Genomic DNA, 72,089 nt, shown 5'->3' with positions numbered 1-72,089 from the left:
GAATTTACTAAAAATTATGTAAGATGCTTCAAAGGTCAGTTGACTTTTTCAAAATACCCTCCCTACTCTATTTCCACCAGTTACTTTTCCAGTGTACAAAGGAAAGTAGACAACACCATTTAAAAGTATCCAATTCAATAAGTCCACTGATCCATATCTGTGTTCTGCTCTTCTGGGAAGTATCACCACTTTAGAGTTTGGCAATATAATATGACTAAAATCTGTTTGAGAAACTTAAGCTGTTATTAGCAGAGACATATTTTGCCTGGTAAAGGAAAATGAAGCCAGTCAATATTGCCAAAATGAAAGAAATTCAATTAGTAATGTAATTGGACATGAAATGGACGAAGAAAGAAAGAAAGAAAGAAAGAAAGAAAGAAAGAAAGAAAGAAAGAAAGAAAGAAAGAAAGAAAGAAAGAATTAGTCCAATTTGTCATCAGTGAGGCTTACAGAGGTTTCTGTTTGCCTTTCATTCTCAAAGAATAACATAGCATAACATAACATAGCATAACATAGCATAACATTTATTAAAAACTGAATTTATTTAACTGAATTTTCTTCCTCCATTTCCCTTGCTTTTCTTCCCTACTTCTCTTTCTTTTCAGGGTTTTCCCCCTTCCTTTGTTTCTTACATGCTTCTATTCCTCATTCTTTTTCCTTCGCTCCCTTCCTCCTCCCTCCCTTCCTTCCTTTTTTTCTTTCTTCCCTTTTCCCTTCTTTTCTAGCTTTTTTCCTCCCATTTCTTCCTCTCTCTCTCTCTCTCTCTCTCTCTCTCTCTCTCTCTCTCTCTCTCTCTCTCACTTGCTCTCTGTCTCTCTGTATCTCTCTCTCTCCCTCTCTCTCTCTCTCTCTCTCTCTCTCTCTCTCTCTCTCTCTCTCTCTCTCCTTTCCTTTTATAGTTTCTTCCTTTGGAGGGGCATTGGATGAAAAGGTATAAATAGCCCTGAAATAAAATTGATGATCATATCACACATACAATACATAGATAGACAGATTGAGAGAGAGAGAGATACAGAATACTGAATGTACTATAATTGCAATAAATCCTTGTTAATTCAGAATGCTAATTTCAAATTCATAATAAACTATAGGCTGGGGAAAAATCTAATTACTTTCCCATTCTCTATAAATTAGGTTTATAAAGATAATTAGTAAAGACAAGATTTCAGGATTCATCTTTAATTATATGAACTACTTTCAAGGATTTTAGAGTATGAATTATTTGTACAAAAATAATGGTGCATAAGTGATTACCCAAAATGTCTTAACTCCGAAATATTTCCTAAGTTCAAGTTATTATAGTAGGCATTTTATGTTCAAATGTATATTGAAAATGTTACAACTAGAACTTTTTTTTTTTTGCTTTGTAACTAACATGAAACAGGGGCAGCTAGGTGGCACAGTAGACAGAGTACTGACCCTGGAGTCCAGAGGATCTGAGTTCAAATCTGCCCACAGACACTTAATAATTGCCTAGTTGTGTGACCTTGAGCAAATCACTTAACGCTGTTGTCCTAAAATTTTTTTTAAATAAATGAATAACTGACATGAAACAATTTCTATTTAATACAAGAAACCAAGTAAATTTCAAATAACTTTTTGGGTTTTTTTCCAATTACATGTAAAGCTAGTTTTCAAAATTCATTTTTGAAAGGTTTTGAGTTTCACATATAACACCCTCTCTTGTTTCTTTCACTATCCCCCAGATATCAAATAATAGGATATAAGTTAAACATATGGAGTCATGTCAAACATATTTCCATATGTCATATTATGAAAGAAAAATCATAACAAAACAGAAAAAAGTAAGCAAGTAAAAGTGAAAAACAAATTTAAAAATGTGAAATAGTTGATTCTTAGTTGTTTCCTCTGGATGTTGATGGCATTTTCCATCACAAGTCTTGTGAGTTTGTATTAGATAACTGCAACTGTCTTAGTTGATTATCACTTAATGCTAATATGTATAATGTTCTGGTTTCACTTACTTCATTCAGCATTAGATATTGTAAGTCTCTCCACAGTCTTTTTTTTAAATTAAATATTTATTTGATTTTCCAACTACATGCAACAGTAGTTTTATCAATCATTTTTAATTCATTTCAGTTTTACATTTTTTCTTCCCCCCCAACGAAAGAAAGCAATCTAATATAAGCTCCATATTTATAACCATGATGAAGATATATCCATATGGATCATGTTGTGAGAGAAGAATTATATCTAAATGGAAGAAAGAAATATTAGAGAAAAATTGAAGATGATAAGCTTTGCTCTACAATTAAACTCCACAGTTACATCTTTGTAAATGAACGGTATTTTCCATCACAAGTCCTTAAAAATTTTCTTGGATTATTTTACTGCTTAGATGAACAAGGTCATCATGGTTGATCACACCATGTTTTTGTTAATGTGTATAATATTCTAGTTTGGCTCATTTCACTCAGCATTAACTCATGCTAGTCTTTCCAGGCTTTTCTGAAATTCTGCCTATCTTGATTTCTTATAGAAAAATAGTGTTTCATCACCATACATATACCACAATTTGTTCAACCATTCCCCAATTGATGGGCATCTATTCAATTTCCAATTCTTTGCCACTACATAAAGAGGTGCTATGAATATATTTGTACTTAAGGAATTTTTCTTTCAATGACTATTTTTCCCTCTGATTCTAGGATATTAGGACAGGTCTCCTTAAATATTTCTTGAAGTATGGAGTCCAGGCTTTTTTTTGATCAAGATTTACAGGTAGTCCTATGAGTCTTACATTGTCTCTCTTGGTTATGTTTTTCAGGACATTTGTTTTTACCAATAAGCTATTTAAATTTCTTTTATTCTTTCATTTTTAAAAAAAAATGTTTAACAGATTCTTGGTGCCTTTTGAAGTCATTAACTTTCATATTCCAATCTATTTTTCAGAAAATAATTTTTTTTCCATTTAGCTTTTACATCTTCTTTTCCATTTGGTCAATTCTATTTTTTGAAAAAGTTGTTATCCTTTTCCATTTCCCCAATCATGTTTTTTAGAGAATTGTATTTTTTGCATTTCTCTAATTACATTTTTTAAAGAATTTGTTTTCTTCTGTCCTTTTTTTTTTCTTTTAGGATGATAAATTAATCTTGCAGTTTTAATTTTTTCTTTCATTTCTTTTCATAATTTTTCCATTTGATTTTTAAACTCTTTTCTGATCTCTTCTAAGAAGACTTGGAAACCAATTCATATTCTCCTCTGAAGCTTCACATATAGCTTCCTTTCTGTTCTCCTTTTCTGAGTCAGTATCATTACCTTCAAGGTAATATTCAAGTTGCTCAGTGGTCCAACCAGTAAGGAGAACCAGAATCTTTCTCTGAATTGTCTTTGTTGGGGGGGGAGGTCAGTTGCCTACTCCCTAAGTTTGAGTCTGGATTTGGGCTATTCTCACACAATCTAGTCACTGGACTAGGGAGTCAGGGCTAGAAATTCTAAAGAGCCTCTCCCTATAGTTCTGGGAAAATTCTGCTGCCCACACCCAGGTTTTGGGGAAATGTGCAAATATCTGGGGTTTTTTCTGTATTTATATTGGAGAAAGTCAGGCCCTGGCACATGAACACCAGGGGTTTGTTGCCCAGGCCTTCCAGACCAGACAAGCTGGTGGAATGGGTGTCCTAGGCAGCCCCACTATAGCTCTCCTCATTCACAGACTAAAGTCTACCCACTGTGCACATCAAAAAGTTTTCAGCTCCCACTAAAAAGACTTCAACTCCCACCTCTGCAATTCTCAACTTATTCCCCAGTCTCATCCAGCCACCTGTGCACTAGGTCTTTGCCCTCTGCCCTGTGCATTCCCATACCACCCCCCATGACAGATCTTGCTGCAAGATATTCTCCTTCTCCACTTTTGTAGGTTCTATAGATACAAAATCTTTTAAAAGGCTGAATTTGTATTGGTTCTAAGGGAACATCAGGAGAGTTTTAACAAAGCTTGGGTTCACTCCACCATCTTGGTTGGAAGTCAAGTCTTTCCATGGTTTAAAGAAATCCTCTGTTCATTTCTTACAAAACCATAATACTCCATTATACTCATATACTACAACTTGTTCAGCCATTACCCAATTGATGGGCATTCCCTCAATTTCTAATTCTTAGACACCCCCCAAAAACAGTTGTTATAAATATTTTATATCAAAGAGTCATTTTTCCTTTTCTGCGATCTCTTTGGAATACAGTCCAAGTATTGGCACTGGTGAAATAAACACAAAGTTTTATAGGCATTTGGGCATATTTACAAATTGTTCTCCAGAAAGATTGGATCAGATTACAGCTTTACCAATAAGACATTCGTTTCACAGCTTTTCCACATTCCTTCCAACATTTTTCATTTTCATTTTCCTCTCATATTTGTCAATCTGATAAACATTAGGTATTACCTCAGTGTGGTATTAATAGGCATTTCTCTAATAGTGACAGAACATCTTTTTATGATTATAGATATTTTAATTGCATCTTCTCAAAAATGCCTATTCATATCTTTTGGTCATTTATCAATTTGGGAAGTATTTGTATGCTTATTAATTTGACTAACTTCTCCATATATTTTATAAAGGAGACCTTTAACAGAAAGACTGCCTATAAAAACATTTTGACACTTTCTGCTTTCTTTCTAATTTTGACTGCAATGATTTTGTTTGTGCAAAATTTTTTTAATTTAATGTACTCAAAACTAACCAGCTTTTGTTTTGTAATGTTTACTTTCTCTTGTTTAGTCATACAATCTTCCTCTCTCCATAGACTTGAAAGATTTTTTTTTTCCCTTGTTATTCTAATTATCTCATGTTGCCACTTTATTTTTAAGTCATGTACACGTTTAGGCCTTATTTTGGTATAGGGTGTGAGATTTTGACTCATGTTTAGTTTCTATCAAAATATTTTCCAGTTTTATGAGAAGTTTTTATCAAATAGTAATTTCTTAATCCAAAAATTGGAGACTTCATTTTTATTAAACAGTAGAGTAATATTGTCATTAATTGCTAATTCTTTTGTACCCAATCTGTACTAGTGGTTCACAGCTCTGTTTCTTAGCCAGTATCAAATAGATTTGATGTCTTCCATTTTATAATATAGTTTTAGATATGAAATGGCTAGGCCACCAGACTTTGCAGTTTTTCTACTAATTGCCTTGATTTGTTCCTCCAGAACAATTTTGATACTATTTTTTCTATCACTATAAAATAACTTTTGGTAGTTTCATTTATATGGTATTGAATAAGTAATTGATTTTGGGTAGAATTATTATTTTTATTTTTTAGCTCATTCTACTCATGAGGAATTGACATATTTCCAATTGTTTATAAATCTCACTTTTTTGCATGTGTTTTGTAATTCTGTTCATAATGTTTTCATGTATTTTCATAATTTCATAATAAAATAAATTTTGTATTTTATGTTGTCTACAATTATTTTAATTGGAATTTCTCTTTCTATAGCTTGTTGTTGTTTTTTTCCACAATATATAGAAATACTGATGATTTATGAGGATTAGTTTATATCCTGTTTCTTAGCTAAAGTTATTAATTACTTCAAGTAGTTTTTTTAGTAGAATTTCTTGCATTCTGTAATTATACCATCAAATCAACCATAAAGAAGAACAGTTTTGCATCCTCATTACCTATTTTAATCCCTTTAATTTCTTTTTCTTTTCTTATTTCTAAAGGTAACATTTCTTGCAAAGTATTGAATAAATGTTAATAATGGGCATTCTTATTTCACCACTGATCTTATTGAGAATACTGCCAACTTATCTTTATTACATATAATGCTTGCTGTTGTTTTCAAATAGCTACTGCTTTTCATTTTAAGGGAAGCTCCATTTATTCCTATGTTCTCTTATGTTTTAATAGGAATAGGTACTGTGTTTTCCAAAAGCTTTTTACACTGTTGATTGAGATAATCATATGATTTCAGTCATTTTTTTTTCCAAGTATTGAACCTTTCCTGTATTCCTACTGTAAATTGCACCTGTTGTTAAATTGCTGTAAATCATTTTGCTAATATTTTATTTAAAATTTTTGCATCAATATTCACTAGAGAATTTGTTCAATAATTTTCCTTCTCTTTTTTGGTCTCTTCCTGGTTTTGTTATCAGCACCATACTTTTATCATGAAAGAAATTTTCCAAGAATCTTTTGCCTATTTTTCCAACTAATTTATATAGAATTGGAATTCATTGTTCAGTAAATGTTTGGTGAAATTCATTTGCAAATTCATCTGACCTTGGAAATATTTTTCTCAGAGAGGGCATTGATGACATGTTCTCAATGAATATTTGATGAAAAAATAAGATGTAATTCAACTCCATAGAGAGAACTAATGGACTCACAAATGAAATAAAATTTTCTCATTTTATTTTATTTGTCCTCTTTTTTCAATTGGGCTAATGTGGAAAAATATTTAGTATGATTTCATATGTTTAATTGCTATCACATCACTTATCTTCTCCATATGTAGTAGGAATGAGAGAAAGATTTTGGAATTCAGAATTTTAAAAGAAAATAATGTAAAAAATTAATATGTTTTTAAAGTCATTATCACTATTATTTTATATCCATAGAGTTTAAGTGACTTCAAAACATATATCAGAGCCACACAATAACATTTCTTTTCATTTGAAGATTTTCAATTTCAAAATATTTTAAGAGAATTTTAAAAATTAATTGAATACAAAGCAATCACAAATGATCTTCTTAGCATTATTCATTTTTATATATTTTTTAGTTTTTATATAGGTTTATGACATCTTTATTAATTAATTAATTTTTGAAATTTACAATTTCCCCCCACAGAAGGCAGTCTGTTAGACTTTATGCTGTGTCCATACTATTGATCTAAACTGAATGTGTTGAGAGAGAAATCATATCCTTGAAGAATAAAACCCCAAAATATAAGAAGTAGAAAAATTATATAATAAGATAATTTTTGAAAAAAAAATTGATGGTAATATTCATTTTAAACAATGTCCTTTGCAATTCTCAGTCAAAATTGATTTTCAACCAATGAAAATAAAGAGGATTTTATTATAAAAATTATGCACCATGTTTGTCTATATTCATATATATATATATATATACACATAGCACACACACATATATATGTACATATATGGCTATGCTTATGGAGAAAGGAACAGAGAGAGACAGAGAGACAGAGAGAGACACAGAGGCAGAGGCAGATAAACACATATTCAGAATTTGAGGCCTTGTTGACATTTCTTCACCTAGGCAAAGTGAAAAAAATATTACTTAAAATAATTAAATATTTTAATTGCATCATATTTTCTTCACTTTGGTTGAATGGAATATAAGCTCTTTGATGGAAGGTGTGATCTTTATTTTTTGTCTTTATATACCCAACACCTAAATACTAAATGCCTAGAAAAAAAAAGACTTTATATTGAATAATACTTTACATAATTTTTTATTAATAAAAAGCCAATAAAACTTTAATTTTTTTGAAGTTACAAGCATAATTCTCATTGGGAATGTGCCTAGGGCCATTTCATGCCTATAATTCTGTTTTCCATTATACTTTCGGTTACCAATAACTTTTAATTATTCAGCAACTTTGATATACCATTATTCCTGATCAAAACATTTCAACACAAGAAAATATATGTGTAAATATGTTAATATATTTTGTATGAGTATGCATATATGCAGCATATACATATATTTTCATAATCTGTTACGTGCGACTCTTTTCAACCCCATTTGGAGCTTTCTTGGCAAAGATATATGAATAATTTTCCTTTTCTTTCCTTTGCTCATTTTGTAAGTGAGGAAATTAAGACAATCAAAGTTAAGTGACTTGTCAGGGTCACATAACGAGTAAATGTCCATTGCCACATTTGAAGTAAGGAAGATGAGTCTTGGCGCAACTGGGTGGCACATGGATAGAACACTAGCCCTGGAGCCAGGAGGACCTTAGTTCAAATCCTGTCTCAAACATTAATAATCACCTAACTTGTTACCTTGGGCAAGTTACTTAACCCTATTGCCTTAAACAAACAAACAAACAAACAAACAAATAAATAAATAAATAAATAAATAAATAAATAAATAAATAAATAAATAAATAGGTGAATGAGTGAATAAATAAATAAATAAATAAGTGGAAGATAAGTTTTACTGGCTACTAGGCTGGCACTCTTTCAACTGCAGCACTTAGACACAGAACAGTACTGATGTTAAAAATATAAGTTTTTACACTGAAAAAATCTGTTTAAAAAATCACTGAATGGTTTTTAAAGGGTACGTTCTGAAGACCATTTTACTACTTACGGTGCCTACCCCAAATTCATATATATGTATATAAGTTCTAAATTATTATTTATTGGAGAAATGCATACAACAACAAATTTGAGAAATCATCTCACATCTATCAAATTGATTAAGATGACAGAAGGGGAAAATGAACTGAGTCAACCATTTTGGAAAGCATTTATGCCCAAAGAAACATAAAACTGTTTACTATTTAAACCAATCATAACATTATTCAGTCTGTTTCTCAAGTTCATTACAACCTCTAAGTTCTAAAATAATCATAACAGCTATCTTTGTGGTAGTGTATAATTTGAAATTTAAGGAGTGCCAGTCAATTTTGAGAATGTCTAAGCAAATCATGGTATATGATTGTAATACAATAATACTCTGCTATAAGCAATGACCAGCTTAATGATTTTATTTTATTTTATTTTTTGTTTTTTAGGGGTTTTTTTGCAAGGCAAATGGGGTTAAGTGGCTTGCCCAAAGGCCACACAGCTAGGTCATTATTAAGTGTCTGAGACTGGACTTGAACCCAGGTGCTCCTGACTCCAAGGCTGGTGCTTTATCCACTATGCCACCTAGCTGCCCCCATGATTTTAGAAAATAAAAAATTTACATGAAATAATGAGTGAACTTAATTTCTGTGAGCGAAATCAAAACAATACTAAATTTTCAACTGGAATATATACAAGAAATGTAAAAAATAAAATCAAATTTTTAAATGCAGTTCTCTTTGTTGTGTGTATTAGTGTTTTTATTTATTGATTAATGTAAATATCATAAAATTAAAAAGTTTATGAAAAAGAAAATGAAGAATGGAAGCAAAATAATTTCAAAATCTATTACACTTCTAAAGTTACTTTAGAGTCAGTGGAGTCTATCTTCATAGAAATTTTTTAAAATGTATCTAAAAATTGCTATCCTTCTCTGAACTATATTCCTATGAATGCTTAATGACTGTAGAGGAAATGCTCCCTTCTAAGTGAAATATAACCTAAGTAAAACATAATAAAGCATTTTGGCATAAGAGCACATTTGAAATAGTTAGAGGTTATGGGTCTTCGTTTTTTTTAAAAAATGCTTTTATTCAGGTTTTCTTTTAATTTCTGAATGACTTCTATGGATTGTGAAAGGTTTTACTTCATAGAATAATTTCATCAAATTGTAAAAAGTTGTAATTTTAAAGAATATTGTAAAACTATGATTCTATTCACTCCATATTACAGATTAGGGAATGGACGCCCATGATGTGAACTGATTTTGTATAAATTCATAAAATTGCCTATTATCATAACTAGGATAGAAACAGATGATCTCTAGTTTTCAGTACAGACAACTTCTAAACTTCTAGTTAATGTGACTTACCAGAAATGTAAGCTAAGGCATGTAGCAACAAATGATGAATTTCAGATTGAAAAATATCTGCAAAAAATATGCTCAATAATTTGAAATTTTTAACCCTCATTTATTTAGAATTTTAGACAATTTAATTTTTTAAAAATGTTTGAAAAGTTATTTCTCCTCAATTACATAATTTTATGTTTTATGATTGGTAACATCACTTAGAATTATTTCCATTTGAGCAACTGTCATACATTTTAAGTTGGTTTCTAATTTTTAAAGCATATTTTTCACTTATGGTCCACTTCAATTTTATCATTGAATCTGGAATACAAAGGAGAGATTATTCCATAATCATAAGCATGATGGTGCAGTGTTTGGAGTAAATATTCTGATCTTAATATTTAGCCAACCTCATTTTAGTAGGGCTTAATTAAATTGTATATAATCAGAATCACCAATGTTTAAGGTTTTCTGATTATTGCATCATCAGATTAAAAAATCAAACTGATTATGAAATGCAGATTTGTATAGATGGTAAATGATACCCTACTGGGAAAAAAGAAGCTGTTGATTATCATTAGAATCAAAATAGCTACCAAACATTAACATAGACATTGAAGGAAAACTAACTTGTTAAAAATTGGGCTTCCCTTAAGAGATTTCAAGTTATGATATCATTTTTGAAAACTGTTTCAACTTGTTTTGTACAACCAAAAAATCTTCTCAGATTGCTTCCTCTTTTTTTTAACAATTTTAAAATTAATTTGGGTGCTGTTTTGATGTTCCATATTTATGGAAATGAAAATGATTTTATTATAAAGTAATGAAACAAACTGAAAATCAACTCTTCCTCAAAAACATATTGAGTGTATACATTTCTTTACAATAGAACAGTATTTCTTATTCTTTTTTGACTAATTTCTCTTCACAATGCTTCTTCCCTGCTTACTTAAAAAATTATTTCATCTTTTTCTTTTCTTTTCCTATCCTCTTTTAAAAGAAAAATTTCATATATTAGATGAACTGTCATAAGATCATCAATTTGGGTTGGGAACTCACAACTTATCTTACTTCCCTTTTATTATAAACTCTGTGTTCTTTGTATTCCATTCTGATTTTTCTTTTCAGAGAAATCTTTGAGTTACTTTGAAAAATGTTTTATGGATCAATGATTCCAATGATTGGATTTCCTTACCAAGGTCATTAATGGCACAGTTCTTCCAAGGTTCAAAGTTTTTCATCTGCCTTCATCCTTCTTTCAAAACCCTATACATCATTTCTTGGATGGTTGTGTCTCCATCTTTCAAAAATATTGATTAAAAAATAATTGTTTATCCAGATTTCCTTTTTTCCCTACTATATTTTCATCTACCTCTCCTGTGACTGTTCTTCACTTATTTCATGCCTCTTAGTGTTTTCTTTAATTCCATTTAGTTCAATTTTAGTGCTATCTGAATTTATATCATATGTCTACTATTCATAACATCCAATAAGGATAAAGAGATGAAAAGTAAAAAAGAGGAAAAGGAGATGAAAATGAGAACTATATACTTGTTCTTCCTAAATTCAATAGAGAAATAAGTCAAATAGGCTGATAAAAATAAAATGATTTAATATTATCTGTGTTCTCTTTTCAGCATGGCATAATTGATAGAGAACTGGTATTATAGAAAGAAACACATCACTATAAGTTCCTCCCGTGATGTAAGAGAAGTAATTCAAATTTTGTTGTTCTAGGCCTATCTTTCACTGTCCTAAGAAATGTTTCACCTGTTAAAAACTCAAATAAAAGTGATAAGGCACCTGGGTGACAGATCCAAATTGACTTAGAGAACTCCATAGTAATACTGTCCATAGGCAATTTTGTTAAATAATCCCCAATTACATTTTAGATGGTTCTAGCAACACTAGGAGATTTTGTCTGGAAATGCCACATACTGCAATATGTCATGTACTTCTGGTGTTTAACTTTTCTAAGATTATAAATTTTCATAAATGATGCCTGTCCGGATTGGTAGATAGGGTTTTCTCAAAAAGGAACTTCCCTTAATATTAAAATCACATATTCAGTCATTAATTTTGTATAGTCATGTCTCAATACTATGGACAATTGAGAATGGTTTACTATTTTTTTCATTCTTCTTTTGAGTTACTTGTTTACAAAATCTTCTCTTGTCTTCCTCATCAATGATTTACCATAAATTGACTTTATTTCAAAAAAGAACCAAAGTTATGATGATATACTAGGAGGGCTCTACAGCATGCTAGTAAATGGAAAGTTGATTTGACAATAAAGATTATTTACAATTCATTTTCAAACTCCTAAATCATCATTTTTATCCTCAGAAATTTAATTTTGTATTCTTAAGATACTGTCTGATCTGTCATTATCACTTAATATTAGATTGAAAGCTCTTCTCTGTAGACTTCTTGTGATTGTATTACCTTTATTAAGTATTTACTAACTATTGCTCATATTCTCCTGATTTTATTTCTTTTGGGGATCAATAATATTTTATACCCACTGGGGCATAACTAAATCTTGCCAGAATTTATGACTGATGGAACTCCCTTTAGAGTTTCTTAAAACAAATACAGAGTGCATCTGACACCAAGTTAATTATTTCAAAGAAAAATAATGCAATTTTTTTAATTTTTGATTTTTTTCAACTGAATTGACACACGTCTGTTCTTTAATGACTCAGGTCACTGAAATAAAAATGCCAAGGTGTCCTTGAGTCATGTACAGTCAGTTTCAATACATATTAAGCAATCTTGAGCTAGAATGATGAATTTTATATCTAAGTATTTTTTTATTTTATATCTATTTTTTTATTTTATATCTAAGTATTCCTAGGAATCCCATCTAGCTTCTTTTTTATTTTATATCTAAGTATTCCTAGGAATCCCATCTAGCTACTTTCACACACATATTCATCTAGTCTATTGATATTATTTTTATATCCTAATGCAAATCTATTTTTGATTCAAAGAAGACAATTTTCCTTTTGTTTTTGTGTCTCTGTCAATATTAGCAATACTTTTTTGTCTTTGAAGTATGTAATCTAACTATCATTTTGGATCCATTTTTCCTTTCATATATCATTCTTTAAGTTCAGCATTATACCTCTATAGAGTCAACTGCTGAAAGGTGAAATTATCTTCTATAACACTGATTTTTATATCTTGTTGAATTTCACATATAATCAAATTATTTAACAACCTTTGTTAACATTTTCATATTCATTGCTCTTAATTTTGAATTAGTTTATAATGTAGTGAGTCATGTTCTTAGTTTTGGATGTAGACTAAGGATGGACCTTAGAAAACATCAGTTCAGAGAATTCTGAGAGAAAATAGAAGCAAGAAGTTATAAGTTGATATAATTCTAAATAAACAGGATATTGTGATGAATTGTCATTAGAAGTGAAAATAAATTGATAAGTAAGAAAACATTAATAAAATTGGACAAAGGATATGGGATTATATGATTTAAGAATTTTGAGCTAAAAGGGAATTTGCAATGTGTGTCTAACCCCTTCATTGGACTTCATTTTAAAATTTTATTAGTCTTTTTTTTTACGTTATAGGCAATCGTCTTTGGTCTTTGTTCAAACTCCGCAGTTCTTTCTCTGGATACAGATGGTATTCTCCATTGCAGATACCCCCCAAATTGTCCCTGATTGTTGCACTAGTGATATGCACAAATCCATTAAGATAGATCCTCTCCCCCATGTTGCTGTTATGGTGTACAATGATCTGCTTCTGCTCATCTCACTCATCAACAATTCATGTAAATCTTTCCAGGCTTCTATGAATTCCCATCCCTCCTGGTTTCTAATAGTGCAACAGTGCTCCATAACATATATATATATATATACCACAATTTGCTCAGCAGTTTTCCAAATCATGGACATTCACTCAATTTCCAATTCTTTGCCACCTCAAAAAGAGTTGCTATGAATATTGTTGTACAAGTGATATTTTTACTCTTTTTAATGAGCTCCTCAGGGTTGACACCCAGTGGTGGTATTGCTGGATCCAAGGGTATGTACATTTTTATTGCTCTTTGTACATAATTCCAAATTGTTCTCCAGAAAGGTTGGATGAGTTCACAGCTCCACCAATACTGTATTACTGTCCCAGAATTCCCACATCCCTTCAACAATTGATCATTGTCATTGTCCAGGTTGAGTGGGGTGAGGTAATAATTTAGAGATGCTTTAATTTGCATTTCTCTAATCAGTAAAAATTTAGAAGAATATTTCACATGACTATGTATCCCTTTGATTTCCTCATTTGTAAACTGCTCTGCATATCCTTTGAATATTTGTCAATTGGGGAATGGCTTGATTTTTCATAAATTTGTCTCAGTTTTCTATATATTTTAGAAATGAATCCTTTGTCTGAAATACAAGTTGTAAAAATTGTTCCTCAATTTACTACATTTCTTTTGATCTTTGTTACAGTGGTCTAGTTGCAAAAGGTTTTTAATTTAATGTAATCAAAATTATCTAGTTTGTTTTCAGTGATGTTCTCCATCTCTTCCTTGGTCATAAACTGCTTCCCTTTCCACAGATCTGACAGATAAACTATTCCTTGATCTTCTAGTTTACTTATAATACTGTCTTTTATGTCTAAATCCTGTACCCACTTTGAACTTATATTGGTATAGGGTGTGAGATGTTGATCTAATCCAAGTTTCTGCCATACTAACTTCTAATTTTCCCAACAGCTTTTATCTGGACTCTTTTACCTGGACTCTTTTTGGTTTATCAAACAACACATTACTACAATCAGTTCCTGCTGTATCTTTCACACCTAGTCTGATCCACTAATCTACCACTAAAATTTTTAGCACTAGACAGTTTTCTTGACTGATACTTTATAATATAATCTTAGATCTGGTAGGGCTAAGCCACCTTCTCTTGCACTTGTTTTCATCAAATCTCTAGGGATTCTTTATTGTTATTTCTCCATAAGAATTTACTTACAACAATTTTCTAACTCATTAAAGTAATTCTTTGGATTTTTGATTGGTAGGGAACTAAATAGTTTAATTTATGTAAAATTGTCATTTTTATTATATTAGTTTGACTTATTGGTTAACAGTTGATATTTGCCTAGTTATTTAAATCTGATTTTATTTGCGTGAGAAAAGTTTTCAAATTCTTTTTTACAAAGGTTCTGAGTCTTCCTTGGCAGGTAAACACCCAAGTATTTTATATTGTCAGAAGTTATGTTGTATAGGATTTCTCTTTCTAGCTCTTTCTGCTGTTTCTTGCTAGTCATATATAGAAATGTTGTGAATTTATGAGGGTTTATTTTATATTCTGCAACTTTGATAAAGTTAGTAATTGTTTCTAGTAGTTTTTATATGATTTTTTAGAATTCTCTATGTATAGCATCATGTCATCTGCAAAATGTGAGTTTTGTCTCTTCCTTCTCAATTCTAATTCTTTCAATTCCTCTTTTCCACTTTTAATATTTGAAAGGTAAGATAAGTTCTTAACTGTGTGTTTATGTTAACTTTAAGTTAAATCTGATGAGAGTAAGATTCAGACAGTTCTCACCTCCTCCATTCTGCGCCTTTATTACAATAGGTCCTTTGCATTTCTTTATGTAATATTATTTACCCAATTCGGTCACCTCCATCCTCCCATCTCTTTACTGTCCCCCCCTTTTTAAGGAAATATTGTTTTTAAATAATTCTATCAGAGTCATGGATAAGTCATGAGTGTCCATTACTTCTGGCTATGTCTATTGTCTCTAATACAGTTATAATTCTCAGGAGTTATGAGTACCTTTCTTCCAGGTGGGGATATTGCCAGTTTCATCTTATTGGATAATAGTTTTATTTTTCACTCTACCTTTTTTTTAACCTTTTTCACGTGCCTCTTGAGTCTTCTGTTTGAAGTCCAAATTTTGTATTTATCTTGGCCTTTTCATCCTGAAAAGTTGGAAGTCTTTTTTAAATGTTTATCTTTTCCCCTGGAAGAGAATGTTCAGTTTTTCTGGACAAATGAATTCTTATCTGCATTTCACACTCCCTTGTTTTTCAGAATAACTCATTCCAGGCCCTTTGAACCCTTAATGTTGATACAGCCAGGTCCTGTGTAATCCTAACTGTGCCTCCTTAGTATATAAATTGTTTCTTTGTGGCTGCTTCCAAGATTTTCTCTTTTATTTCATAGTTCTGTAATTTGTCCCCATTATTCCTTTGTGTTTTGATTTTTGGATTCCTTTCTGGAGGGATTTGATTTTTTCTTTCAATAACTATTTTGCCCTCTGGTTCCATGATACCAAGGCAGTTTTCCATCACTAAATCCTGTAATATTGAGTCCAGGATTTTTTATCCTCAATGTTTTCAGGAAGCCCCTTGATTCTTAGGTTGTTTCTTCTGGATCTATTCTCAAGTTTAGTTGTTTTGCTGATGAGGTATTTTGCATTTTCTTCCATTTTTTTGAATTTTTGGTTTTGTTTAGCAGATTCTTGTTATCTCATTAATTCTTTAGTTTTCACAGGCTCCAATCTTTTTTTGGGGAAGAATTTTGTTCATTTACCTTTTTGCAACTCTTTTTCCAATTGGTCAGTTCTGTTTTTGAAGGTGTTTTCCATTTGTCCAATTGAAGATTTGAAATAATTATTTTCTTTTTTGCATTTGTCCAATTGTTATTTTTTAAGGATTTGATTTCTTGTTGCAAGGTGTTAATTTTCTCTTGAGTTTCTTTTCCCAAGTTTTCCAAGTGATTTTTAAACACTTTACTGATTTCTTCTGGGAAGTTTTTCTGGGCTGGAGACAAAATCATATGCTCCTCTTGATCTCTCTGAGTTAGGGTCTTTGCATTCTAGGTAGTTTTGTATGGACCCCCCCTTTCATTGACTTTTCTTCATTTTCCTAAGACCTTGTCTTGGGGGAGAGGCTGGTTCACAGAGGTTTGGTATTGAGATCCCTGGAGGTTTTGTTCACTGGAGTTAGTAACCCAAGTGAACCATCAAGTAGGGGGTGCTAGTTGCTTTCTTTGGAGTTTCTGTGACCTTGATTTGAGTCTCTCTGCCTAGGTCTGGAGCGGGGACATAGCTGGATACTGCTATTTTTGGACAATATGGGCCTGGACCCTGGGGTGAGAAATTTAATCTCTGTATTCAACTGAGGAAGCTCTGTTGCTAAGACCTGAGCCTTGGGGAGGGGAGAGGGTGATGTTACTCTGTTCTGGGAAGAGGACTCTGCTGAAATGAAAGTATTGAGTCTGCAGTCTTTCTGACCCATCAAACTAAGTGGATGGATGCCAAGTCACACTCTGTATATCTCTGTGCTGGAACTCTTCCTGTAGTTCCACTGGAGCTCCCTGAGTGTCACTTAAAGCCTCCGTGGCTGATCTTAGGTTAGTCCCTAGTCTGACTTCACCACCCCTGGGTTTGCTCTCTGCTCTCGGCCTCCAGCTCACCAAGACTTCTTGGAGACAGACCTTCTGTAGATGGTCATCTCCCAGCTTTTTTTTCTGGGTTTTATTGATAGAATTTATGCAAAGAGGTTTATTTCATATTATTTCTGAGGGAAAACCAGGAGACCTTAGCACAGTGCCTGCCTTCTCTCCACCATCTTGGTCTCAAGTCTAAAGTCTATTTTTATAACAACAATTGTTTCCTCAAATGTCCTCCAAAAATGTTCAGCTAGGCTTCTTTATTGCAAATATTTAAAAATAGTTAAAAAAGGTTAACCAGAATAATAACTTCATCTGACATCATAGGCCTCCTTCAGCACCTGCACACATCCAATTATTTTTTGTGTATTGAAGAAAATGAGTCTGTTATTTGTAATAAATTAACACCACTTACTATATAATGGAATGAGGGTTCCCCAAATACATAAAATTTAAAAATAAGGAAAAGAATATCAGTTTCTCTTACCCATTTCAATTCATTCACTTGATAGTAAAAAAATGCTTCTTCAATTAGTTATTTTATGACAACTGTACAACTCCATACAAGAGTTATTCCATCAAAAGAAATAAAATAATATTTAATGAAATACCATTAAGCTCCAAAATCTTTATCCAGATTGAGGAACTGTTGTGGCAACTCCCCAGATGATAATTCTATAACTAGGTCAAAATTATTCCTAAATTTTCTATTTCATAAGAGAAAGTTATCATTTCATATATGACAGAGATTCTCTATTTTTGGAGATGAAGGTAAAGATAGTGCTTAATGGACCAAAGTATTATCTGCTAGATACAATTTCAAATTTATGTTCTGGGAATTCTAAGTGTTGCAATTAGGTAAGGGATATGGAGAGATGTGTCAAATGTCCCTGATTTACTTACATTAGATAACAAAGGAGATATGGAGGGACTTTTCTATGATGTCACATGCTTTGAAGTCATCTGAACCTAGGTAAAAGCTTTTTTCTTTCAAAAGGTTACAGAAAAAGAAAACTCAAGATCTTGGCCAAATTTAATAAAGTTCTTGGCCATTCTCTCTGATAAGTCAAAGCTCCTACATTGAAAGTCTTCAAGAATAAGATAAAATTAGTGTCAACCTATGGAAAAACTCAAAAAGGAAATAAGAAAATAATTAAAAGTGGGTGAGAAAAGTAAGAAGAGAAATGAAAGTGATACAAGAAAATAATGAAGTAATAACTTGGTAAAGGAAACTCAAAAATGTTGAAGGAAATAACACCTTAAAAAGTAGAATAGGCCAAAACACAAAAGTTGTACAAAAAGTTAATAAGTAGAATAATAATCAAAAAAGCAGATAATGAAGAACAAAGGAGGCACAAAAATTCACTGAAGAAAAAGTAAGATCCTTAAAAAAGTAGGATTGAACAAATGGAAAAGGAAGTGCAAAAGCTCAGTGAAGCATGCAATTCCTTAAAAATTAGAATTTAATAAATGTAATAACTTTGTGAGAAATCAAGAAACAATAAAACAAAGCCAAAAGAATAAAAAATAGAAGGAAATATGGAAAAATAATTGATTTGGAAAATAGATTCAGAAGAGATAATTTAAAATTTTATTGAACTACCTGAAATTGATAATAAAAAAACAGTTTTAATATTATCACGCAAGACATTATAAAGGAAAACTGTTGTTATATACAAAACCAGAGGGTAAAATAATCATTGAAAGAATCCACTGATTATTTCCTGTAAGAGATTCTAAAATGAAAATTCCCAGATACCTAATAGTCAAATTCCAGAATTTCCATCGTGTTAAACAATTTGTACTGAGCAGTCTGTAACCTGGACATGATAGAGCAGGCCAGAAACAGAGTGCCAGTAACTAGGAGGTTTATTAATTAATTTCTTTTCAAGAAAACAATCAGCAAATCATGTAATTACTCCTTCCTTGGAGTGACATCTTGCTGTAGTTCAGGCAGAGTGTGGATACATGATTGAACAATCAGATTTGGGGCTTGAATTGTCTTCTTAGAAGAGTCCTATTATATAGGACCACACAGCAATCGCATCAGTTGTGTCCATACAAAATTGATGTTCTCAAGTATTTTGGGGATGTCTAAGTTGATTTATAGTTTGAGGGCTGTATTATTACTGTACAACACTGGTATTGGTACAGTACAAGTTGCATAATACACTTCACTTAACATAGGCATAGATAGGTCAGGGAAAATGCCAAACAAGTTATGAATGATGAATGACTTCTACCACTTTGTTTTCACTCTTTCCTATAACCAGAACCTGCCCATGAAAACAATCTCTAGAAATTAAATTAAAATTAAATTAATTACACGTCATTTTAATCAATGAAAAAGTCATAATATTTTAAATTCTCTACTTTTTATAAAATAATAAAAATAAAATAAAATAAAATAAAAAATAAAGACAAATTATTTTTTATTTTGGCATAATTATTCAATTACTTAATAGATTTTTATATAGATCTCTAAAACTTTTCAATTATCGAAATTTGCAATAAAAGGCAAGAGAGACATAGCTATCATAATTTGGGGAAAAACTCCTTTAAATCTTTTCTATTCTAGATATGAGTCTTATCTGATAGTCAATTATGTTGTGACAGGGTGTTGAAAAACCCAAGATTTACCAGCTGAATAATTTTTCTTTTTCAGAAAAGAATCGCATAAGGGGGAAAGAGAGCCAGGAGAGCCCTGCATAGGCTGTGTTCTAGGTCATCCTCATAACTCTTCCTCAGGCAATGACATTCATTTTATCAGTCCTCAGATGACCACACAAGTGGTCATTATTGACTTTATGACAATTCTGGCAACTCTTCTGTAATTAAAACTCAAAACAAAGAAGAATTTCAGGAATTTCCTTTTTAAGTAGCAAAAAAATGTATCAATAACTGCAGCTTGAAATTTGAATATATTTAGGGATCTAAGAGGGAAAATCTCTGTACTTCCATGAATCATTGAAATTAGGTGAACAGGGGGCAGTTAGGTAGCATGGTGGATAAAGCACAGATCCTGGAGTTGGTAGTTCAAATATGCCCTCAAACACCTGAAACTGACTACTGACATGAATTTGGACAAGTCACATAATTCCATTGTCTTGGAAAAAAAACAGCTAGGTGAACAATAGCAAAGAAAATGTCATGGTTCATAAATGAAGTAACCATAAACCTAAGACCATGTTTATGCTCTTGAATATGTGATCTACATCAGTTTTTGGCTTCTTCTCAACCTGATGATTTGGGGAACAACGGTTATCTCAGATATTGGTTCCTTTGGAATCTGCTTAATTTTATTCATTTTTCTCTTTTTTTTTTCAATTACATGAAAGATAGTTGTCAATATTCATCCTTTTGTGAGCTTGTCATTCCACAGTTTTCTGTCACTTCTCTTTCTCCCCCCCCCCCATAATGGCAGTTAACAATCTTATATAGGTGGTACAGCTACAACCCATTTGATTTTCAAGGTCAGATAATTTAAGGGCTCCACAATTCAAGTGGGTGGTACTCCCCCCATTATAGATATGTCAGATGGATCCAGGATTCTACTCCCCAGAACATGGCAACAATGGGGGAAGTGAACAGGATATTAGTCAGATCTCTCTGCCATAGCTCCAAAGAATGTTTTTTGAGCTTTCTTTTCCAGTAGACCTGGTTACCTTACCAGGTTGTACCAGGAGCTGCCATGTTTGGGCTTTCTAAAGAATGGAACTATGTGACCAATTGGTAAGTATCTGATATTTTCAGTGCCAATATAACACAGTACTCCAGGAGGGGGTCTTTAGCTACTGTGCTTCCCACCCACAGATACAGTGGTATTGGGCATCATATCACATAAGGACTGAGCTTATGAGAAGCAAATAGTCTAGATCTAAGCTTTAGAAAAGCAAAAGGAAAGGCTTCAGGGGTTACCTAGCTCCTCAGAAATTTAGCAGGTCTTAAGCATCACATTATCTCTTTCAATCATTCCTGAATATTGGGGGTGATAGGTACAATGGAGGTACTGAATAATTGACCTAGATGAAAGCAGATTGTCTAATGAGGCTCCTGTTAAATGAGTATCTCTCTTATCAAGCATGTCTTTATTGAAACACCCCCCATAAAGAATGATTTTTTCTAAATAAAATTTTGCTACCCAAAATCTTACCTTAACTGCTATAAAGTGAAAAATTCTGAGAACAATTCTGTGTACTGGGACTCACTTCCATCCATTAGTAAAACATCAGACAATAACTGAAGCATGTTTGTAATCAACAACAGGTGGAAGTTGGATGATGTCAACCTCCAAGGTTTCAAAAGGAACATAAGGTAGAGAAAATTGTCCTCAGGCTGACTTCAGTGACTTGAATGCATTCTGCTTGAGACAGGTGGAGGTGGGGTACATCTCATAGGCAGTGATGACAGCTGTAAACATTCCTCAACAATATTTTCAAACCAGCTCTACCAGTTTGTCAGGTGCCCAATCAACTGATTGAGTGAATATTTCATCATAAGGAGAGATAAGGTCTAACAGAGTACAATAAGGCCATTTGGATCAACCCATAGTTTCATAGTCTTATCAAGTTTACATCCCTCATTTTTAAGTCTTCCCTGGTTTATAAGTACTATGTTTTTGAGCAGTGATTATCTTTCTTTGGTAAAGTGGAGAGGGTTAGCAAGACTTCAGGGATTCAGGGGACTTTTTCTCAAGAATAATTTCCTCAGAAATTTGAGGGGTTAATGCTCCAGTTTTAGCTGCTTTGTCATTTCCATGATCATAAATGCTTTTTTCTCAATTGAACATGAAATTTTAAATATTACTGTGGTATAGGAAAGAAGTAAACAGTCAAAATGATAGGAAACTTGTTTCTGATTTTTAATTAGCTGTCCTGAAGAGATAAGAAAGCTCTGATATTTCCATAACATCTCAAAAAGCATGAGCCACCTGGAATGCATACCTGCTATAAATGTGGATGCTAATGCTTTCTCTTCTTTTGAATTCAAAAGTTCTTGCTACTGCCTCAAATTTGGCTTCTTGTACTGAATTTCATCAGGCAATGATGATTCTTCTACTACTTCTGTGGCAATGGTAATGCCATAGCCAGCAACCATCTTGTTTCATTCCTGAGACAGTATTCATCAGTGCATCAATTAAAGTAAACTCCTTCTAAAGGAAGTTTCCTTCAGATCCTCTCAAAGAAGAGTAAAGCATCTAAATATCACAAAGTCATGTTCTAAAGTCTCTTCCTCACTATCCAGCACAGGTAGAGAGATGTCATGATTTAGTGGGTTCAGATTAGCCTTGGATAGCAAAGTCACTTCCATATTGGTTGGCCTGATAGAAGACAATTGCTGGGAGTGATTTGAATTTAGGAGTTTTTCCATGGCACAGCAAACATGCACCATTAAGAAAGAGTCAAGATATATGATAGACCTCAACCTCCATGAAATAAGTGACCCAGGGTGGAACAAGTTTAAGCAGAGTGAGCAGACAGTTACTCTATTAAAATAGAATTGATTGTTCTGATATCATGAAAAATCACCATTCCTTTCCACAAGTTTATGGACTGGGCAAATGGGTATGTTCATGGTGCTGATTGGTATTGATAAGGGATTAAATTCCTTCAATAGACTTACTGATGAGTGAGGATTGACATGTGAGTGGTAATCATTTAGATGTAACCAACTAAACAACAATAAGTGGAGCACAGCTGACTGCTCTGATATCCGTGGCATTTAAATTCCACAAATTGGACTGTACATGGCTGAGTTGGATGGCCAGAAAAGATTAAGGAAAGGACTCTTAAGGGAATTGGAGTATAAAGCTATCTTCATAGATTTATGAAAATATGTTCTAAAATCTAAAATATTATTTAGAGAGATGCAGATTAATTGATATTTTCTTTGGCTGATAGGACAGGGGAGGAAAATAACATTGTAGGGGATGTGGTAAAAAGATACATTAATGAATTGTTGATGGAGCTGTTTGGGCATTCTCTACAGCAATTTGGAACTATGTCTAAAGGGCTATAAAACCCTGCATACCTTTTGACCCAGGGTCTCTATCCCAAAATAGATATTTTAAAGAAAAAAAGATGTGTAGGCACAAAATATTTATAGTAGTTCTTTTCTAGTATCAAAGAAATGGAAATTGAGGGGATGCCTATCAATAGGAAATGGCTGAATGAATTGTAGTATGCAGTTGAGATGGAATACTATTCTGCTATAAGCAATGATATGTGGAATATTCTCAGTAAAGCCCCCCAAAATCTTACCTTAACTACTATAAAGTGAAAAATGATGCAAAGTCAAGGCCTGGACTGCAAAGGCATTGTCTTGGTCAATGACAAGTCATGGATCAGATTCCAACTCCAGCATAAAAAGCTTGGATCAATTCTCCCTAAACTCCAGAGCAGAGCTCACAAAATGGAGATGAGCAAAAAAGCTAAAAGAGCACTAAGGATACAAAACTATTTTGCAGATTATGATAATAATAATAATGCCATATCAGAAAAAGAAATCAATGAAAAATTATTCACAGGGGAAGTCTCAAAAGAATCCATGAATTGGTCTCAAATCCAAAAGCTCATAGAAGAGTTTTTAAAAATTAAAATTAAAATTAAAATTAAAAATTAAAAAAACAAAGAAGAGAGGAAGAAGAAAAAATGTGAAAAAGAAACGAGAGCCATGCAAGAAAATTATGCATACAAAGAGCTAACTCAGAAGGACTTTAATGAATAAGTCTATCCATCCCCAGAACAAGAACTGATGGTGTCACAATACAGATAGAAGCATAATCTACTTATTTAAGTAATTTATTTTTCTTGATGGTTTTTTTGGTGGGAAGGGGGTCGGTGTTCTCTCTCACAAAAGGATTATGAAAATGCTTTGCACAATTACATATGTATAACCTATACGGAATTGTTTAATTTCTCAATGGAGCAGGGGAGGAGGAGGAAAGGAGAGAATTAATAACTCAAGGTGTTAAAAATTAATGGTGAAAATTGTTTTATTCATGGAACTGGGGAAAAATAAAATTCTGAAAATACTTTAAAAAAAGGATCTTAGAAATTATTGAGGCAGGCCATTTAATTCAAATTTGATCTTAGATAGTAACTTTCTCTGTGTGATCCCAAGCAAGTCATTTAATTCTATGTGTCTCAATATCTCATTCATAAAATGATTTTGGTAAGGAAATGGCAAATCACTCAGGTAGCTTTGCCATGAAAATCCCAAATGGAATCACAAAGAATTACACCTGATAGAAACAACTGAGGAGCAACAAAAATATGCAAATCAGTTTGTTTTTTCAAAATAAACTGCACTCCACTATGTCATCCCCAATTTAAATTTACATTTTTAACAAAGGAAAGACATTAAATTTATCCATGTTGGATCTCATCTTATTAGATTTAGCTCATGCTACATATTGACTGTCAAGATTTGTTTTGTATCATAACTGTTATTTAATGTGCTAGCCATCCCTCCCAGGTTTATTTTATTTCCAAATTTGATAAAGTCATCTATTCATTTTTTCCAAAATGCTTATAAAAATTGTGAAACTGAACAGGGGCAAGAACAGATCACTGGATTACTCCACTGTTGGCCTGATACTTCACTGAACAAATAATGACTACTATTCAAGTCTAGTCATTCAATCAGTTCCAAATCCACTGGGTTATATCCTCAAACAAGAATGAGACAACTTGAAATCCTGTAATGCAGTCAAGTTAAACTAACCCTTAATTATTATCAAATTTTCAAGTTTGCCATCTTTTTTTTTAAAAATGACAGAGCATTTGTCTATTTTAACCTCTTTTTGGTTATTATATACTAGTTCTTTATTATCACATTATTATTTTTTTCTTAGAAATTTACTAATGATTTAAGTTCTGGAATTTTGCCAAGATTCAAAATCAAACTTGATAGCTAAGAGATTTTAGATGATATTATCTTCCCATAATATCTTTTTTCCCTCTTATATAAAAGAATAATATCTGTTTAACTCTCAACTCGGGTCATCTATTCCATTAATTGTCAGTAATTCACAAATTATATTTGCCAATTCTCCAGTGTTCATTTGTGTCATGGGATATGAATTCTATTTATAAAAATCTTACAGACTGTTCCCCATTGAGGGGAAGGGTGATAGGAAGATAAAAATGTATAATTTATAAATCTGCAAGTGTATGAATGCTGAAAAATTTCCATAATATGTAACTGGATAAATAAAATGAAATGTAAATTAAAAAAAAGTCCTATAGAAAGTTTAAGGGCCTGAACTGAGATGGCAATATAAACTAGGGACTCACTGAGCTCTTTCCCCAAACCCTTCAAATACATTTAAAATAACGACTCTAAATAAAAAAAACAAAGTCAAAGAATTTTCCTCTCTAAGACAACTTAAGATCAGTGCACCATGGTGAGAGAAGATCACAATGCAATGCAGGCTGGAATGTGAGTACTGGCCCCAACAATCTAGGAGCAAGCATCAGGGCAACTGGGTCTGTGGCAGTTTCCAGACCTCTCAGACAAGAGACTACCAAGGACAACTTGTGAGGTCATCAGGAAAAGTCTGTTGCACCAGGATAAAATTCAGCACAGTCTAGTGCAGGTCCAAGCAGTATAGACCTTCCTTAGGAGAACAGGAATAGTCCCCGGAGAGACACTGATTCAGAGGCAGCAACAATAACTTCCAGAGTTCTCAACCCACAGATAATAACTGTGTCCAAAAGAGTTTGCAAATGATCTCTTTAGTATCACTAAGACAAATAAGACTCTATTGCTTTTTTTCATACATAGATCTTGGTCAGTGGGTCACAGATGGAAGAAAAGGAGGAGCAACTGCACGATATAACTTTCTATGACAGAAAAGTAGGTACTGGAACTTTCAGGGTACAGCCAAGATAGCAGCAAGAAGCTGACATGCTAATGGAGCTTTTTCCTAACAAAGATAAATAAAGCACCTGCACAGTTATTAAAACTACAGATCACAGCAAGAGAAAGAGAAGATCCAATAAAGTTTCCAATGGTAGAGTGAAGGTCTGCCTCTTTGGAGGAAAAGGGGACGTAAAGTCAAGGGAGGCAGGAGAGGGGGAAAGTAAAAGGGGAAAGCTTTGAGTCACAGTGCAATTCAGATCCTGACAGCTTGACAAGAGCAGAGATTTCCCCCAGCAAGGTAGCAAGCCAGTAGGGAGTGACCCAACAGCAAACAAAGTCTGAACACTGAGAACACTAGGGCAAAAGACAGGACTGGTTTGGGAACACACCTGTGCATAGGCAGAACCTGAACAAAAAGGAGGAATTAAACCTCTGCAAAGTCAGGGCCTGGATTGTAAAGGCAATATCTTGGTCAATGACAAGTCAGGGCTCAGACTCCAACTCCAGCATAAAAAGCTTGGATCAATTCTCCCTAAACTCCAGAGCAGAGCTCACAAAATGGAGATGAGCAAAAAAGCTAAAAGAGCACTAAGGATACAAAACTATTTTGCAGATTATGATAATAATAATAATGCCATATCAGAAAAAGAAATAAATGAAAAATTATTCACAGGGGAAGTCTCAAAAGAATCTGTGAATTGGTCTCAAATCCAAAACCTCATAGAAGAGTTTTAAAAAAAAGTAAAAAAAACAAAGAAGAGAGGAAGAAGAAAAAATGTGAAAAAGAAATGAGAGCCATGCAAGAAAATTATGGAAAACTGACCAAAGAAATCAATTCTTTTAAAAGTAAAAAATACCCAACTGAAAAAAGAAACACAAGAATTATTTGAAGAAAATAAATCACAAAAATTAGGATTGAGCAAATAGAAACCATTGAATCTACAAGACTGCAAGATTCCATCAAACAAAATAAAAAGACTGAAAAAACTGAAAAAAAAATATGAAGTACCTTTTAGAAAAGGAAACAACCTGGAAGATAGATCCAGAAGAGGTGATTCACAAATCATCAGACTACCATAAATCCTCGATCAAAAAAGAACCTGGAAAATATCATGCAGGAAATTATTAGGCAAACCTGTTCAAATCAACTAGAATAAGAAGAAAATATAGTTATTGAAACAATACACTGAACCCCTCCAGAAAGATACTTCAGGATAACAACTCCAAGTGCTGTTATAACCAAATTCCAGAACTCTCACATAAAGATATACTTTATTCTGAAAAGAGTAAAAAGGAAACAAAATAAATACAAAGGACCTGTCAGCTTCAAAATTGAAGGACCAAAAGACTCATGTATTTGAGGGCAAAGGACCTGGGGATAACAACCTAGAGTTTACTATCCAGCAAAATTCAACATATACTGTCAGCGGAAAAGATAAATATTCAACAGAATAGGGTACTTCCAAATTTTCCTGACAAAAAGACCAGAACCAAAAAGAGAATTCAATCACCAAGAGATGCATAAAAAAGAAAAATGAAAAAGGGAAGGAAAAATCAAAGCAAAACAACAAAAAAAATATTAGTCAAGGCTATCAAATTATATACAACGTTAAAAGGGAAGATATAACTCTTGAGAAATGTACTTATATTAGGATAATTAAAGCATCAAATATAATTGAAGAGATTGTATTTATAGTATATGGGCATGGTTGGGTCTTGCCTCTCCAGTGAAAAGGACCAAGATGACATCACTGTTTTGAGACAAAAATCCCTGATGAAAAACAGAGGTGTTTATTCTAAACTTGTTTCCTAAATTTCTAAATTTCTAAACTTAATTTAAAAGTTTCCTTTGACCTACTTTAAATCTGCTGTTCTCATAAAGCTTAGCACTTTCTCTGATGATGGCATCATAACCTGGGAGTTCTTGAGTCAATATCTCCCCTAACTTACTATCAATTATACAGTTCTTAAATGAATCTTCAGAATATTTTAGTACTTAGAGCACTTTGAGATTTTTATAGTTAATTAAATCAGGGTTGGACATAATTCCTACTTTTCCTAAGAAGGGATTAAATAACCTGGGTGGGGAAGTGGGGGAGTGTGGAAGAAAATATGCTTGATGGGAAGGGTACAAATACATGAAATGATATGGCTTTGGATGTTATTTTGGCTCAATGAGGATTGTGTATCCTTGGGGAGTACTTGGAAAGGGTGAAAGGCAAAAACTGATTATAATTTGATGTAATTCAAGGCTCTTGAAAATTGTACTTCTAATGAGGAAGTAGAGGGCAGGGTACTTAGTGACTCTGAGGTAATGCTGCTTATCAAACAATCAATAAATCAATTAATCAGTGAAGGTACTTTGGTAACTTTGAGTTTATCAAGCAATCAGTCAATCAATTTTTGATTGATGACACCTGATTAAAAGTATTTCAATGATAAATAACAGTGAAGAGGCACAAAGATGTATAATTTGAAAGGGAAAGAAGGAAAGATGTGAAAACTGAGTCAATTATTTTAAATATATATGAAGCAGAGAGGGGATAGGGTACATTCCTACTTGTGTTTAAAAATCTATCCTACTCTATGGGGAAGGGGGTAGCTGGGGATGGGAAAGAATAAAGGAAGATAGGACTGATAAATGGGAAGGTGAAGGTATAAGTGAAACTAAATCAAAAATTAAATTTTATAAGAAAAGTTAAAGGGAAAAAGGAGTAAAACATTGGTGAAGAGGAATAGGAGGAAGGAAAGAGGAAAAATTATAAATGGGGAAAAATAGCATGGAGGGAAATAGAGATTTAAGTAATCTTAACTGTAAACATGAATGGGATGAACTGTCCAATAAAACAGAAGTGGATAGCAGAATGGATTAGAAACCAGAATCCTACACTATGTTGTTTATAAGAAACAGAGATATACACATAGGCTAAAGGTAAAAAAGATAGAACAAAATATACTATGCTTCTGCTGAAGTAAAAAAAAAAAAAATCAGGGGTAGAAATCCTGATCTCAGATAGACCAAAAGCAAAAATAGCTATCATTAAAAAGGAATAAAGAGAGAAACTACATCTTCTTAAAAGGCACCATAGGTTATAAAGCTATATCATTATTAAACACATATGCACTTAGTGGTATAACATCCAGATTCCGAGAGGAAAAGTTGAGTGAATTACAAGGAAACATAGATAGTAAAACTTTAATAATGAATGATGACTTCAACTTAACTCTCTCAGAACTAGATAAATCTAACCACAAAATAACCAAGAAGGAAGTTAAGGTGAATGGAATCTTAGAAAATTATACATGTTAGACCTCTGAAGCAAATTTAATGCAGATAAAAAATATACCCTTTTCTAGGCAGTACATGGTACCTATACCAAAACTGACCATGTCCTAGGGGATAAAAACCTTATAATCAAATGCAGAAAGGAATAATAATAAATGCACACTTCTCAGAACATGATACAATAAAAAATTACATGCAGAAAGGGTCATGAGAAGATAAACTAAAAACTAATAGGAAACTAAATAACTAAATTTTAAATAATGAGTGGATCTAACAGCAAAACATATGAATAATCAATAATTATATATAAGAAAATGACACAATGAGACATCATCATACCAAAATTCAGGGGAGGGAACCAAGGCAGCTTTGAAGGGAAACTTTATATGTCTAAATTTGTATATGAATGAAATAGAGAAAGAGGAAATCAATGAATTGGATATGCAACTACAAAAGCTAGAAAAAGAACAAATTAAAGATCCCAAATTAAATACCAAATTAGAAATTCTGAAAATCAGGGAGAGAATACTAAAATTGAAGCAAGGAAATCACTGAGCTAACAAATAAAATGAAGTTGGTTCTATGAAAAATTCAAGAACGTAGATAAATATTTGGTTAACCTAATTTTTAATAAAATGATAGCCAAAATACCACCATTAAAAATGAAAAGGGTGAAGTAACCAGCAATGAGGAGGAAGTTAAAAAATAATTCAGAACTGCTTTGCCCAACTACATGCCAATAAATTTGATAAACTGAAACAAATGGATGAGTATTTACAAAAATACTAAATATCAGATTAACAGAAGAGGAAAAAACAAATTTAAACGATCCCATTTCTGAAAACAAAATAAAGAAACCATCAATAAATTCCCTAAGAAAATGTCTCCAGGTCCAGATGGATTTAAAAGTGAATTCTGCCAAACATTTAAGAAACAATCAGTTCCTATTCTATATAAACTTTTAAAAAATTGGAAGAATTATTACTTTTATTTATATCTAAACCAGGTATTCCTTTTATTGATACCTAAACCAGGAAGAACCAAAATAGACAAAGAAAATTATAGATCAAACTCCCTAATTAATATTTATGCAAAAAATTTACAATTTTAGCAAGGAGAATACAGCAAGTTATTACTAGGATAATGCAATATAATCAGGTAGGATTTATATCAGGTAGGTAGAGATGGTTCAATATTAGCAAAACACATCATAATTGAACATATCATTAGCAATACCAACAGAAAACATATGATTGCCTCAATAGATATTAAAAAAGTGTTTGATAAAGTAAAATATCTACTTTTAATAAAAAAACTAGGAAGTCTTGGAATAAATGGAGTTTTCATTAAAATAATAAGTAATATCTATGTAAAACATCAACAAAATGCTCCTAGTTTATCCCTCTTACATATAATATCAACAAATATTATTTAGAGGAGGGATAAACTAGGAGCATTTTCAATAAGGTCAGGGTTGAAACAATTGCTATTTTATATAATAGTGTAAATGTTAGCATTTGCAATAAGAGAAGAAAAATAAATTGAATGAATCAAAATTGGCAATAAACAAGCAAAACTATCATTCTTTGCAAATGAGGTATGCTTAGAGAACCTGAGAAAATCTTCCAAAAAACTCCTTGAAATGAGCAGGATATAAAATAAACTCACAAAATCATAATCATTTCTATATATGAACCACAAAGTCCAAGATCAAAAGATAGAAAGAGAAATTCCATTTAAAGCAATTGTAGACAACATTAAATATTGGGAAATCTACCTCCCAAGATCAACCCAGAAATTATATGAACACAATTATAAAGCACTTCTCACCCAAATAAAGTCAGATCTAAATGATTGAAAAAATGTCAATTGGTCATAGTTAGTTGGAGCTAATATAATAAAAATGACAATTCTACCAAATTTAAATGACTTATTCATTGCCATGGCAATCAAATTATTAAATAATTATTTTACTGGAACTAGAAAAAATAGTAAGAAATTTCATCTAGAACATCAAAAAGTCAAGAATATCAAGGGAACTGATGAAAAAAATGTAAAGGAAGGTGGCATAGCTCTACCAGATCTGAAAATATACTATGAAGAAGCAGTTATCAAAACTAACTGGCACTGGTTAAGAAATAGTGTAGTGGATCAGTGGTTTAGAATAGGTTCAAAAGAAACAGTAGTAAATGACTACAGTAATCTACTGTTTGTCAAACATTAGCTTCTGGGATAAGAACTAACTTTTTGGCAAAAATTGTTGGGAAAACTGGAAAATAGTATGACAAAAGTAGGCATAAATCTACATCTCACACCCTATATCAAAATAAGGTCAAAATGGATGCAAGATTTAAACATAAAGGGTGACACCATAGATAAATTAATAGACCAAGAAATACTCTATTTATTAGATCTATGAAAAGGGAACAAATTATGAAAAAACAATAAATGGAGTATATTATAAACTGCAGAATGAATGACTGACTATATCAAATTAAAAACTTTTTACACTAATAAAATCAATGCTACCAAATTAGAAGGAAAGCAGAGAGCCTGGAAACAATATTCACAACTGGGAGTTCAGAAAAACATATAATTTCTAAAATGTATAGAGGATTGGATCACATTGGTATAGTTACAAGTCATTTTCCATTTGTTAGTCAAATGATATGAAAAGACAGTTTTCAAATGAAGAAATTAAAAATGTATACAATCATATACAAGGTTCCAAATTATTATTGATTAGAGAAATGTAAATTGAAACAACTCTGAGCTATTACCTCACACCTATCAGATTGATCAAAAAGAGAAAAAGGGAAAATGGCCAATGTTGGAGAAGTTTGGGTAGGATTGGAACATTAATGCATTGCTGGTGGAGTTGTGAATTGATTCAATCATTCTGGAGAGCGATATGGAACTATGCCAAAAGAGGAATAAAACTGACCATATCCTTTGAACCCAGCAATTCCAATAACCAGAAGAAATCATAAAAGATCAGAAAAATCTAACATGTTCCAAAATATTCATAGCAGCTCTTTCTCTATTGGCAAAGAACTGCAAATTAAGGGGATGTCCACCAATTGGAGAATGGTCTAAGAAGTTAAGGTACATGAATATCATGGAATATTATTGTTCTATAAGAAACCCTAAATGTTTGAACGCTGGAGAAGTATGAAATGAATTGTGGTATGTGAGGCTGAGCTATGGGTACAGAACAAGATACCTTTCTGCACATTAACAACTGTTGCTTACCTGCCAGCTAATTTATCTGTTACTCATAACTAATAATTAATACTTGTCTCAGACAAACAGTGAAGGGGGTACAAAGATGACAAGTTCTCCATCTATTTTACAGAATTCAAGAGCTTAAATACCCTCTTAGTCCCTGGTTTACTCCCAATTCACATGATATTCTCCAATTAGTAAATTAAACAAATTCATTCCTGCTCATGGACAGTAGGTAATAAAGTTTACTGCCTCAGGCTAGTACTTCTCACACAATGTTTCTATCACTGGTTTAGTGTTTAACACAATGCTCCAGGAAATGTCAAAACATAAAGAACACATGAGAAGGTCCGGAGAGCCAACCCAGGTGATCAGGCCACTGAATGTACCTGGGCCAGAGGACTTTTAAGTCATTCCCAGTCACCCAGTGATGTTCCTGTGACCCTCACACAATGATGTTCTTGGACCCTCAACAGTCTCTTACAAACAACAACATTGTGAATTAATGACCCTTGAGGAATGCAGTTCCTCTCAGCAATTCAGAGATCTATGACAACCCTATAAGATCCACTATGGCAATGCTATCCCCATCCAGAGTAAGAAAAACAAAACAAACAAAAAAAACCAAAAAAACCCTGCAGAATCAGACAAACAGTGCATTCACTTTTTAAAAAATTTCTCTTATGTACTTCTTTCCCTTCATCCTAATTCCTCATACTGAAAATGACTAATCTACAAAACATGTTTTACACAAATGTGTATGTACAATATTAATCTGATTGCTTGCTGAGGGGAGGGGGTGGAAGGCAGTGACAGGACAATTTATACCTTAAAAATATTCATACAGGTATGGATGAATGCTGTAAAATTTTCATAACACATATTTGGAAAAATAAAATATCATTTATAAAAATAATGTTAAAAATTTTAGAAATAACTTTGGCCAAATGGTAAAGGAGGAACAAAAGCTAATGGAAGAAAATCATTACTTAATAATTAGAATTGGGCAAGTGAAAGCTATTCATCTTATGAGACATCAGGAATTAGTCAAACAAAAATAAAAAATGAAAATAATCGAAATAATTGTAAACATAAAAATAGGTCAGGTGAGAGAATTTAAGAATTATGTTTTGATCTGAAAACTATGATCAATAAGCAAGGCTGGACAAATTCTTTTAAGATATTAATAAGGAAATCTACCCTAATATCTTAGAACCAAAGGGCAAAACAGTCATTGAATGAAATTTCTCATCACCTATTGAATGGTAGTCAAATGTCAGAATTATCAGGTCAAGGAGAAAATATGGCAGGCAATCAGAAAGAAGTATTTAAAATACCAGCAGCCACAGTCAGGATTAAACAGACTTCACAGCTTCACCATTAAAGGATCATAGGCTCTGGGAAGTGACATTCAGTATGGCAATGTGAAGTTAGCATTCTCACAAAGCTTTTCCTTACACGGTGTTTACTTGCCAGCTTTGCTCCACCCAAGAAGTTGGTCAAGTTAATAGGTAAATTAAGTTATGCCCACACCTGTAAATATTTTCCTTCTAACAAAGATATAGTTCATAAGAGGTACAAACAACATCTTTCTGTGTAGGCATGAAAACAGTTTAATCTTACTGAATAACATTTTTCCTGTTTATTTTTTTATGTATATTTTTTGTTCAGCTCTGCTCTTTTCATAAGGAAATTTTTGAAGTCACCTATTTCATTGAATGGTCCTTTTTTCTGGGTGGTTGATTCTTGGAGATGACTGAAGAAATTGTGGTAAATGTAGGTGATGAAACACTAATATTATAAAAGAAATCATAGGGAATAGAGTTTCAGAATAGTGTGGAAAATTTGCATTAACTGATTTTGAGTAAAATAAGTAGAACCAGAAGAACATTATACACATTAACAATAACATGGGATGATAATCAACCATGATGGCTTGTACTATAATCAAAGGCAATTTTAAAAGACTTGCAATGAAAAATACCATCTGTATCCAGAGGAGGAAATGTGGAGTTTAAATGAAGACCTAAACTTATTATCTATAATTTTTAAACGTTCTTTAAAGTATCATGTCATTTTTTCTTTCTAACTCAATTAGGTTCAATATCAATTTTGTGAAGTATGGTTATAAATGTAGATGCTATATCAGACTGCTTTCTTTCAGGGGGAGGGAAAGGGAAGGGAGGGGGGAAGGAGGGAGGGGAAAATATGTAAAACTAAAAATCTTGTATAAAAATTATTGGTAAAAATACTGATACTTGTTGCTGGGAAAACAAAAATAAAATATTTTTAAGAAGATCTTAAATGGGGGGTGGGGGTGGAGAGGGAAATTAAAGCAAAAAATAGACTGCTGAAAGGAATGCTAAAGGTAAAAGTGAAAGTAAGCTTAAAGTTAAAATTTGAAAGAAAAGGGAAAGGGAAAAGGAGAAAAACAGTGATGAGGAGGAAAAAGAGGAAAGGAAAGATAAAGTTCAAATGGAGAAATATAGCATGGAAGGAAATAAAGAATTAGTAATTTTAACTAATTGTGAATGGGATGAACTCTCCCAAAAAATGGAAGCAGATAGCAGAATGGATTAAAAAGCAAAATTCTACAATATGTTGTTTACAAGAAACACATTTGAAGCAGAAAGATACACATGGTAAAAGGTTGGAACAAAATATATTATTTTTCAGCAAAGGTAAAAAAAAAAAAACAGGGTTAATCCTGATCTCAGACAAAGCAAAAGCAAATTAAGTTTCATTGAAAGGGAAAAAGAAAAAAAAACTGTATCTCCTTAAAAAGCACTATAGGTAATGAAGTTATAACAAAATATGTACACCTAGTGGTATAGGAGGAGAAACTGAGTGGATTTCAAGGGAATCATAGACAATAAAACTATAATAGTGGGGGGGACCTAAACCTCTCTGTTTCAGAGCTAGATAAATCCAATCACAAAATTAACAAGAAATACCTGGGGCTCTATCTGCCAAGGAACACTCAAAACCCTTTTGAAAACAATTACAAAACACTTCTCACAAAAACAAAATCAGATTTAAATAACTGGGCAAGCATCAACTGCTCATGGATAGAACAAGCTAATGTAAAAATATGACAATTCGACCCAAACTAAATTACCTGCTTAGTGCTCTACCAAACAAATGTCCAAAGAAAATTACATTAATGAGTTAGAAAAAAGTTACAAGTGAATTCATATGGAGAAATTAAAAAACATGAATTTCCAGAGATTCAATGAAAAAAGTCCAAAAGAAGATGGCTTAGCCCTTACCAGATCTAAAATTATATTATAAAGCATCAAAACTGTCTGGTATTGGCTAAGAAATAGAATGGTGGATCATTGGAATAGACTAGATGCAATAGCAGGAAATGATAATAGTAATCTGCTGTTTGATAAATTAAAAGAGTCCAGCTATTGGAATAAAAACTCTCTCCAATAAAATCTGCTGGAAAATCAGCATGGGAGAAACTCAGATTAGGCCAACACCTCACAACCTATACCAAGATAAGATCAAAATGGATACAGGAGAGGTGGCTAGGAGGCACAGTGAAAAAAGCACCAGCCCTGGAGTCAGGAGTACCTGGGTTCAAATCTGGTCTCAGACACTTAATAATTACCTAGCTGTGTGGCCTTGGGCAAGCCACTTAACCCCATTTGCCTTGCAAAAACCTAAAAAAATGGATACAGGATTTAGACATAAAAAATGAAAAAAATTATAAACAATCTAGAAAATCAAGGAATAGTTTATCCGAAAGATCTAAAAGGGAAGAAGTTTATGACCAAGGAAGAGATGGAGAACATCATTAAAAACAAACTAGATAATTTTGATTACATTAAATTAAAAAGCTTTTGCTCAAACAAAAGCAAGATCAAAAGAAATGTAGTAAATTGGGAAACAATTTTTGCAAGTAGTATTTCTGACAAAGGATTCATTTCTAAAATATACAGAGAACTGAATCAAATTTTCAAAAAAAAAAAAAGCATTCCCCAATTGACAAATGGTCAAAGAATATATGCAAAGGCAATTTACAGATAAGGAAATCAAAGGTCCATAGTCATATGAAAAATTGCTCTAAATCATTACTTATTAGAGAAATGCAAATTAAAGCATCTCTGAGGTACCACCTCACACCTCTCAGACTGGTCAATATAACCAGAATGGGCAATGATCAATGTTGGAAAGGATGTGAGAAATCTGGGACACTAATACATTGTTGGTGGGGCTGTGAATTCATCCAACCTTTTTGTAGAGAAATTTGGAATTTTGTCCAACAGGCAAGAAAAATATGCATACCCTTTGATCCAGCAATACTACTATTGGGTCTATACTCTGAAGAGATTATGAAAAAATCTAAAAACATCACTTGTACAAAAATATACATAGCACACCTGTTTGTGGTGACAAAGAATTGGAAATTAAGTAGATGTCCTTCAATTGAGGAATTACTTAATAAACTCCATGTCATGGAACACTATTGTTCTATCAGAAAACAGGAGGGATGGAAATTCAGGGAAATCTGGAAGGATCTGCATGAACTACCTTGATGGAATTGTTCATTCCATCAGTGCAACAATCAGGTAAAATTTTGGGCTATGGAGAATACTATCTGTATCCATAGAAAGAATTTTGGAGTTTGAAAAAATAGACCAAGAACTATTACCTTTAATTTAGAAAAAACAAAGCCTTTTATCTTATTATATAATTCTACTATTTCTTATTCTTTATTTTTCTTACTTAAGCATATGATTTTTCTCTTATCACATTCAACTTAGATCAATGTGTACCATGGAAACAATGTAAAGACTAACAGACTGCCTTCTGTGGGGTAGGGGTGGGGAGGAAGATTAGGGGGAAAGTAAAAAACTCAAAATTAATAAAATCTTAAAAAATGAAAACATTAATTAAATGAAAATTTTAAAAATGAAAAAATAGAACTACTTTTTCATTTGCTACTTAAAAAAAAGAACTAATGCCCCAAATAAATACTTATTAGAGAAATGCAAATTAAAACAACTATGAAGTATGATCTCACACGTCTCAGATTGGTTAAGATGACAAAAAGGGAAAATAATGAAGGTTGGAGATGTTGTGGGAGGATTGGACCATTAATGCATTGTTGGTGGAGTTGTGAAGTAATTCAAACTTTATGGAGATCAATGTGGAATTATGCCCAAAGAACAATAAAATTGACCCAATAATATCGATATTAAGTCTATTATTTAGAAGAATTCATAAAAAATGGGAAAAGTCCCACATGTTCCAAAATACTTTTAGCAGTTCTTTTTTGGAGTAACAAAGACTTTGAAATTGAGGTAATGTCCATCAAATGAGGAATGGTTAAATATATTATGGTATATGAATATTACAGAGTACCATTCTATTTTTTTTAGGTTTTTGCAGGGCAAATGGGGTTTAAGTGGCTTGCCCAAAGCCACACCACTATGTAATTATTAAGTGTCTGAGACTAGATTTAAACCCCAGTACTCCTGACTCCAGGGCCAGTGCTCTATCCACTGTGCAACCTAGCCTTGTATAAGAAACCATCAATGGTTGGACTCTAGAAGCATGTAAAGAATTACAGGAGCTGGTGCTGAGTGAAGAGACCAGAAGCAAAAAAACATTATACACATTAGCAACAACATTGTGAAATTATCAACATCAGTTTTATGACTGTAGCTCATCTCAGCAGTTCCAGAGTTAACAGAAATTGGGACAAACCTAGGAGACTGGTTATAGACAATGTCATTCATATCCAGATGAAGAAAAACAAAACAAAACAAATTACAAAATATGAATGAACACTATGATGACATTAATTTTTTCTTATACTTTTCCTTCCCATCCAGTGTTTTTCTTTCTTTTCCTCTAGTCCTACTTCCTCTTCCAGAAAATGACTTGCTTATATGTAAACATGTTAAACACAAATGTTCATGTGCAATGTTCATTAGATGGTTCACCACTGAGGGGAAGGAGGTTTGAAGGGAGGGTAAAAGAAAATTGTACAACTTATAAACGTGCATGTGGAGGAATGTTGAAAAACATTCATATATATAATTAGAAAGATAAAATATCATAAACAATTGACATTCTTCCAATTGTTTAGATTTTAATTCAATGATATAAAAATTAAGGAATAAATAGAAAAATATTTTTCTGTGAAAAGTTTCTATGGGGAAGAAGAATAGGGTAAGCATGATGAAATGCAATGATCCTTCTGGATTAAATGGAAAGAAGGAAAGAATTATTTAATCTTATGCTCATTGTATTTGGCTCAAGGAGCAAATAGCATACATACTCAGTTGCGTTTAGAAATTTATTTTACACTGCAAGGAATTAGAAGGATCAGTGGAAAAGAAAAGGGAAGTAGCGGCTGATAGAAGGGCAAAAGTAGGAGGGTGAAGGGGTATAAGGGAAGAGTCTACAGAAGGTTGAGAAGATTGAAGAGATGGTAGTCAGAAACAAACCACTGGTTAGGGGGATAGGCTGAAAAAAAAAAGAAAGAAAATACAACTAGGAGAAAATAGAATGACAGAAATACAGAGTTAGAAATCATAATTCAGCGTGAAGGGGATGAATTCTCCCAATAAAAAGAAGTGGATAACAGAATGAATTAAAAACTGAAATCCTATAATATGTGGTTTACAAAAAATATGAAACAGAGAGACATACACAGGATAAAGATAAGAGAATGGAGTAGAATGCATTATGCTTCAATTGAAGTAAAAAAATTAAAAGCAGAAACACATCTATTATAAGAAATACAACCTGGATAATCTTAAATGGCACTATAATCAATAAAGTAATATCAATATTAAACACACACACACACACACACACACACACACACACACACACACACACACACCATATATCCCCATGTATAAGAAGACCTTAATTTTGGGAAATGAAATTTGAAAAAAATTGTATTACCTGAAGTTATTGAACTCACGTTTCATTTATCACAAAATTCAAGAAGCTTCTCTCATAGCTTTCAGGCATCTTTTGAGCAAGTCTTTTGCATGTATGCATGCTTAGTCCATTTTGTTACATGAACCTGAAGCTCCAATTGTGTCCTCCTTAGAAATCAGTAACTTCTTTTTAATCAATGATTCTTCTTGCCTCATGCTGAAACATCTTTGTTTACACAGGAATTCCAATTTCCCTCTGTTCTTCAATTCCCTCTCTAAATTTGACCATTTTGCTGACTTCTTTCTCATGACCTTCTTTTGCCGGGGCATTTTCAATTGTGTTTGTTCTTCCCATTGCCAGTCTTAGATTGTTTTCTCCATTGGCGGAGGACCAAACTTACATTCAGCATCATGATTTCCATTCATTTTTACAAATGGGATCACTTTTATCTTGAATTCAGCAATGTAAAGAAATCTTTTATCAGTCATTTTGGGCTGAATGTAGCAAATTGTAACCTAATATACTAGTAACAAATGAAAAAAATTAGCTCAAAGAAACAAGTGTAAAAAAATGGGAAATGCTAGTAAAAAAAATCTACAACTATACAAGACACTTGCAGTTTTTAGACCCCAAAGTTTTCAAAAAAAGGTAAATCACTTCCCTGGGGAAATATCATATATATACATATACATATATATATATATATATATATATATATATATGTATATATATACATCCACACATATATATATATATACATACTCATAGAAATACACACACATATATAAACATATATATATATATATATATATATATACACATAAAATTATGTATGTACACCAAGTGGTAGCAGCAAAATTCTTGGAGAAAAAATTAAATGAGTTAGATGAAGATATAGACATTCAAACTATTTTACTATAGGAATTCTACTTTTCTTTTTCAGAATTAGATAAATCTAACCACAAAATAAATAAAGAAAAAGGAAGTTAAGAAGGAATAAAATTTTATAAAACTTGCATATTTTAAACCTCTGAAGATAATTAAATAGGGACAGAAATGAGTATACATTCTCTGCAGTACATGAAACTATACAAAATTGAGGATTTATTATGGCTTAAAACCTCACAATAAAATGCAGAAAAGCAGAAAAATTAATTGAATTTTTCATACTATGATGCAACAAGAATTACATATAATAAAACACCATGGAAAGTGGAACTAATAATTAATTGGGAACTCAATAACCTAATTTTAAAAGAATGAATAGATGAAAAACATCATGGAAATAATCAATAATTTCATCCAAGACAGTAATTATGAGAAATACCATGGAATAATGCTCCACTCTGACATTTTTATGAATTCTACCATTCCAGAGTTCATCCTGAATTTTCTTCTTCTTCCTGACTTTCCCCTATCTAAAGTTTTGAATTCTAAATTCTATCCCCACTCTCTTCCTATCTGAGATCATGCAGGTCATTCGTGACTCACTGAAGTTTTGTACTAGTAGACCATTTTCAGTCATTCTGACCTATGTCTAGACTCTGGACTCATATAGCACTGGAGTAGAGAGTAGGGATGATGCCTTTGAAGAAGTCTCAGTACCTAAGTTCAGTTCAATTGCAAGTCAAGATATCACCCTCCTGATATCATTGACTCTTATCATGAAAGAATTTGACACTAAGTTCTGTCCTGTCTTATTCAGAGAAAACTATATCTCTCTAAATATTTGTCAGAGTGAAAAAGAACTGGCCCATTAGAGCCAAAGAATCTTAGTTCATGTCCAATTAAGTCACTTCTACTATTACTATGTGTACTAATCAAAGCACAACATACTCTCTAGATTCCCATGTAGGATATAAACAGTTTTGCCTTATTGGATCCCTTATGATTTCTCTTTGTGATTTAACTTCTATTTTGTCATTTGTAAAAGGGAAATTTTCTATCCAGCTGCTGTTGGTTTTTGTGCTTGTTTTTGTTTTGTTTTGAAATTAGAAATACTTAAAACTTCTCAATTGCATTATACATTCAAGTGATTTCTACCCATACTCTACATTATCCTTGACTAGAAAATTGTTCCACTGCATTTTTGGGGGGTAATTTTGCTATTTCAAAATTTAGTTAGAAAAGTTATTTATTACTATTTGGGTGAGAATTTGGGAGATGCCAAGCAACTCAAGTAAACCTTTATTCCAACATCTTTGCTCTGCTTTTGCCTACATTTTTTTAATTGCTTGGGGGTGGGGAGGGAGGGAGTAATTCTGAGTATGGGAATAGGCTGGTAATACTTCATTATCCTCTCACCTGTGCTTCAGGCTCTCTTAACTTACATAAACCTTAGTGTTCTCTGCTCCCTACCTTTGGCAAGTTTTGTCCAGTTCTCTTGGGTGTTTCTTAATTTTTCTGTGTGATCATTTAAACTTCTAAAATTGAAAAATATTACATATCAATGCTTGATTTATTATTTTCTTGATAATAACTGCTTATCAAAGAGATGAATAATATGTTAATAATGCACATTTTTGTCGTGTGTCTATTTTCAGAAATATGTTTACTCTTCCTTGTAATAAAAATAATATAATGTTTTGTCCTTTATTTATTATTATTTTTATTATTTTTTAGGCGTTTTTTGCAAGGTAAATGGGGTTAAGTGGCCTGCCAAAGGTCACACAGTTAAGCAATTACCAAGTTTCTGAGGCCAGATCCTAACTCAGGTACTCCTGACTCCAGGGCCAGTGCTCTATCCACTGCACCACCCAGCCACCCCTTGTCCTTAATTTTGAAAGAAGATCATGACATTATGGAGGTGACAAGCACATGAATTGGACTTGAGCTGTCCTAAATCACCAGTCCTTCTTTTCCAGAGTCATCTGGGTCTAGTGGCCAAATATGAAATAACCCTTGATGGGAGACAATCCAAGTTAAGTGACTTGTCCAATGTAACAAAATTAGCAAGTGTCTGAATCCAAATTTGAACTCAGGTCCTCCTGATTTTAGGGCCAATGTTCTAAGCACTGTATCATCTAGCTACCCTATCTCCCTTTCATATATTGTGCTCTCACACTAGAATTCAAGCTATCTTAACTAAGGAGGTGTCTTTTTAATTGCATTTATATTTCCAGTGATAAGTGTTTGGCATATATTAATAATTTAATAAGCTCTTTCTGCCTATCTGTTTAGAAAAAATAAGGGCTTTTTAGAAATAGTATCTTATCCAAAGTAGTAACTAATTAATATTGAGAATGTTGTTGCTTTTAGTCATTAAAAATCTTCATGGCTATATTTGTAGTTTTCTTGACAAAAATACTAGAGAGACTTGTCATTTGTTTTTTTCAACTCATTTTTTAATATGAGAAAACTAAGACAAGCAGGGGTATGTGGTTTGTCAGTGTACATACAACATTTTAGTATCAGAGGTAACTTTCATATTCAGAACAATGAATGTTTCTGACTCTAGGGCTCATATCCACTGTGTCACCAAATTACCTACTGAGAATGTTAGTCACTAGCAATCCAATAAGGGAAAGAAGTTGGAAAAGAACATTCAGTCAGAAAGATTGGTGATACCCAGTTCAAAGACCATAATAATGAATGAAAAATCCTGAAAGATAGAGGTTCTACATAAATAATCAGCAATTTATTCATCATGATAGCTAATATTCAATAAATTAATGATCAGCAGTTTGTCTCAGAAACAAAAGACAAAACCATGGAGGGACTGAAGATATTAAATATATTTGTAAAATGGAATACCACTTCCAGGCTAGGGCAAAGATGGTGATATGAAGCTAGGAAACACAAAACACTTAAAATATGCCCCAGAAACAGAGTTCAACTATCAAAATGAGTAACCCCTCCCCCAAAAGAACTGGTAACCCTAAAAAGCCATTATTTTGATAGGACTGTCAAAAATGCTCTTAGAAGAGGGAAACAGTGACAAAAATTGACCACATGTGAAGCCTCAAAGGGGTTTATAAATTGGTATAAAACCCAAGACCACTTGGAAGAGCTCAAAAGGATTTTCAAAACCGAAAAAGAAAGAACAAAAATTGAGAAAAAATTAGAGTCATGCAGAATTATGAAAATTGACAGAAGAAAACAATACCTTTAAAGGTAAAATTGAACAAATAAAAAATATTGATTCTTCTAAAAATAAAAATGACCAGAAAAGGAATGTAGTTCAACAAAAAGTAAAATTAACCAATTAGGAAAAGAAATAAAAAAGCTAGCTGAGGAAAGTAAAAACCTTAAATTTAGAATTGAACAAAATGGAAGCTAATGATTCTATGAGACACCAAGATTCCATCAAATAAAACCAAAAGGCTGAATAATTAGAATTAAATGTAAAGTACCTTGGTAAAAATGATGGAATTAGAACACAGGTCCAGGAGAGGTAATTTACTTGCATAGAGTGTATCAATATGAAGTCATTATTTTGTGATGAAGTTTATCAAGCAATCAATCAATCAATAATCCTTGAGGATTTTCCTTCTATGAGGACAAAAAAAACGCTATTCTTTAACAGAGGGTGTGGGCACAAGACAAGTATAAAGTAGTTAGGAATGAAAAAAGGATTATAGTGGTGAAAAAAGGCATTAGAGGATAAATAATAACACACAATGAGACATAAAAGTTTGAACATACTAAATGGAAAAATGGGAGAATGTGAGTCCTGAGTACATCTTAGTCTCAAAGATTTGGCTCAAAGAGGGTATAACATATATTCCCAATTGGATTAGAAATTTATCCTACCATATACAGAAGTTGTGGGGAGGGGGGAAGAAAGTGAAAAATAAGTCTAATAAAAGATTAGAGGAAAGTAAAATTTAAAATAATGTTAAGATTAAAGTTTAAACAAGTAAAGTAAAAGGGGAAAGGGAGAAGAAAAAGGAAAAGGGTTGATAGAAGAGAAAGCAGATTGAGAGAGACAACACATAGAAGCAAAAGATTGGTGGGAAGTGATAAGGGGAAACTAGAGAGGATAATACAAAGAAGGGGAAGATAGGAGAGAAGGAAATACATAATTAGTTATCCTAACTATGAATGTGAATGGGACAAAATCTCCCATAAAAGGGAAGTAAAATAGAATGGATTAAAAACTAGAATCCTATAGTAGGTTGTTTATAAGAAACATATTTGAAGTAGAGAAAGGCACACAGCCTAAGGGCTGGAGCAGGCTATACTAAACTCCAGATGAAGTAAAAAAATAAATAAATAAAAGCAGGGGTAGCAATCCTGATTTCAGACAAAGCAAAAACAAAAATAGATCTAATTAAAGGGGAGAGGGAAGGATGAAGACATTATAAGTTTAAATGTTTTAGATGTATTTGTGAAATTTTGTGAAATACTCCTTATAATGCCTATCACTTGGGGAATGACTGAACAAGTTATGATATATGAATGTTATGGAACACTACTGTTTTGTAAGAAATCATGAGTGGTGGTGGCTAGGTGGCCCAATGGATAGAGTACTGGCCCTAGAGTCAGAAATACCTGAGTTCAAATACAGCCTCAGACACTTAATAATTGCCTAGCTGTGTGGCCTTGGGCAAGCCATTTAACCCCATTTGCCTTGCAAAAAAACCCTAAAAAAAAAAAAAAAAAGAAATCATGAGTGTTCTAAATTCAAATAAGCATGATAGACTTGAATGAACTGATGCTGATTGAAGTGAGCAGAACCATGAGAATTTTCTTCAGGAATTCAAAATTAGCAGTTCATTGACCAAGGACACTGAGAAATCTGATATGGGCAATATTATACACATCCATAGAAGAAACTATGAATTCTGCATGTGGAGCAAAGCATATTATGTTCACATTTTAAAACTTCATGCATGCATTTTATTTAGGTCTTTGGACCTAATTCTTCATTCACAACATTACTAATAGGGAAATATTTTGAAGAATATTGTCCATGTTGAAATTATGGTTTAGCAAAGGGAGAGTAATAGAAAAAAATAGAACTCAGAATTTTGTAAGGATGAATGTTGAAAACTATACATTTATATAATTGAAAGATAAAATTTAAAAATATTAAGAAAAACAGAAGGGAATACCCCTTCTATGAAAATCAACCCTCATCTTTAAACATTTAATGAGACAGTAGGTGAGGAATCTTTAGCACCTCCTCCTAAGAATGTGGCGTGATCACAAAACATTGACATCTCCACTTATCCTGATAGGAAAATTCATTTCCATCCAGAACCTTCTGGTTCATTTTTTCCTTCTTGATCTAACTCACCATTCATTCTAATGAAGGAAATAAAAACAAGGGTTGTTTCCCTTGGGTAAAAAAAGAAAATTCTGCTAGACTGGATTCTGTTTATACTCTAAACAGAAGTAGAGCCTCCTTAAGGTCAGGTTTAGTCCAAGATCAGGAAGTATAATTCCTACAGTTTAGGGCAATATCATCAATCAGTCATTTTTTGTTTCAGAGACTAACTGAACTTCTACAGGGACTGAATCCTTAAAGAAGAAATAAAGGAGAAAAAAGCTCTATCCCAATTTAATAATTAGCATAATTTCACTCAATAGTTAACTACTTAAGAAAAAGCACAGAGCATGGGGACAGCAACTAAATTTCATAGTTTTTGCTAACTGTTTATTCACGAGACCTTTTTTTCCCTATCAGACTGACAATAATCTTTATTGATGATAAATAATATATGAAGCATTTATAGAATATAAATTTGTAAAGGGGAATATTCTGCTGCTAGTCCCTTAGAAATATACTATAAGCTTACCATCTTTTTCCTTCAGATAATTGACAGCAATATCTTAAACTTTTAGAGCTTTGGTGATTTTTTTTCTAAATAAGTTTATCACATTATGTAAGCAGTTTCTAAGTTTAATTTTCAAAGCCAAAATCAATGTCAATCATTCCCACTTGTCCATCCCTTGACCCTCTGAAATATTTATATTTACCTCAGGTTCCGCAGGGATATCTATGTGTCTGATCACTTTTATATATGCAATTTATTATTTCCTTTTTTTAATTGAATGAATGGGGGGTAGATCTTTGACATTAAAACTGAATGTTTTAAAAAATACATTTTAAGAAGTAGTCAGACTAAGTATTGCATATCATATAAACAAATAAATTGGCTGAATAGTTAAATATTTCATTTTGCAACTGCCCTTTATGTATATAAATATATAACTACTCAAACATGGGCTAGGAGGGATTGGGTTCGAAGGATGTTCTGCTACTTCTTTCCTGTGTGATAGAGGTCTCCTTATGCCAACATGTAGACTTTGAAACACATCATAAGGCTTAAACGAAATTCCACATGTTCCTGAGAAATTATTTTCTTGAATATGTTGCATCTCCTTCCACAGAACAGATGTGAACAGTACATTTCATTAAAGTGGATGCCCAGGGATTTCCTTTCTTTTGTTTTAAGGCAAACATTATTGAATATTCAGTCATCAAGGACATTATTTTTATTCATCAAACTAAAAAAAATTAAAGCCTAATTAAAGTTTTAAAATTAACTAGTAAACTTTAATTAAAAAATGCAAACTTTGCAAATGGTTCCTTTTAATCATATCAGTACCCCAGACTACAGAATAACCTTCTCAGCCTTATCTTCCTGAATTAAAAACAAACTCTTTCCAACTGGACCTTTCTCTTTTAGCTCAAAGCATTGCCACTATATATGTGCAGTTGTGACCAGAGGTGCAGCTTTTTAAAATGTATTAAGTATTTTTTTTCTTCCTTGTCTATTTCACCCTAAACTATATAACTGTGAATTGAACCATAGAAAACAAGATGTACAGAGAAATAAAGGAGAGATAATACTTAGTTGAATTTTTATTGGTATTGCTGCAAGCAATTAGCATCCATGGACAATAGCTGAAATGAAAAGAACTGGGGTCTACCATTAAAAAACCTCACCAGAGAGACCTAGACAGCAGTTCCTAGATGATCTAGAAGAGTCTGTTAGAAGAGTACCACAACATCAAAGATACCAAACCACTGAATAAACATCATTCTTCTTCCACTCTTTCTTCCTCCTCATTACTCCCTTTCAAAAATGGTATCAGGGAAAGGAATGTTAAGGAAGGAAAAAATAACAGAAGGGCAAGTTGTGAGAGCACTTAGTTCCCAGGACAAATTGAGATACCCTGGGGTTGGCAGGCTCTAGATAATGGGTAACTTTTTACTTGTCAGAAGTTGACTAGAATATAAGAGTCTCCTTGAGTATTGATTCTACAACCCATACACTTGTCTATCTCCACAGATTTGAATCCACAATTCCTCTGACACTTATCATTTTGATCTTTTAATAGCCTTGAAAAGAATGATGATGAATGGGAATGATGTATATCCCAGGTTGACACTGCAGATGAAATAAAATACACAGATCTGAAAAATCAGAAATACAACCTGCAAGTCAACAAATCACTTTCTCACATCCTGAGCTAGAACTAGCATTCTAAGAATAAAATAAGTGGAATTTTAACCAACTCCCCAAAACTGCCAGTACTAAGTAAAAGAGATTCTGTTACATAATATAGAGAATATGGATTCAGTAAGACTTGAGTTTAATTAAACCTCTGGTACATAATAATGTGACAATTCCAAATCATAACCTCTTCAAAAATCATGAGTTAAAGAACTTAAAATTAATTTCTGATATGTTGGTGAAGTCAAGGAAAGTACCCTCAGGAGAGTTCCCCACAGCAGAAGTGTCAAAGTCAGACAGTAACTTGGTTTGGAAGATGGCTAATGAGATCCGAATCATATCAAAATATACTTTGAAAATGAATAGCAAAACAAGAATATAATAAAATATGAATGTTGTTAATTTTGGTTCTCTTAGTCAATATACTTTCAGCAATTTGTTTTTATTTGAATTTGACCCTATTATTTCAAAAAATGAAACCACTGATCTGAGGATTTTAGTTTGAAGCTATAAATGAGAGTCCTTTGAAATAAAACTTGAATGGTAGATTGTAGTCAGATCATTGAAAATCTAGAATTATACTGCTCAGCTTACTTGGGAAAAAACAATTAAGTTACTTCAGGCAATAAATAGAAACAACTTTAATAGGTTTTTATATACACATATATACATATACACACACACACACACGTGTGCGCACACACACACACACAAACACTTTCTAAATCTGAATTAGTTAAACTTCTATATAAGGATAATAATACCAGATTTGCTGCAACATGGTTATGGAAATATTTTGACTACACATGCATGTATATATGTATTATTTTGCATCAAAGTGCTTGCTGTCTTAAGAAGGAGTAAAGGCAAGAATAAAATTTAGAGCTCAAAATTTTAAAAAAATGAACACAAAACACTTGTTTTCATGGTAATTGAGAAAAAATAAATACCATAAGAAGATTATTTATTTTCCCTTTTAGAATTGCTCTCTTCTTAAGAAAAACCTAATAGAGATTATCAGATATATTTAAAGCCCCAAACTTCACTAAACTGAATTTTTGAGAATTCTTTTAGGTCAATGCCAATTATCATTTCTCAAAATTCCTTTAGTTCTTAATGGTTACAGTCTAGACTGATATAACAATATGTTATTATAATATACACATGTACCTACTCTATAAATTTCCATATTTTCTTTCTTTACATGGATATGACTTCCTCTACTTACATACTCAAATAATTCCTCTTGTTTTCAGGGGGTTGTATTGACTAATGGTTGGATTGAAAAACCTAGACAATAACTAGTTCAGATAGAAAATATAATTTACATGTCCCTTCAGTTTCATTGGTAGAGTTTTCTTACCTTTCTTTTAAGGAGAAGGTCACTCAAAAATGTTGAATCAAGAGGAGATGAGATGGATGGAATGAATTTATCTCTGAGCCTTAGGTAAAATACATGGTCTTCACCAAACATCAAATAGAATAAGAGAATATATAATGTATAAAATTAATTCAGTAATAGAGAATTAGTTGAAAATAGAGCACCTTAACTAGTTGACTGAATCATCCATATACAGATATACTGAGACCATTACCAAACAATGAAGGATCTTTTTCCTTGATACCATAATCTATGTCTATCTCCATATATTCTCCCTCAGAGAAATTATTCAAGACATGATTGGGTTAAATAGCATAAGGTTGGAAACAGGAAAGAAAGGCAAAATAAATGATAGCATCATAAAAAGACAATCAGAACTATAGTTTGGATTATTTTGTGTGTGTGTGTGTGTATATATATAAATGACTATACTAAAACATATGAAAGATAGTTTACTTAACATGAGGGACTTTAGCTAAAGCAGTTGGACTTGAACTATTCAAGTGAAAAAAAGAAATCAATCAATTAAACATGAAAATAAAATTATTCTTCATAGCTTTTACCCTGAAATATCTAGGCTAAAAAAATTATTTAAGTAAAACTAGGTGTTCTCTTTATAATATATGAACCACAATAATCATAATAGTTTAGAAAATATGATACCAAAAATTCTGAATATAACAATAATATGAATAAGTGTGCTATCGTTGTTCCTATTATATATGCTATACCTGAGATATTTTTATCTTTGACTTAGAAATATTACTGAATTTTTAATCTATATATAATTACTAAGTCAAGAATCATTTATTAATATCTAATATCTGCCAGATGTCTATGTGTTAAGGAAGTTGGATTCTTATAATTTTATTATTAGTGTTGTTATTATTATTCCAATGTCTTTTTTACTTCAATTTATTTTGGAGATTCATTTTATTTTAATCTATATTTTAAATATTTTTGGTGCTTTTCTTAAACACTTCTTTGAAATATTTTTGAATAACACTGAATTCTAATAGAAATATTGGTAAACCTCATAGCACGCAATACATATGAATATATAAATAAATAAATAGGTATATTTATGCCTCATATATATATGCATATATATATATATATATGCACAAAAAATGCGTGTAAAAATATACATTGTAGCCAGGTTAGAAAAGTATGTTAAAGTTATTGTAGATCGCCACTATAAAATGTGAAATAGGTTTCCACAATGATCATAGCATATTCCTCTATTTTACAAATCACCATTTGCACCATCTTTTCCTTTTTTTAATCATAATAATTTTGTTTTAATAGATTCATTTAAAATGGGTTTTTAAATATTAAATGTATGTTAATGTTTTTTCTCCTTGTTTGGGGGTATATATGAATTTTTATTATAGAATATCTTTTTGGCACTTAATGAATCTTGACTATGTTGTTGTCACGTCAGCTTGAATTAGACCTTGAAATGGTCATTCACGCTTTTGTTATTTCAAGATTAGATTATTGCAATTCTATGCTGGCTATGTGACAATAGAATTCTGCATAAGCTCCAGCTGGTGCAATATGAATTTGCCAGGCTCTTTTTTGCAAAAATGATGAGTTTGAGTATATTATATGTCCTTTTCCAATCATTACCCAAATTATGATTAAATAGCATATTGATTATGAAATAGCCTTTGCTCTTTAGAAAGGTCTCATGACATTAGTTAATTGAATATTATCAGTCTCTTCACTTGGGTACTCTCACATAAACTTTCTAATTGTCCTAAGATTAATTCATAATAATTCTGGAACTAAAGCCTTGCAAAGTTGCTGTGTTCTTTTATTTTTGCTCCTTTCCAAAAATAAATATATGACTTGGCATTCCATATTTTTATGTCAAGCGAGGTCATGACTCAACCTTCTATAAACATTAAAAATCAATGACTGTTTCAAGGTTATGATGCTTACATTAACTTTGTTTTCTAAGGAACCAAAATATAATATACAAAAAACAATCACAAATGAGATAGTCTTTCATGATACAGTATATATTCTTTGTTGGAATGCTAAGTTTAAAGAAGAAAAATAGATTTACATAATTATTTTCAATGTGGGGAAAAGGTTTGTGTCAGATAGGAAAAGAAATCTGGGACAATTAAATATATCTGAAATTCTATTTTATAAAAAAAAAAAGCTTTTTTCCATAACTTTAATTTTTTTTAGGTTTTTGCAAGGCAAATGGGGTTAAGTGGCTTGCCCAATGCCATGCAGCTAGGTAATTATTAAGTGTCTGAGACCGGATTTGAACCCAGGTACTGCTGACTCCAAGGCCAGTGCTTTATCCACTATGCCACCTAGCCACCCCCTATAACTATAATATTATAAAAATGACAGAAAGTTTTGCTAATATGGAGAACCTGTCTTACCAGGGATCAGGGGCAGTCCTCTAATTTCATTTTCTACATGATACCAGTGTTTTATTCATTATATATAATAAAACCATGAACAGGAAGTGGCTAATTTACCTATACATATATTCTTGAATTCATCAAATGACATGATCTTAGTCTTAGTCTTATATTCTGAGGAATTCTAATGAAAGGTAGACTGGATTGATCATTTTTCTGAGTACTTCCATTCTGAAATTAGTTTATTAGAACATTCCTATTCTAACCACCAATAAAAAACTTTAGTAATTCTTCATAATGTCTTTCTTTTAGAATATTAATAGTATGTACACATACATATATTTAAATGCATATGAATGTCTTCTTACCTGTGTATGAAAGTGTGTATATGAATATATTATTTATACTAGTATATATATTATATATATCAATATAGCATATATACTAGTTGCTGTTTGTATTTCACTCTTGAAAAGAACTATAACATCAAGGTCAATTGAATTTAAGTGAAGGACAGGGGCCTCAGTATATATATTTATGTGCATATATGGCTGGATGAATATATATAATATATATTTATGTATATATGGATAGATGTATATATATATATATTTGTGTATATATATATATATATATATATATATATATGGATGGATGAATGTATATATAGATGTATGTGTGTACACATATACACAAACACACATATATTTATGTGTATATCTGATTTCAACTTTTCTTTCCTTCCAATTTCTTATGGATATGCCTATCAAGTTAGTTTTTTTTTTCTTAAAAACAGCATAAACTTGTAGCTATATGAGTTCAAAAAATGGTGAAGGGACCAGGAACAAGAGATTCCAGAAACTGTTAAACATTTAACAAGTATTATCTCATTTTATCCTCATCATGATCTAGGGAAGTAGGTATTATTTTTAATTCTCAATTTGCCAGTGAGGAAACTGAGTCAGAAAGAGATTAAGTTACTTGCTCAGGGTAGCATAGCAGTATCTTTGATTGGATTTGAACTCAAATTTTCTTGACTTCAGCTTTATTGTTTATTGTATCCATTTAGTTAGCCAAAATGAGTAAAGTCTTAGTAAAAAATCTTAACAAAATCTACAATAACTCACTATTGTTTCTAAGGTATAGTCCAAAATTTTTCTCCCAGAATTGGAACAGATTCATAGGATTTTGTGGTGTTTAAGAACTAACATCAATAAATATTGGCTTTCTACCATGAATGGGTTAACAATTAGTTCAATAGCCATAAAGAAATAGGCTATTTATTGATTGTAAAGACAATTGAAAAAAACCTGTGCTAAATAAAGATTAGTCAAAGAAAGGTGAGACAATAGCATGAAGGGAAAAAAGGCTCAGGGAAGCAAGATAACAATACTCAGTTATTTGAACGGCTAAGCTATAATATGAAAGGTAGCAGAAACTATTTCCACTTGAGCCAATAGGGGTTAGGGTTAGAAGTTGTAATGGGACCATTTAAGAGTTAATATTAGGAAAATACTCTTAACAATTCAAATTATCAAAAAAATTGAACAGAATGACCTCCACACTATTTTAGTGAAGTACTTGCTATTCTGCCTCATCACTACCCTCCACTTGTCTGATTATAAGGTAGGACTATGAACTACAAACCTTTATTTACAGAGAGAGCTCAGCTGAACCACTTCCTCATTTCTTGTTTTCAGACCTCCCTCATTGGAGGTCTTTAATGAAAAGTTAAATAATTTCTAGATAGCTTTGTTACAACGGTGATTGTTCTATAATTATGTGTTGTTCTACATGGCTCTAGGACCCCTAATAATTCAAATTCTGTGACATGAAAATAAGGGAAGACTTGCCTGATGTGAGAAGGAACCCATGCTGAGCAGAAGGTTCAACAGGATCAGGAGACAAGTCTCAGGATAAATTGTCACATAGATTGAAAGATGATAAGGTTCTGAGATATTGTTGCTTCCAGATAATCTTTTGCTTTAGCTCCAAGTGTAGTGATTTATTCTACTTATGTGAATTTGGTTTTCCATTTCAACAGCCTCAAGGAATTGTAAGATAGGAAGGAATAAAAACATTCTTGTCAAGTCAAAAGAGTGACAGATAAAAACAGAAGTTATAACCTTTTATTTTTTAAGAAAGATTTTTCATCTATTTTTATACCTTATAAAAAGTAATTCCCTCCCCTTTACTCTCCCATGAGCATGTGGCAAGCCCTCTAGTTGCTCTCTTTCAGTTCTCGTTGTGGAGAAGGTATTCCTTTTCCAACTGCTCATTTGTATTGTGGCTAGTTACTCATGCCAGAGAGCATAAGCATTGCCTAGACAAACCTGAGCCTAGATCTCAAAGGTTCCTATCTCTTTTTTGTACTGTGTCTTTTTTTTCCTATTAAGTTTTTCACATCCACAGAAAGAGAGAGGAATCTTCAGTTCCTTATGTTGACCCCCTATAGTGGATATTGAGGAAGATTTGGCAGGTGTCACACAGGATAGACAATAGAATGTGCTATTATTTGATTCATTGGAAGGACATTCTAAATTAATGAAATCACAGATCCATTTCAAAATGTGAGCATGACTACCTCTAGAATTTTCTTTGACTCTTTCATGTCAGAAGTGATCTATCGGAGGCAACAACTGAACATATTTCTAAGATTAGTCAGGTTCAAATTTGGGGGAACTTGTTTTGAGAAAACATCTAAAACCTAAAGAATGGACTTTGAGTAACCATGGGAAACTTTTATTTCGTTTTCAAGCAAGAAATAAGTTCTTTGCTGGATTTTAAAATATGATATTTCATAGGCCATTATGATAAACTGTGAGTAAACATTTACAAGTGTTATGTGGCAGCCATTGTGCTAAGCTCTGAGGGGACACATTAAAAAACAAAACAAAGCAAAACAACAAAAAACTAAACAACAGCAACAACAACAAAAACAAAGATAGTCTCTGCCATAAAGGAATTTAAAAATTTAATGGGTATAAAAATATGCTAAAAGAAGTTGAAAATGGGAAAAGAAACAAGAAAATATCTGATGCTAGGGTAGCTGGTTAGAGAAGTTCCAAAGTATTTCACCTAGATGAGAAAGGATGAAAATAATGAGTCAGATTCTCCTCAAAGAGAGGCAGATGATAGTGCTGAGATAGTATTGTCATAAATAGGAAGACTGCAAGGATGAGGAAATGGGAATAAAAATGAAGTAACTGGAACAGATAGAGATCATACTTGGATGGGTCTTTGATGAGAAAGCAATGCACAAATGTTTGTATAATTTTCGACTGATGGGTCTAACACAACATTACAAAATCTCACTAAAGTTGTATATATGTGTGTGTGTGTGTGTGTGTGTGTATAAAATAAATGACTATGTAATGAATAATACGTACTCATATATCATTATATATTATATAAAGTATAGCATATACATGCATGTATATGTATTTTTTACTTTGATTTTTTAACTGTTTTTACTTTGTTATTGAAAATGATTTTTACATTAAATTCACTCAGTAAAAATAATTTTCATTCCTTATGCACAGCAGAACAAAATAAAAGATAAAGTAAAAGAACTGGAACTAGCATTTATTATGTACCTAAGATGTGGAAAATGCTGGGCTAAGTACAGTTAAGGAAACTGAAGCTTATAGCAAGATTTATAACTAGAATACATCTGAGGACAAATATGAATTCAGATCTTCCAAACTCCAGGCTTATTTCACTATGTAACCTAATTGCCTCTATATGTATGAAACCAAGAATCTCTATTTCATACTATTATATTAAAATCCATGTCACATATTGCTTTCAAAGTATCCTGATTTTATCTGCTTCTGAACTTTCTTCTCTTCTGTGCATTTTTAAAAGATTACGATGTTATTTTTGTGTCTCAGGTTACATCACTATCACTAATTCTTCCTTTTATGCCCCATTTCTGCCCAAATAGGCCATGAGAAAGAAAAAAAGCTGTAAAAATTGCAAACAGTCAAACAAAATAAAACCACACAATGACCAGGTCTAAAAATGCATATTTTTTATAAGTCTTGTGTCCTCTTCTTTATCAGAAAGTGGGCAATGGTAACATGCTTCATTATAAGTTCTCTGGGGACTTGATTGGTCATTACATTGATTAGAGCAGTAATGTTTTCAAACTTGTTTTCATTTGCAATATTACTTTCTTTTTATTGATTGTCCTTTTTTCTCACTTCACACTGAATTTATTGATATTACTTAGGATTTTCTAAAATTGTGTTTTTACCCCTTTTACTCTCCCTTTCAGAACCAGGATATTTTGTTTATGTTTGAATATTTCTGTAACTTAATTATCTAATTTATGAATTTGAATTATTAAGCATATAATCCTTGTATTCTTTCTATTTTTACTTTTCCCAAGTAGTTAAAGTAGATTCCAGAAAGCTTAATTTTGATGTAATGTAGTTGTTTCTTCTTAGTCTTTTTTTTTAGGTTTTTTTTTTTTTTGCAAGGCAAAAGGGATTAAGTGGCTTGCCCAAGACCACACAGCTAGGTAATTATTAAGTGTTGAACCCAGGTACTCCTGACTCCAGGGCCAGTGCTTTATCCACTACACCACCTAGCCACCCCATTAATCTTGGCCTAATACTGTTAGATTCCTGAATTGAATTTTACCTCCTGGGATTAGTCTGTCTTTCGCACTCCCCACCCTCCTCCATACAACACATCCTTTATTTTTGAGGTTCTGAGCTCTGCATCTTCAGAGACATCTCTGTGCTTACTCAATTCAGAGGGTAATAGATCTCAGGGTCAGTGTTGCTGGTCCTTCTAAGCTGATGTTGTGTAACATTGCTTTCACTGTTTTATGGTTGTTCTTTATATCACTTTCTTATGGTAGTACTTTCTAGATTCCTATCCTCAGGATGTCTGGCCATCTTCGGAATTCTTGATCATCCTGTTTCTTTGTTTTTGTTTTTCAAAATGATTGTGTCCTTTTTGCTGCCAGTAGACACATATTTTTTTCTGTCTAAATGTATCCCTGGATAACTTTGATAGTGCTAGAAGACTTACCTAGGCTGGTAACATCTTTGACTTGAGTGACATATACCTTTTCATATAGCTTTCTTGTTTAGTGATCATTATTTAGTCTTATTCAAACCTCAAAACTTTGCTGGGGAAAGTAGGTGAGTAATGAAAGTAAGGAGAGTTCTATCTCAATTCAATCATCTTAGATCCTGTTGTGCTGTTGTTGCTTTTTTTAAGTTGTTTAAATACAGATGGAGTTATTGAATAGAGTGAGGAGTTTCAGACATAGAAGTGGTGGGCTGTGAGCATAGGCAGATAGGATTATGAGAAGAGATAAGGAATCAGAACTGTATCACAAGTTTGCATTGTTTCCCCTGGGCAGGAGTACTCAGGTCAACAATTCTTTGTTCATGGAACAGTTCCTAGTTTGAAACCTTTCAATCTCAATCATAGCCTTTTTCCCTCAACTTCAGGTAGAGAATTTCTTTTTTAGGTTTTAGCAAGGCAATGAGGTTATGTAGCTTCCCCAAGGCCACACAATTAGGTGATTATTAAGTGTCTGAGGCCTGATTTGAAATCAAGCACTCCTGACTCCAGAGCCAGCACTCTATACATTGCACCACCTAGCCTCCCCACAGATGGGGAAAATTTTATAACATTTTCCTTCTATTTTTTAAAATAAGTTTGAAGAGGTATGATATAGTATTTTAATGGTAATATTTTCATTACCATTCAAGTCTGTCATGGATGTATAATTTTTTTTTTTTTTTTACTATTGTGATTGACTTCACAAAACCCCCAAAGACCTGATGAGCTTAAAAAATGGAAGATTGTTCAACATTTGCTGTTAATGGGTCCCTCAGTTGGGGGATTAGATGCTAAATAATTTATGAACTGAGCCTGGAAGGTGTGCAGCAGTGTAAATTTGGCTGAGCAGGGCTAATGAGGTATTGACTATTCCCTCCATTATATACAGTGCCTTTATTTTGTAACCCACATCAGTAATAATGTGTAACAATTGGACAATTCTTACCTCTTTGAGAGGTGAGAATAGGCAGATCCTCTCACAAAATAGCCTTAATGTATAGTCATATCAAACCATCATTTTCATGAGAAAGAGCACTATTTCTAAGTTAATTAGAAAACAAATTACTTTTTAATAAGAGCAGAATTGTTTCTAATAACTTGTTGAAATATCATTAAATTACTTGTAAATGTCAACTAAAATTAACAAATCACAGCAATGAAAAATCATTCTAACAAATTAAATAATTAGCTATTGAAAGTTAATCAGCTTTATGGATATTCTCTTATTTTTGTGGGGGACCAAGCCCTTATAAAAGGAGCTAGTTTGGGTATTTAAAATATGATTAACATTTAAATATAACTTTCCTATTTTTTATCCCCAAGCTTAATAGTATCAGAAGTTCCTTTATGTTATATTAAAAACCTACCATTTTAAGGGAGAAAATGAATTTTAGTCTCACATGAGCAGACACTGAAATTATGGTTGATTTGTCATTTCTAGTGAATAAAGTGCTAAGATCAAAAATAAGGAATAACAGCATAAATTTTTCTTCATTATCTCATTATTTGAACCTAGGCATACTACTTAACCTTGTGACCTCCTCCGATATACTCCTGTTTTCCTCATTGATCTTTCTGGTATTTCCATTTTTTAAAAAATAGATCCCTATGGGCTGGAGTGCTCAGAACACTTCAAAGAAGAATAATTTTTTTCCAAAACAGTGATTCCTGGTAATTTTTCTTTCAAAGTTGGTCCTAGCAAACTAATAAGAAAAGCAACACCATAAAAGACATTGTTCATTATGATTTTAAATTGCTAGAATAATAAAAGCAAATCAAAAGAAAATTGGGTAGCACAATGAATAGAGTGCTAGATTTGAAATCAGGATGATCTGAATTCAAATCCTAGCTTCCTGACTTATGGAAAGTCACTAAAACTCTTTAAGTCTTATGAAGTTCCTCCATAGGTATGAAGCTAAAAACAACTCTCATATTCTTTAGACCAAATAAAATAACACTTGCAAAGAACTTTAAAAATCGTAAAATGTCATATAACTCTCTAACTTTTAATGTGAGATATTTTAACATTAACTGAACTGAAATTTGCATTTGCATTAATTTTTAAATATAAATAAAGAATGGGAAGGTTGCTAAAGGAATTAATAATTTCTGAGTGTAACTTAAGTCTTAAGATCCCATGAGAGTCAGAACTATATCTTATCCAAAATGTCTGTCTCATTTATTATCTAAAATAGTCTAGTTATCTGGACAGAATGAGTGATTAATAAATGTTTATTGTTATTATTGAGACAGTAAGCTATTGTGTAATGCTTCAAGAACATTCATTTGGAGATGAATCAAGTGCCAATAAGCTTTTTTATCTAATCATTAAAACAAACATGGAATGATCTCAACTTGGCAATATTTTGAAAGTGATTTTTTTTGGAAAGCCTAGGCACTTGTAGATATTTTTAAATGTACTTTTAGATCTATATTGCTTATATCAAATTTATTTCAGATTGATAATTGCCTCTGACCCAACTGGAGCTATTCATCGGTAGGGAGGAAGATCAAATGAACTCTGCCAGAAGGGATGCTTAGGAACCTGGTACACAAAAGTCAAACAAGGTTCCAATCTCCATAGCAAAAATAATGGGGAGCAAGTATTAGAAATGGTAGAAAACATTGCCCTAATAACAATCCAAGAATAATACTTCATGAGAATGCTGATGTCATCCCCATGGATTAAAAAAGAGAGATCTTGAGATAGAAATATATTGGAAGATGGAAAAAACGCATTGTGCTTATTTTGAAATACAGAAGTTTTGAATAGAATACTAACAGCTGCAAAGTTTTTATGTCTTTGATTCATATAAAATATCACTAAACCACATTTTTATTGAGCATACAGCAGTCTTCCTTGGGTTGCTCTTTCAAAAACATTCCTAGATTTCTACATGTGTCTTCCTAGACCCAGATTATAGAGGAGTGGTTAGGTAAAGAAAAGAGGATTCAGAGCTTCTATGATGGAATTATATTGAAGGAATTCAGTCAATAGAGTGATCCATCATGATTCCAGAGGACTGATAATGAAGAATGCTACCTACCTCCTGATAGAGAAAAGATAACTTAAATATGAAGAATGAGACATACATTTTGGACATGGCCTATGGAGAATTGGTTTTGCTTAACTACATGCGGTATGTTTTCTGGTTTGTTTTAACAGAGACTTTTATTTTCTTTTTTCCCAATAGAGAGGTAAATGAAAGGAAGACAAAATGCTAATAGAAAAAGATATTTTTTTAAATTGAGTCATAATTTAGAAGGAAAAGAAAGTAAAGATAGTATGGAAACTGAGATTAGAGAAAATGTATTTTTTTTTGCTCCTTTGCTAGTCATGGGTCCAAGAGTTGGATAATGAAAGAGTTCTTAGAATAGTAAGATAAGAGTGATTTTAAATAACTTATACTGACATTTGGTATTAAGGTCTATAAGACACTTTTATTCATTTTGACATTTGATTCCCCCATTCTGTCTCCCCCCCAAAAAAAGAAAGATCCTGTAGCTCATAGCTATTGTCACTATTCTGGAGAAAATAAACCCAGAGGGGTAATACAACTTGACCAAAATCAGAGAATCAAAAAATAATATATGTTTGGAAGGGATCTCAGTGTCAGTTTAGCCAATACTTGACCAAGATTCTGTTCCACAACAGACCTTGGATAAATGGGTAAAAAGCAATTGCATGTTATCTGTCCATCATTTTCAAAGAGGACAGATGACATCATGGGTGATGTGTTGACTTATATTTGAATTAGATTTAAGTAAGTCAGAGTTGCACAAAGTCATCAAGTTCACCCTTCCCTAAACACATTCTTAGACTCTTCAAAGCTCCAACTTTAGTATCTTATTCATTGATCTTTATACCTACAAATATTTGGATCAAAAAAAATACTTTTCACACAGTCTACTCTTTGGCAAACTCTATTTAAACTCACATTCAGAAGAGCTCATTGAAATATCAGGAAAGTAAGTAGTTGAAAAAAATCATACCAAGGTGTGAATGACTGATAATATGCTCCCTTAACCTTTCCATTAACATAGTCAGTTGTGAGGATTTCAACCAAGGCATGAAAGTAGTTTTAGGCAGAGGATTTCTTAAATCATACTCCTCAAGATATTTCTCTTGTTATTTTTAGCCCTTTTCTCCTCCTTACTCACATACTATATAGCTGTGAACAATTCGCTTTGCATTCTGAACTTCAGTTTTCTTATCTGAAAAAGGGAATTATAAAGTCATAAATTTAAAGGTGGAAGAAATCTTGGAGATCTTCAAGTTCAAGCCCCATACTTTACAAATGAAGAAACTAAGGTCTAGAGAGATTAAGTAACTTACCCATGGACACATAGTTAATTATTTATCAATAATATTTTATTTTTCCCTAATTCCAGGTAAAACATTTTAACATTTATTGTTTGTTGTCAGCTCTAAATTCTATCCCTTCCTCTCACTCTCTTCCCCCCTCCTTGAGACAATATCCAATATGTAATTGGTTATATTTGGGCAATCTTGTAAAAAATTTTTCATAGTAATCATTTTGCATAAAATATATGAATGAAAAAGAAAGAAGATGGAGGAGGAATGTGTAGAGAGGGAAGTATTGAGGAAGACAGGAAGAAAGGAAGGCAGGCAGTAATGAGGCAGGAAGGAAGACAGGATGGTAGAAAGAAAGAAAGAAAGAGAAAGAAAGAAAGAAAGAAAGAAAGAAAGAAAGAAAGAAAGAAAGAAAGAAAGAAAGAAAGAAAGAAAGAAAAGAAAGAAAAAGAAAAAGGGGTAAATGGTATGCTTCAGGTTGTATTTGGACAACATAATTTCTTTCTCTAAGGCAGATAGCATTTGCATCATGAGTCTTTTGGGATTTTCTGGATTATTGTATTGTTGGAAATGCCTAAGTCATACACAATTTTTCATCTTAAAATATTGCTATTACTATGTACTATGGTATCCTGGTTCAATTCAGTTCACTTTGTAAAAGATCAAGTAAGTCATTCCCAGATTTTCTTCATGGTTAATTCTTATATAAGTTAGAATCTAATATCTGAAAAAAAACCCAACTATACTCCATTGAGTTGGCAAAGGGGTTTTCCTATAGTCAAAATCTAATCACATCACATACCTAATTAATGAACCCCAGTAGCTCCTTCACACCTTCCAAAGGAAATATAAAATCCTCTGGTGTTCAAAGCCCTTCATAATCAATTCTTCCCACTCTTTTTCAGTCATCTTATATCTTAGTCCCTTACTATACTCCAGTATCCAGTCATACTGATCTTGTTGCTGTTCCAAAAACAAGATATTATCTCTTGGGGTTTTTTCCCCCTCTGGGTATTCATCAATGATTAAAAGGATTTCTCTCCTCAGCTTTGCCTTCAGATATTCACAGGCTCTTTCAGATCCCAAATAAATTCCACCTTCTGGAGGAAGTACTTCCCAAACCATAAAATTGCTTGTACAAATTTCTTTTCTTTTTTTCCCTTTCCCATTAGATCATCAATTGATAAATAAAAGTGCTGAGTATGAAAAAAAGAAGAGCTATTGTGTTGTCTTGAGTGGAATAGAGTGGTCAAATGATATCTAACTGGATTCAGAACAGGCAAAGTAACTCACTGAATTAATCAATCAATGGGTTTACAATCAATTGTCAGCATAAAGACAAAAGCAAAGCAGTCCTTGGTCTCAAAGGGCTTTTTTCTTTTTCTATTTTTTTTATTATACAAATATTTTATTTGTTTTCCAATTATACACAATAGTAGTTTCTACTTATCACATTTTGGTAAGGTTTTGAATTGTACACTTTTTTCCCCCACCCACCCATCCCTCCCCTCCCCCACAAAAGGCATTGATCAAAATTGAATGTGTTGAGAGGAGAAAAAAAATATTCTTAAGGAAAAATAAAATACTAGAGATAGCAACTTTTAAAAAATAATTGAAGGTAATAGTCTTTGTTCTTTGTTTAAATTCCACTTTTGTAGTAGCACAATGGATAGAGCACTGTCCCTGGAGTCAGGAGAATCTGCATTTAAATCTGGCATGAGACACTTAATAATTACCTAGCTGTGTTGCCTTGGGCAAGTCACTTAATCCCATTGCCTTGCAAAAACCTAAAAAAATTAAAATTAAAATTAAAATCCACAATTCTTTCTCTGTATACAGCTGGTATTCTCCATCACAGATATGCTAAAATTGTCCCTGATTATTGCACTGAAGGAATGAGTAAGTCCATTAAGGTTGATCATCACCCCTATGTTATTGTTAGGGTATATAATGATCATATGCTCATCTCGACTACACATCAATTCATTGCAGGTCTTTCCAGACTTCTCTGAAATTCTATCCTTGCTGGTTTCTAATAGAACAATAGTGTTCCATAACATATATACCTCAATTTGTTCAGTCATTCCCCAATTGTTAGACATCCCCTCAATTTCTACTTCTTTGCCAGCAGAGTTGCTCTAAATTTTTTGTGCAAGTGATGTTTTTTTCCATTTTTCATGAACTCTTCAGGTTACAGACCCTGAATTTTTTAGGGTGCTCTAAGTACACCATCAAGTCATCTTCAAAGAATGAGAGTTTTGTTATTTCCTTCCCAATACCAGTAGTGTAGTAGTACTGCTGGATCAAAGGGTATGCATGTTTTTATTGCCCTTTGGGCATAATTCCAAATTGCTCTTCAGAAAGGTTGAATCAGTTCACAGCTCCACCAAGAAACCATTAGTTTCCCAGATAGCCCACATCCCTTCCAGCATTGATCATTATAATTTCTGGTCATATTGGTCAATCTGAGAGAGGTGAGGTGGTACCTCTGAGATGTTTTAATTTACATTTCTCTAATCAGTAATGATTTAGAGCAGTTTTTCATATAACCATGTATAGTCTGAATTTCCTCATCTGCAAATTGCCTTTGAATATCCTTTGATCATTTGTCAATTGGGAAATGGGTTGTTTTATTCACAAATTTGGCTCAATTCTCTAAATGTTTTGGGAATGAGTCCTTTGTCAGAAACAATAGTTGTAAAAATTGTTTCCCAATTCACTACATTTCTTTTGATCTTCCTTACTGTGGTTTTGTTTGTGCAAAAGCATTTTAATTTAATGTAATCAAAATTATCTAGTTTGTTTTAATGATGTTCTCCATCTCTTCCTTGGACATAAACTGCTTCTCTTTCCTTAGATCTTAGAGGTAAACTATTCCTTGTACTCCTAGTTTGCTTATGATATTGTCTTTTATGTCTAAACCCTATACCCATTTTGATCTAATGTGATATAGGGTGTGAGATACTGCTGTAATCCAAGTTTCTGCCATACTAATTTCCAATTTTCCCAACAGTTTTTATCAAAGAGAGAGTTCTTATTCCAGAAGCTGGGCTCTTTGGGTTTATCAAATAGCAGAATACTTTAATCATTTCTTGTGGTCACTTTTGTGTTTATTCCATCAATCCACCATGCTGTTTCTTAGCCAGTACCAGACAGTTCTGATGACTGATGTTTCGTAATATCATTTTAAATCTGTTAAGGCTAAGCTACCTTCTTTTGCACTTTTTTTTTCATTAAATTCCTTGATATTCTTCACTTTTGTTTCTCCATACAGATTTAGCTACATTTTTTTCTGGTGCATTAAAATTTTTTTTTGGAAGTTTGATTGGTAAGGTATTAAATAAGTAGTTTAATTTAGGCAGAATTGTCATTTTTATTATAGTAGCACAGCCTAGCCATGAGCAGTTGATATTTGCCCAGTTATTTAAATCTGATCTTATTAGTGGGAAAAATGTTTTATACTTTTTCTCTTCATAGATATCCTGAGTCTGCCTTGGCAGATGGAGTCCCAAGTGTTTTTTATTGTCTGAAGTTATTTTAAATAGGATTTTGCTTTCTAACTCTTGCTGCTGTATCTTGCTAGTAATATATATTGAAATTCTAAGGATTTATATGGGTTTATTTTAAATCCAGCAATTGCTAAAGATGCTAATTGTTTCTAGCAGTTTGTAAGATGATTTTTTAGGGTTCTCTAGGTATACCAACATGTCATCAGCAAAGATTGAGAATTTTTTTGCTTCCTTTCCAAATGGAATTCCTTCACTTGCTTTTTATTATTCCTGAAGTTAACAATTCTTTTTTTTTTAGATTTTTTTTGCAAGGCAAATGGGCATAAGTGGCTTGCCCAAGGCCACACATCTAGGCAATTATTAAGTGTCTGAAGCTGGATTTGAACTCAGGTACTCCTGACTCCAACACCGGTGCTCTATCCACTGTGCCACCTACCCGCCCCTAACAATTCATTTTTTTTAAGATTTTATTTATTTTAGTTTTACAATTTTCCTACCATTCTTGCTTCCCTCCTCCTACTACCCTCAGAAGGCATTCTGTTACTCTGTACATTGTTTCCATGGTATACATTGATCTCAGTTGAATGTGATGAGAGAGAAATCAAATCATTAATGAAGAAAAATTACATAATAAGATAACAGGCCCCCCCACACACACACATTGAAGATAATAGTATTTGTTCTTTGTTCAAACTCCACAGTTTTTTCTCTGGACATAGATGGTTTTCTCCATTGAGATAGCCTAAAAATTGTCCCTGATTGTTGTACTGGAAGGATGAACAAGTCAATCAAAGTTGATCATCATCCCCATGTTGCTGTTAAAGTTACAATGTTTTTCTAGTTCTGCTCATCTTAAGCTAACAATTCTAATACACCATTGAATAATAGTGGTGATAACGGGATTTCTTGTTTCATCCCTGAACTTAGTAGGAATTCCTCTAGCTTATCCACATTGCATATAATGCTTATTGATAGTTTCAGACTGATACTGCTTATCATACTTGTTTTGACTCTTTTCTCATTTTATTCAAAATCTTTTTTTAATTTATTTTTATTAAAGATATTATTTGAGTTTTACATTTTCCCCCAATCTTGCTTCCCTCCCCCCTCCCCCCTCCCCCCCCACAGAAAGCACTCTGTCAGTCTTCACTTTGTTTCCATGTTGTACCTTGTTCCAAATTGGGTGTGATGAGAGAGAAATCATATCCTTAAAGAGAAGAGAAGTCTAAGAGGTAACAAGATCAGACAATAAGCTATCTTTTTTTTTCTAAATTAAAGGGAATAGTCCTTGCACTTTGTTCAAACTCCACAGCTCCTTATCTGGATACAGATGCTACTCTCCTTTGTAGACAGCCTCAATTGTTCCCAATTGTTGCACTGATGGAATGAGCAAGTCCTTCAAGGTTGAACATCACTCCATGTTGCTGTTAGGATGTACAGTGTTTTTTTTTGGTTCTGCTCATCTCATTCAGCATCAGTTCATGCAAATCCCTCCAGGTTTCCCTGAAATCCCATCCCTCCTGGTTTCTAATAGAACAATAGTGTTCCATGACATACATATACCACAGCTTGCTAGGCCATTCTCCAATTGAAGGACATTTACTGGATTTCCAATTCTTTGCTACCACAAACCGGGCTGCTATACATATTTTTGTACAAGTAATGTTTTTACCCTTTTTCCTCATCTCTTCAGGGTATATACCCAATAGTGGTATTGCTAGGTCAAAGGGTATGCACATTTTTGTTGCCCTTTGGGCATAGTTCCAAATTTCTGCTTATCATTCTAAGGAATAATTCATTAATTCCCATGCTCTCTAGTGTTTTAGTTGGATTTAATTGGTATTTAATTGGGGGTTTTCAATTTTTCCTTTCTCTATTTTTTAGTTGCATTCTTATTTCATTGATTTCCTCTTTTCCTATTTTATTCATGTAAGCATTTAAAAATACAATATATATATATACATATATATATACATATATATATGTATATATATATATATATATATATATATATATATATATATATATATATATATATATATATATATCCTCTATCCCCTACTGCCTTTGCTGTAGCCCATAAGTTTTGGTATTTTTATCTCCTTACTGTCATTGTCTAGCATGTAACCATTAATTCTATCTATAATTTGTTATTTGATTCACTCATTCTTTAAAAACATGTTATTTAGCTTCCAATTAGTTTTAGATCTATCTCTCTATGCTCCACCATTGCAAATGATTTTTGTTGTAGTATGGTCTGAGAAGGAAGTATTCAGTATTTTTGTTTTTCTGCATTTGATTATGTGGGTTTTATACCCTAGTACAAGATTAATTTTTGTTCCAGTGCCATGAACTGCAGAAAAAAATAGTATATTCCTTTATATGCCCATTCATTTTTCTCCAAAGGTCCAACATGTCTAGGTTTCCTAACATTCTATTTACCTCCTTAACCTCCTTCTTGCTTTTTTATGGCTATTCTGAGAGAGGGAGATTGAGGTCTTCCACCAATATAGATTTGCTATCTATCTCTTCCTGTAACTCTTTCAGCATCTCTTAAGAATTTGGATCCTATACCACTTGGTACATGTACATTTAGAATTGAAATTTCTTCATTGTCTATGGTATCTTTTAGAAGGATGGAGTTTCAGTCCTTATCTATTTTAATGAATCTATTTTTATAGGTGCTTTGTCTGAGATAAAGATTGCTCCCCATGCCTTTTTCACTTTCAGGTGAAGCATAATATATTCTTCTCCAACCGTTTACCTTTACTCTAAATGTATCTCTCTGCTTAAAATGAATTTCTTGTAAGCAGCATATTATAGGATTCTGGATACCACCTCCTTCAGTGTGTTTGCCCCCTTTTATCCAAACCCCTTCCCTTTCCTTCCCCTTTTCCTTTGCCCCTTCTTCCTTCTCATCCTTCTGTTTATTGCTCTTTTTCTCCTCCTTCTCTCTTTACCCTCTTAATTTTTGAAAGGTAAGATGATTGATTTTTTTTTATTTTAGAAAAGTTTTATTTATTTGTGTTTTAAAATTTTTTCCCTAATCTTGCTTCCATCCCCCAGCCTCCACAGAAGGCAGTTTGGTAACAGAGTATGTGTATAGTAATCCTTCTTTGAGCTAAATCTGATGAGAATAAGATTCATTAGGGTCTCACCTCCTCCCCCTTTCCCTCTATTGCAAGAAGTCCTTTGTACCTCTTCACATAATGTAATTTACCCCATTCAATCTCCTCCATCTTCCTGTCTCTTTACTGCCACCCCCCTTTTTAAGGAGATGTTGTCTTTAAATCATTCTATTAGAATCATGCACAAGTCATGAGTGTCTATTAATTATGGCTAAGTATATTATCTCTTATAGAGTTAGAATTCTCAAGAATTATGAGACTCTCTCCCAGTTATTGATAAACTAATTTCATTTTACTGGATAGCAGTTTGTTTTTTCTTCTCCCCCCTTTTTTAACTTTTCACGTATCTCTTGAGTGTCCAGTTTGAAGTCTAAATTTTATGTTCAGGTCTGGTCCTTACATCAGAAAACATTGGAAGCCTCCTATTTCATTAAATGTCCATCTTTTCTCCTGGAAGAGAAGGCTCAGTTTTGTCAGATGGTGAATTCTTGGCTGCATTCCAAGTTCCCTAGCTCTTCAGAATATCATAATCCAGGCCCTTCAATCCCTTAATGTTAATGGAGCCAGGTCCTGTGTAATCTTTACTGTGGCTCCTTGATATCTAAAATTGTTTCTTTCTGCTGCTTACAGGATTTTCTCTTTTATCTGATAGTTCTGGCATTTGGCTACAGTATTCCTTGGAGTTTGCATTTGGGGATCCCTTTCATGGGGGGTGCAATTAATGTATCCCTTGAGTAACTATTTTTTCCCTCTGGTTTCATATTAGGACAATTCTCCTTCACTATATCCTGAAGTTATCAATCCAGGCTTTTTTCCTTCCTCAATGTTTTAAGTACCCCAATGATTGTTAAGTTGTCTCTTCTTGATCTATTCTCTAGGTCAGTCATTTTGCTGAAGAAGTATTTTACATTTTCTTCTATTTTTTTCATTTTTTGGTTTTGTTTAACAGATTCTTGTTGTCTCATGAAGTCATTAGTTTCCACAGATTCCAATCATTTTTTAGAGAAGAATTTCCTTCATTTACTTTTTTGCGATTCCTTTTCCAATTGTTCAATTCTATTTTTGAAGAAGTTTTCCATTTGCCCAATTTTGGTCATGAGAGAATTATTTTCTTTTTCCACTTGTCCTATTGTATTTTCATTTTCTTGTTGCAACATGATTTTTTTCTTGTAAAGTATTCATTTTCTTTTTTGATCTCTTATAAGAAGCTTTTCTGGACTGGATACTAATTTGTATTCATCTCAGAATTTTTAGATCTCTCTGAGTTAGGATATTTAATTCAAGATAGCTTTCATTGGAGCCCCCCCTTTGCTGGCTTTTCTTCATTTTCCTAAGATCTTGTGTTGGAGGAGAGGCTGGTTCACAGACTTTTGATGTTGAAATCCCTAGATGCTTTACTCACTGGATTTGGTAACTCCAATTGGGTTGGCCAGGAGAGATGCTAGATATTTTCTCTGGAGTGTCTGTTACCTTGCTTTGTGGGCTGGGGGGTGAAGGGGAGCAGTAGGATCACATTATCTTCAAACAAAGTGTGATTGAACCTGGAGCTTTATAGTTAATCTCCTTAATCCTAAGGATTGCTAAACAGTAAGGGACATCTACTGCCTACACCTGAGTCTGGGAAGGGTGGGCAGACTGGTACTGTGCTTTTTCTGGGAAGTCACTTTCTCCCACAGGGATGTGGGGAATGACTCAACTAGAAACATGGGGACTCAATTAAAAATGGGAGGTCACAGCACTGGTCTTTCAGACCAGCCTAAGTGACTGGATCGATGTCTAGCTCCACTTTGGAACTCTCCCACCTGCAGTTTTCACTACCAAATCTTCAGTGGCTCTTCTCAGGTTAGTTCCTGAGCCTCACCCCACCACCCCTTCACTGGATCTCTACTTTCTATCCCGGATTCACCCACAATGCCCTGTGGCAGACCTTTATGGTACAGGTTTGTCTCCTTTGTTCTTCTCTGGATTTTGTGGATCTAAATTCTGTTATGAAGCTTGATTCATATTTGTTCTGAGAGAAAGCCAAGAGAGCTTAGGACAGTGCTTGGCTTCTTTCCATCATCTTGGCCGGAAGTCGATATTTGTATCTTGATGGAGAAATAGTATGAACTCATGAATATAAACTATATCAAGAAAATGCAAATCATAATAGTTAAGTAAAATAGAATATGAGGGATAAGGAAATGTAATTTTCATATTAATGGTATAATGGATAACATGTCCCTTGAGCTGAATTTGGAAGGAGACTAAGAATTCTAACAAGTAGAAAGAGAGTATTAGGAAGTTTGTTAAAAACCTATGCCAAGATAAATTGTTGAATGCAAGTTGATATATTTCATTGGACCACAAAGTTTATGAAAAGGAGGGAATTGGAATAAGAGTTAGCTAGCCTTGGAAGACTTTAGATGCCAAACATAGCAATTTGTATTTTATCACAGAGACAAAAGAAATCACTCAAGTTTCCTGAGTAGTAAAATATAAAAATAAGATATATTATTTAGGAATATTCTTTTGCCATCTGTATGGAGGTGAGAAAAACAGGATGTAAATAATGTGATTAGGAGTCTGTTACAAAAGTTTATGCTAAAATGTGCTAAAATGTGATGGTGATTTGGAAATATAGCATAGCTATATGTGTGGAAAGAAGAATTTAAATGGGAGAGATGTTTTGGAGTAGGATTGGTAAAAATTGGCAAATGATTAGATTTGAGGAATAAGGAGTAGTGAAGAGAAATTATGAGTCAAACTACTCAACCAGGGTAACTTGAATGCCAGAATAATGAGTTTTCTGATAAAAAATGAAGAATTTAGGCAGAAAAGCTATTTTGAAATAGAAAATAATTTATTCAGTTTCCAACAATTCCTTATGGTATTTTACCAGTAGCTGGTTAATATTTTCATCAAAAGTAATGATAGGTAAAGACTAAGAAAATATTTTTAATTTTAGCAATTAAGATTGATCATTGCTATTTTGGAGAGAAAAGTTTCATTTAAATCATGAGAAAGGAAGTAAAATGTTAATTAGTTGAAAGCAAATAAAGGAAAACATAAAGATAGCAAATCATTCAGCTTTGAGAGGGATGGGAGGGGGGGTTGTGTAAGTAATGGGATCAAATGTTGGTATATCTCCTATGATGAAGATTGGGTGTTTCACTTAAAGCAAACAAAAAAGAAGTGTGATATGTTTGAATAAATACTTGATTTGAAAAGAAAGAACCTCAGATAATTTCCTAGTTCTTTTTCTTACAACCTACATGACAGTTAAATCATTTTATAACTCTTGTTCTTTGTTTCCTCATCTATAAAATATGAGTTAAATTAGATTTTTCTCTAAGTACCCTACAAATCTGACTCCTATAACAAAACCACTCTAAGCCCAGTCAATTGTATATAACATACTAAGAATGAGTTAATCAGATTTCTTCTTAAAATCAGGATCAAGTATAGAATTGAGGCAAAGCATAATAGCAATTTCTGCCTGTGAAGGAATACCTGTCTTGCTTATAGATCAAAATAGGAACCTAAGAAAGCTAAAAACCATTCTTTGATCTTACAACTTTACCTAAGCTGGGATCTATTTAAGGGTGGAAGTTGAAATTTATGTGACTACACTTGAGTTTTCCATTCTACCTTTGGAAAAATTAGAGAAACTTATAAGCGTGTTTCTCTGAGGATGTATCATCATAGACCAACCTTGTGACAAGCTTCTCACCTCTGCATAAGCAGTTAACTTGTTGGTCAATTTCTGTTTAACAAATTTTCTTGGGTATACTGATTGATTTTTATGATTTTTTTGCACTATCAAATAGTTATGAGGAAATAGTGTATTAATTCTTACTCTTTTACTTTCTGCCAGAAAGATTTTTTTGTTGTCTTGACAGAGCTTTACATTGTACATTTTTAATCACTTAAAATAAATTCAATTAAACCACTTTCATAAATAGATAATAATCTATTTGTTTTTGGTTTTTTACTGTGAGGATCAGCTTTTGTTATTTTAAGATATACCAAATGCCTCCATTAGAAAGAAGTGACAATATGGAAAATTATGATTGAATTTTGCAATTCAATAGAATAAAAATTTATAAAATTCCTACCATGACCAAGTGTTAAGGGTGGATCTGATTTAACCTGGTGCCATACTTGTTAAGGTTTAATTGTTGAGATATGTCAAAATATTTTGGAAATATCCTGCTTTCCAGAGTTAAGACTCAGCAAACAGCCTGTGTCCTGAGGTTAACATAATAATGATAATTCTTTGTTCTCTGGATGATCTCACCCACTGGCAAAGTGTATTGCTTGTACCATCACTAGGTATTCACTGAGGGATACCTCTATTTCCCAGGGCCATCCATCACATGGTCACAATTCCTGTCATAGAATTCTGGTTCTGTACCTCGCAGAATAATCATGAGCCCCAAGACTTGAAAAAATTGACTTCCTCTGTGACCCAAGAAAGTATATAATGTTGCAAGAAATACAATCCTTGAGAACTGGCCAAAAACTTAAGAATAATTATACTTTGATC

The sequence above is a fragment of the Macrotis lagotis genome, chromosome 6 (genome assembly GCF_037893015.1).
Source record: "Macrotis lagotis isolate mMagLag1 chromosome 6, bilby.v1.9.chrom.fasta, whole genome shotgun sequence".
In the NCBI taxonomy this organism is placed as follows: domain Eukaryota; kingdom Metazoa; phylum Chordata; class Mammalia; order Peramelemorphia; family Peramelidae; genus Macrotis; species Macrotis lagotis.
Note: the sequence above shows the minus strand (reverse complement) of the source record.